The sequence below is a fragment of the Paralichthys olivaceus genome, chromosome 5 (genome assembly GCF_024713975.1).
Source record: "Paralichthys olivaceus isolate ysfri-2021 chromosome 5, ASM2471397v2, whole genome shotgun sequence".
NCBI lineage: Eukaryota > Metazoa > Chordata > Actinopteri > Pleuronectiformes > Paralichthyidae > Paralichthys > Paralichthys olivaceus.
In genome coordinates this window covers 20,236,633-20,308,721 of record NC_091097.1, presented here as the reverse complement: position 1 = coordinate 20,308,721, position 72,089 = coordinate 20,236,633, and the positions used below count along the sequence as shown (strand labels likewise).

General features: G+C 44.1%; 3 protein-coding genes across 8 annotated transcripts; all 3 read left to right on the top strand.

Moving 5' to 3' along the window:
* The first annotated feature begins 45,666 nt into the window (after positions 1 to 45,666).
* On the top strand, positions 45,667 to 51,792 carry LOC109643676 (paralemmin-1-like). Of its 4 annotated transcripts, none has more exons than XM_020108856.2 (5): positions 45,667 to 45,858; positions 46,082 to 46,139; positions 47,861 to 48,002; positions 49,591 to 49,673; positions 50,152 to 51,792. In XM_020108856.2, the coding sequence occupies exons 4-5, from the start codon at positions 49,628 to 49,630 to the stop codon at positions 50,991 to 50,993; spliced, it is 888 nt and encodes a 295-aa protein (XP_019964415.2). In that variant the 5' UTR covers positions 45,667 to 45,858; positions 46,082 to 46,139; positions 47,861 to 48,002; positions 49,591 to 49,627; the 3' UTR covers positions 50,994 to 51,792. The 4 variants fall into 4 exon arrangements, with proteins under 4 accessions (XP_019964415.2, XP_069381300.1, XP_019964414.2 ...); XM_069525199.1 differs by having other exon boundaries at positions 47,851 to 48,002; XM_020108855.2 differs by having other exon boundaries at positions 46,063 to 46,139.
* A 261-nt stretch (positions 51,793 to 52,053) lies between these two features.
* Positions 52,054 to 58,127, top strand: LOC138407757 (uncharacterized). 3 transcript variants are annotated; one of them, XM_069525198.1, is made up of 4 exons: positions 52,054 to 52,192; positions 53,321 to 55,621; positions 57,012 to 57,097; positions 57,428 to 58,127. In XM_069525198.1, the coding sequence occupies exons 2-4, from the start codon at positions 53,371 to 53,373 to the stop codon at positions 57,527 to 57,529; spliced, it is 2,439 nt and encodes an 812-aa protein (XP_069381299.1). In that variant the 5' UTR covers positions 52,054 to 52,192; positions 53,321 to 53,370; the 3' UTR covers positions 57,530 to 58,127. The 3 variants fall into 3 exon arrangements, with proteins under 3 accessions (XP_069381299.1, XP_069381297.1, XP_069381298.1); XM_069525196.1 differs by having other exon boundaries at positions 57,425 to 58,127; XM_069525197.1 differs by lacking the exon at positions 52,054 to 52,192 and adding an exon at positions 52,753 to 53,060 and having other exon boundaries at positions 57,425 to 58,127.
* A 10,593-nt stretch (positions 58,128 to 68,720) lies between these two features.
* nfil3-6 (nuclear factor, interleukin 3 regulated, member 6) lies at positions 68,721 to 71,547 on the top strand. Its single transcript, XM_020112131.2, has 2 exons — positions 68,721 to 68,963; positions 69,672 to 71,547. Exon 2 carries the CDS (start codon positions 69,775 to 69,777, stop codon positions 70,981 to 70,983), a length of 1,209 nt encoding a protein of 402 aa, XP_019967690.2. The 5' UTR covers positions 68,721 to 68,963; positions 69,672 to 69,774; the 3' UTR covers positions 70,984 to 71,547.
* Positions 71,548 to 72,089: the final 542 nt, after the last annotated feature.

Genomic DNA, 72,089 nt, shown 5'->3' with positions numbered 1-72,089 from the left:
ACTCCGCGCTGCTTGCTCGAAACGTGCTGAAATTCGGTGTGGTTGTGTGGCATGCTACCCTTTATCAATCCTGAAATGTCCAAGTCTCTATGACTTTCAGAAAAAAAGTTATTCCAAAATATCGTGTACTTCTTTTTAATAGATTTGATGGTTTCACCATTTCCGAAGGTCGTAGAAGCTCGGGGATGGTCCCAATGGATCGGGCATAGTCACTTTAGTGGAGATGGAACCAACTTCCAAGTCTCTATGACCTTCAGAAAAAAAGTTATTGAAGAATATCTTGAACTCCTATAGGTTTTCATCCCTAACCCTAACCCTAATCACAACCCAAAAAGCAAACACTAATCACAACCCTAACCCTACCCCTTCCAAAGGTCGTAGAAGCTCGCGGGTGGTACCAATGGATCGGGCATACCCACATTAGTGTAGATGGAACCAACTTCCAAGTCTCTATGACCTACAGAAAAAAAGTTATGGAAGAATATGTTGATCTCTAATGGGTACTCCTCCCTAACCCTAACCCTAATCACAACCCTAACCCTAACCCTCATTGCAACTCTAACCCATATTCACCATAGGGTGAATAACTCCGCGCTGCTTGCTCGAAACGTGCTGAAATTCGGTGTGGTTGTGTGGCATGCTACCCTTTATCAATCCTGAAATGTCCAAGTCTCTATGACTTTCAGAAAAAAAGTTATTCCAAAATATCGTGTACTTCTTTTTAATAGATTTGATGGTTTCACCATTTCCGAAGGTCGTAGAAGCTCGGGGATGGTCCCAATGGATCGGGCATAGTCACTTTAGTGGAGATGGAACCAACTTCCAAGTCTCTATGACCTTCAGAAAAAAAGTTATTGAAGAATATCTTGAACTCCTATAGGTTTTCATCCCTAACCCTAACCCTAATCACAACCCAAAAAGCAAACACTAATCACAACCCTAACCCTACCCCTTCCAAAGGTCGTAGAAGCTTGCGGGTGGTACCAATGGATCGGGCATACCCACATTAGTGGAGAGGGAACCAACTTCCAAGTCTCTATGACCTACAGAAAAAAAGTTATGGAAGAATATGTTGATCTCTAATGGGTACTCCTCCCTAACCCTAACCCTAATCACAACCCTAACCCTAACCCTAACCCTAATCACAACCCTAACCCTAACCCTCATTGCAACTCTAACCCATATTCACCATAGGGTGAATAACTCCGCGCTGCTTGCTCGAAACGTGCTGAAATTCGGTGTGGTTGTGTGGCATGCTACCCTTTATCAATCCTGAAATGTCCAAGTCTCTATGACTTTCAGAAAAAAAGTTATTCCAAAATATCGTGTACTTCTTTTTAATAGATTTGATGGTTTCACCATTTCCGAAGGTCGTAGAAGCTCAGGGATGGTCCCAATGGATCGGGCATAGTCACTTTAGTGGAGATGGAACCAACTTCCAAGTCTCTATGACCTTCAGAAAAAAAGTTATTGAAGAATATCTTGAACTCCTATAGGTTTTCATCCCTAACCCTAACCCTAATCACAACCCAAAAAGCAAACACTAATCACAACCCTAACCCTACCCCTTCCAAAGGTCGTAGAAGCTCGCGGGTGGTACCAATGGATCGGGCATACCCACATTAGTGGAGATGGAACCAACTTCCAAGTCTCTATGACCTACAGAAAAAAAGTTATGGAAGAATATGTTGATCTCTAATGGGTACTCCTCCCTAACCCTAACCCTAATCACAACCCTAACCCTAACCCTCATTGCAACTCTAACCCATATTCACCATAGGGTGAATAACTCCGCGCTGCTTGCTCGAAACGTGCTGAAATTCGGTGTGGTTGTGTGGCATGCTACCCTTTATCAATCCTGAAATGTCCAAGTCTCTATGACTTTCAGAAAAAAAGTTATTCCAAAATATCGTGTACTTCTTTTTAATAGATTTGATGGTTTCACCATTTCCGAAGGTCGTAGAAGCTTGGGGATGGTCCCAATGGATCGGGCATAGTCACTTTAGTGGAGATGGAACCAACTTCCAAGTCTCTATGACCTTCAGAAAAAAAGTTATTGAAGAATATCTTGAACTCCTATAGGTTTTCATCCCTAACCCTAACCCTAATCACAACCCAAAAAGCAAACACTAATCACAACCCTAACCCTACCCCTTCCAAAGGTCGTAGAAGCTCGCGGGTGGTACCAATGGATCGGGCATACCCACATAAGTGTAGATGGAACCAACTTCCAAGTCTCTATGACCTACAGAAAAAAAGTTATGGAAGAATATGTTGATCTCTAATGGGTACTCCTCCCTAACCCTAACCCTAATCACAACCCTAACCCTAACCCTAATCACAACCCTAACCCTAACCCTCATTGCAACTCTAACCCATATTCACCATAGGGTGAATAACTCTGCGCTGCTTGCTCGAAACGTGCTGAAATTCGGTGTGGTTGTGTGGCATGCTACCCTTTATCAATCCTGAAATGTCCAAGTCTCTATGACTTTCAGAAAAAAAGTTATTCCAAAATATCGTGTACTTCTTTTTAATAGATTTGATGGTTTCACCATTTCCGAAGGTCGTAGAAGCTCGGGGATGGTCCCAATGGATCGGGCATAGTCACTTTAGTGGAGATGGAACCAACTTCCAAGTCTCTATGACCTTCAGAAAAAAAGTTATTGAAGAATATCTTGAACTCCTATAGGTTTTCATCCCTAACCCTAACCCTAATCACAACCCAAAAAGCAAACACTAATCACAACCCTAACCCTACCCCTTCCAAAGGTCGTAGAAGCTCGGGGGTGGTACCAATGGATCGGGCATAGTCACTTTAGTGGAGATGGAACCAACTTCCAAGTCTCTTTGACCTACAGAAAAAAAGTTATGGAAGAATATGTTGATCTCTAATGGGTACTCCTCCCTAACCCTAACCCTAATCACAACCCTAACCCTAACCCTAATCACAACCCTAACCCTAACCCTAATCACAACCCTAACCCTAACCCTCATTGCAACTCTAACCCATATTCACCATAGGGTGAATAACTCTGCGCTGCTTGCTCGAAACGTGCTGAAATTCGGTGTGGTTGTGTGGCATGCTACCCTTTATCAATCCTGAAATGCCCAAGTCTCTATGACTTTCAGAAAAAAAGTTATTCCAAAATATCGTGTACTTTTTTAAATAGATTTGATGGTTTCACCATTTCCGAAGGTCGTAGAAGCTCGGGGATGGTCCCAATGGATCGGGCATACCCACATTAGTGCAGATGGAACCAACTTCCAAGTCTCTATGACCTACAGAAAAAAAGTTATGGAAGAATATGTTGATCTCTAATGGGTACTCCTCCCTAACCCTAACCCTAATCACAACCCTAACCCTAACCCTAATCACAACCCTAACCCTAACCCTAATCACAACCCTAACCCTAACCCTCATTGCAACTCTAACCCATATTCACCATAGGGTGAATAACTCTGCGCTGCTTGCTCGAAACGTGCTGAAATTCGGTGTGGTTGTGTGGCATGCTACCCTTTATCAATCCTGAAATGTCCAAGTCTCTATGACTTTCAGAAAAAAAGTTATTCCAAAATATCGTGTACTTCTTTTTAATAGATTTGATGGTTTCACCATTTCCGAAGGTCGTAGAAGCTTGGGGATGGTCCCAATGGATCGGGCATAGTCACTTTAGTGGAGATGGAACCAACTTCCAAGTCTCTATGACCTTCAGAAAAAAAGTTATTGAAGAATATCTTGAACTCCTATAGGTTTTCATCCCTAACCCTAACCCTAATCACAACCCAAAAAGCAAACACTAATCACAACCCTAACCCTACCCCTTCCAAAGGTCGTAGAAGCTCGCGGGTGGTACCAATGGATCGGGCATACCCACATAAGTGTAGATGGAACCAACTTCCAAGTCTCTATGACCTACAGAAAAAAAGTTATGGAAGAATATGTTGATCTCTAATGGGTACTCCTCCCTAACCCTAACCCTAATCACAACCCTAACCCTAACCCTAATCACAACCCTAACCCTAACCCTCATTGCAACTCTAACCCATATTCACCATAGGGTGAATAACTCTGCGCTGCTTGCTCGAAACGTGCTGAAATTCGGTGTGGTTGTGTGGCATGCTACCCTTTATCAATCCTGAAATGTCCAAGTCTCTATGACTTTCAGAAAAAAAGTTATTCCAAAATATTGTGTACTTTTTTTAATAGATTTGATGGTTTCACCATTTCCGAAGGTCGTAGAAGCTCGGGGATGGTCCCAATGGATCGGGCATAGTCACTTTAGTGGAGATGGAACCAACTTCCAAGTCTCTATGACCTTCAGAAAAAAAGTTATTGAAGAATATCTTGAACTCCTATAGGTTTTCATCCCTAACCCTAACCCTAATCACAACCCAAAAAGCAAACACTAATCACAACCCTAACCCTACCCCTTCCAAAGGTCGTAGAAGCTTGCGGGTGGTACCAATGGATCGGGCATACCCACATTAGTGGAGAGGGAACCAACTTCCAAGTCTCTATGACCTACAGAAAAAAAGTTATGGAAGAATATGTTGATCTCTAATGGGTACTCCTCCCTAACCCTAACCCTAATCACAACCCTAACCCTAACCCTCATTGCAACTCTAACCCATATTCACCATAGGGTGAATAACTCCGCGCTGCTTGCTCGAAACGTGCTGAAATTCGGTGTGGTTGTGTGGCATGCTACCCTTTATCAATCCTGAAATGTCCAAGTCTCTATGACTTTCAGAAAAAAAGTTATTCCAAAATATCGTGTACTTCTTTTTAATAGATTTGATGGTTTCACCATTTCCGAAGGTCGTAGAAGCTCGGGGATGGTCCCAATGGATCGGGCATAGTCACTTTAGTGGAGATGGAACCAACTTCCAAGTCTCTATGACCTTCAGAAAAAAAGTTATTGAAGAATATCTTGAACTCCTATAGGTTTTCATCCCTAACCCTAACCCTAATCACAACCCAAAAAGCAAACACTAATCACAACCCTAACCCTACCCCTTCCAAAGGTCGTAGAAGCTCGCGGGTGGTACCAATGGATCGGGCATACCCACATTAGTGGAGATGGAACCAACTTCCAAGTCTCTATGACCTACAGAAAAAAAGTTATGGAAGAATATGTTGATCTCTAATGGGTACTCCTCCCTAACCCTAACCCTAATCACAACCCTAACCCTAACCCTCATTGCAACTCTAACCCATATTCACCATAGGGTGAATAACTCCGCGCTGCTTGCTCGAAACGTGCTGAAATTCGGTGTGGTTGTGTGGCATGCTACCCTTTATCAATCCTGAAATGTCCAAGTCTCTATGACTTTCAGAAAAAAAGTTATTCCAAAATATCGTGTACTTTTTTTAATAGATTTGATGGTTTCACCATTTCCGAAGGTCGTAGAAGCTCGGGGATGGTCCCAATGGATCGGGCATAGTCACTTTAGTGGAGATGGAACCAACTTCCAAGTCTCTATGACCTTCAGAAAAAAGTTATTGAAGAATATCTTGAACTCCTATAGGTTTTCATCCCTAACCCTAACCCTAATCACAACCCAAAAAGCAAACACTAATCACAACCCTAACCCTACCCCTTCCAAAGGTCGTAGAAGCTCGCGGGTGGTACCAATGGATCGGGCATACCCACATTAGTGGAGAGGGAACCAACTTCCAAGTCTCTATGACCTACAGAAAAAAAGTTATGGAAGAATATGTTGATCTCTAATGGGTACTCCTCCCTAACCCTAACCCTAATCACAACCCTAACCCTAACCCTCATTGCAACTCTAACCCATATTCACCATAGGGTGAATAACTCCGCGCTGCTTGCTCGAAACGTGCTGAAATTCGGTGTGGTTGTGTGGCATGCTACCCTTTATCAATCCTGAAATGTCCAAGTCTCTATGACTTTCAGAAAAAAAGTTATTCCAAAATATCGTGTACTTCTTTTTAATAGATTTGATGGTTTCACCATTTCCGAAGGTCGTAGAAGCTCGGGGATGGTCCCAATGGATCGGGCATAGTCACTTTAGTGGAGATGGAACCAACTTCCAAGTCTCTATGACCTTCAGAAAAAAAGTTATTGAAGAATATCTTGAACTCCTATAGGTTTTCATCCCTAACCCTAACCCTAATCACAACCCAAAAAGCAAACACTAATCACAACCCTAACCCTACCCCTTCCAAAGGTCGTAGAAGCTCGCGGGTGGTACCAATGGATCGGGCATACCCACATTAGTGTAGATGGAACCAACTTCCAAGTCTCTATGACCTACAGAAAAAAAGTTATGGAAGAATATGTTGATCTCTAATGGGTACTCCTCCCTAACCCTAACCCTAATCACAACCCTAACCCTAACCCTCATTGCAACTCTAACCCATATTCACCATAGGGTGAATAACTCCGCGCTGCTTGCTCGAAACGTGCTGAAATTCGGTGTGGTTGTGTGGCATGCTACCCTTTATCAATCCTGAAATGTCCAAGTCTCTATGACTTTCAGAAAAAAAGTTATTCCAAAATATCGTGTACTTCTTTTTAATAGATTTGATGGTTTCACCATTTCCGAAGGTCGTAGAAGCTCGGGGATGGTCCCAATGGATCGGGCATAGTCACTTTAGTGGAGATGGAACCAACTTCCAAGTCTCTATGACCTTCAGAAAAAAAGTTATTGAAGAATATCTTGAACTCCTATAGGTTTTCATCCCTAACCCTAACCCTAATCACAACCCAAAAAGCAAACACTAATCACAACCCTAACCCTACCCCTTCCAAAGGTCGTAGAAGCTCGCGGGTGGTACCAATGGATCGGGCATACCCACATTAGTGGAGATGGAACCAACTTCCAAGTCTCTATGACCTACAGAAAAAAAGTTATGGAAGAATATGTTGATCTCTAATGGGTACTCCTCCCTAACCCTAACCCTAATCACAACCCTAACCCTAACCCTAATCACAACCCTAACCCTAACCCTCATTGCAACTCTAACCCATATTCACCATAGGGTGAATAACTCCGCGCTGCTTGCTCGAAACGTGCTGAAATTCGGTGTGGTTGTGTGGCATGCTACCCTTTATCAATCCTGAAATGTCCAAGTCTCTATGACTTTCAGAAAAAAAGTTATTCCAAAATATCGTGTACTTCTTTTTAATAGATTTGATGGTTTCACCATTTCCGAAGGTCGTAGAAGCTCGGGGATGGTCCCAATGGATCGGGCATAGTCACTTTAGTGGAGATGGAACCAACTTCCAAGTCTCTATGACCTTCAGAAAAAAAGTTATTGAAGAATATCTTGAACTCCTATAGGTTTTCATCCCTAACCCTAACCCTAATCACAACCCAAAAAGCAAACACTAATCACAACCCTAACCCTACCCCTTCCAAAGGTCGTAGAAGCTCGCGGGTGGTACCAATGGATCGGGCATACCCACATTAGTGGAGAGGGAACCAACTTCCAAGTCTCTATGACCTACAGAAAAAAAGTTATGGAAGAATATGTTGATCTCTAATGGGTACTCCTCCCTAACCCTAACCCTAATCACAACCCTAACCCTAACCCTAATCACAACCCTAACCCTAACCCTCATTGCAACTCTAACCCATATTCACCATAGGGTGAATAACTCTGCGCTGCTTGCTCGAAACGTGCTGAAATTCGGTGTGGTTGTGTGGCATGCTACCCTTTATCAATTCTGAAATGTCCAAGTCTCTATGACTTTCAGAAAAAAAGTTATTCCAAAATATCGTGTACTTCTTTTTAATAGATTTGATGGTTTCACCATTTACGAAGGTCGTAGAAGCTCGGGGATGGTCCCAATGGATCGGGCATAGTCACTTTAGTGGAGATGGAAGCAACTTCCAAGTCTCTATGACCTTCAGAAAAAAAGTTATTGAAGAATATCTTGAACTCCTATAGGTTTTCATCCCTAACCCTAACCCTAATCACAACCCAAAAAGCAAACACTAATCACAACCCTAACCCTACCCCTTCCAAAGGTCGTAGAAGCTCGCGGGTGGTACCAATGGATCGGGCATACCCACATTAGTGGAGATGGAACCAACTTCCAAGTCTCTATGACCTACAGAAAAAAAGTTATGGAAGAATATGTTGATCTCTAATGGGTACTCCTCCCTAACCCTAACCCTAATCACAACCCTAACCCTAACCCTAATCACAACCCTAACCCTAACCCTCATTGCAACTCTAACCCATATTCACCATAGGGTGAATAACTCTGCGCTGCTTGCTCGAAACGTGCTGAAATTCGGTGTGGTTGTGTGGCATGCTACTCTTTATCAATCCTGAAATGCCCAAGTCTCTATGACTTTCAGAAAAAAAGTTATTCCAAAATATCGTGTACTTTTTTTAATAGATTTGATGGTTTCACCATTTCCGAAGGTCGTAGAAGCTCGGGGATGGTCCCAATGGATCGGGCATAGTCACTTTAGTGGAGATGGAAGCAACTTCCAAGTCTCTATGACCTTCAGAAAAAAAGTTATTGAAGAATATCTTGAACTCCTATAGGTTTTCATCCCTAACCCTAACCCTAATCACAACCCAAAAAGCAAACACTAATCACAACCCTAACCCTACCCCTTCCAAAGGTCGTAGAAGCTCGCGGGTGGTACCAATGGATCGGGCATACCCACATTAGTGGAGAGGGAACCAACTTCCAAGTCTCTATGACCTACAGAAAAAAAGTTATGGAAGAATATGTTGATCTCTAATGGGTACTCCTCCCTAACCCTAACCCTAATCACAACCCTAACCCTAACCCTAATCACAACCCTAACCCTAACCCTCATTGCAACTCTAACCCATATTCACCATAGGGTGAATAACTCCGCGCTGCTTGCTCGAAACGTGCTGAAATTCGGTGTGGTTGTGTGGCATGCTACCCTTTATCAATCCTGAAATGTCCAAGTCTCTATGACTTTCAGAAAAAAAGTTATTCCAAAATATCGTGTACTTCTTTTTAATAGATTTGATGGTTTCACCATTTCCGAAGGTCGTAGAAGCTCGGGGATGGTCCCAATGGATCGGGCATAGTCACTTTAGTGGAGATGGAACCAACTTCCAAGTCTCTATGACCTTCAGAAAAAAAGTTATTGAAGAATATCTTGAACTCCTATAGGTTTTCATCCCTAACCCTAACCCTAATCACAACCCAAAAAGCAAACACTAATCACAACCCTAACCCTACCCCTTCCAAAGGTCGTAGAAGCTCGCGGGTGGTACCAATGGATCGGGCATACCCACATTAGTGTAGATGGAACCAACTTCCAAGTCTCTATGACCTACAGAAAAAAAGTTATGGAAGAATATGTTGATCTCTAATGGGTACTCCTCCCTAACCCTAACCCTAATCACAACCCTAACCCTAACCCTCATTGCAACTCTAACCCATATTCACCATAGGGTGAATAACTCCGCGCTGCTTGCTCGAAACGTGCTGAAATTCGGTGTGGTTGTGTGGCATGCTACCCTTTATCAATCCTGAAATGTCCAAGTCTCTATGACTTTCAGAAAAAAAGTTATTCCAAAATATCGTGTACTTCTTTTTAATAGATTTGATGGTTTCACCATTTCCGAAGGTCGTAGAAGCTCGGGGATGGTCCCAATGGATCGGGCATAGTCACTTTAGTGGAGATGGAACCAACTTCCAAGTCTCTATGACCTTCAGAAAAAAAGTTATTGAAGAATATCTTGAACTCCTATAGGTTTTCATCCCTAACCCTAACCCTAATCACAACCCAAAAAGCAAACACTAATCACAACCCTAACCCTACCCCTTCAAAAGGTCGTAGAAGCTCGCGGGTGGTACCAATGGATCGGGCATACCCACATTAGTGGAGATGGAACCAACTTCCAAGTCTCTATGACCTACAGAAAAAAAGTTATGGAAGAATATGTTGATCTCTAATGGGTACTCCTCCCTAACCCTAACCCTAATCACAACCCTAACCCTAACCCTAATCACAACCCTAACCCTAACCCTCATTGCAACTCTAACCCATATTCACCATAGGGTGAATAACTCCGCGCTGCTTGCTCGAAACGTGCTGAAATTCGGTGTGGTTGTGTGGCATGCTACCCTTTATCAATCCTGAAATGTCCAAGTCTCTATGACTTTCAGAAAAAAAGTTATTCCAAAATATCGTGTACTTCTTTTTAATAGATTTGATGGTTTCACCATTTCCGAAGGTCGTAGAAGCTCAGGGATGGTCCCAATGGATCGGGCATAGTCACTTTAGTGGAGATGGAACCAACTTCCAAGTCTCTATGACCTTCAGAAAAAAAGTTATTGAAGAATATCTTGAACTCCTATAGGTTTTCATCCCTAACCCTAACCCTAATCACAACCCAAAAAGCAAACACTAATCACAACCCTAACCCTACCCCTTCCAAAGGTCGTAGAAGCTCGCGGGTGGTACCAATGGATCGGGCATACCCACATTAGTGGAGATGGAACCAACTTCCAAGTCTCTATGACCTACAGAAAAAAAGTTATGGAAGAATATGTTGATCTCTAATGGGTACTCCTCCCTAACCCTAACCCTAATCACAACCCTAACCCTAACCCTCATTGCAACTCTAACCCATATTCACCATAGGGTGAATAACTCCGCGCTGCTTGCTCGAAACGTGCTGAAATTCGGTGTGGTTGTGTGGCATGCTACCCTTTATCAATCCTGAAATGTCCAAGTCTCTATGACTTTCAGAAAAAAAGTTATTCCAAAATATCGTGTACTTCTTTTTAATAGATTTGATGGTTTCACCATTTCCGAAGGTCGTAGAAGCTCGGGGATGGTCCCAATGGATCGGGCATAGTCACTTTAGTGGAGATGGAACCAACTTCCAAGTCTCTATGACCTTCAGAAAAAAAGTTATTGAAGAATATCTTGAACTCCTATAGGTTTTCATCCCTAACCCTAACCCTAATCACAACCCAAAAAGCAAACACTAATCACAACCCTAACCCTACCCCTTCCAAAGGTCGTAGAAGCTCGCGGGTGGTACCAATGGATCGGGCATACCCACATTAGTGGAGATGGAACCAACTTCCAAGTCTCTATGACCTACAGAAAAAAAGTTATGGAAGAATATGTTGATCTCTAATGGGTACTCCTCCCTAACCCTAACCCTAATCACAACCCTAACCCTAACCCTCATTGCAACTCTAACCCATATTCACCATAGGGTGAATAACTCTGCGCTGCTTGCTCGAAACGTGCTGAAATTCGGTGTGGTTGTGTGGCATGCTACCCTTTATCAATCCTGAAATGCCCAAGTCTCTATGACTTTCAGAAAAAAAGTTATTCCAAAATATCGTGTACTTTTTTTAATAGATTTGATGGTTTCACCATTTCCGAAGGTCGTAGAAGCTCGGGGATGGTCCCAATGGATCGGGCATAGTCACTTTAGTGGAGATGGAACCAACTTCCAAGTCTCTATGACCTTCAGAAAAAAAGTTATTGAAGAATATCTTGAACTCCTATAGGTTTTCATCCCTAACCCTAACCCTAATCACAACCCAAAAAGCAAACACTAATCACAACCCTAACCCTACCCCTTCCAAAGGTCGTAGAAGCTCGCGGGTGGTACCAATGGATCGGGCATACCCACATTAGTGTAGATGGAACCAACTTCCAAGTCTCTATGACCTACAGAAAAAAAGTTATGGAAGAATATGTTGATCTCTAATGGGTACTCCTCCCTAACCCTAACCCTAATCACAACCCTAACCCTAATCACAACCCTAACCCTAACCCTCATTGCAACTCTAACCCATATTCACCATAGGGTGAATAACTCCGCGCTGCTTGCTCGAAACGTGCTGAAATTCGGTGTGGTTGTGTGGCATGCTACCCTTTATCAATCCTGAAATGTCCAAGTCTCTATGACTTTCAGAAAAAAAGTTATTCCAAAATATCGTGTACTTCTTTTTAATAGATTTGATGGTTTCACCATTTCCGAAGGTCGTAGAAGCTCAGGGATGGTCCCAATGGATCGGGCATAGTCACTTTAGTGGAGATGGAACCAACTTCCAAGTCTCTATGACCTTCAGAAAAAAAGTTATTGAAGAATATCTTGAACTCCTATAGGTTTTCATCCCTAACCCTAACCCTAATCACAACCCAAAAAGCAAACACTAATCACAACCCTAACCCTACCCCTTCCAAAGGTCGTAGAAGCTCGCGGGTGGTACCAATGGATCGGGCATACCCACATTAGTGGAGATGGAACCAACTTCCAAGTCTCTATGACCTACAGAAAAAAAGTTATGGAAGAATATGTTGATCTCTAATGGGTACTCCTCCCTAACCCTAACCCTAATCACAACCCTAACCCTAACCCTCATTGCAACTCTAACCCATATTCACCATAGGGTGAATAACTCTGCGCTGCTTGCTCGAAACGTGCTGAAATTCGGTGTGGTTGTGTGGCATGCTACCCTTTATCAATCCTGAAATGTCCAAGTCTCTATGACTTTCAGAAAAAAAGTTATTCCAAAATATCGTGTACTTCTTTTTAATAGATTTGATGGTTTCACCATTTCCGAAGGTCGTAGAAGCTTGGGGATGGTCCCAATGGATCGGGCATAGTCACTTTAGTGGAGATGGAACCAACTTCCAAGTCTCTATGACCTTCAGAAAAAAAGTTATTGAAGAATATCTTGAACTCCTATAGGTTTTCATCCCTAACCCTAACCCTAATCACAACCCAAAAAGCAAACACTAATCACAACCCTAACCCTACCCCTTCCAAAGGTCGTAGAAGCTCGCGGGTGGTACCAATGGATCGGGCATACCCACATTAGTGTAGATGGAACCAACTTCCAAGTCTCTATGACCTACAGAAAAAAAGTTATGGAAGAATATGTTGATCTCTAATGGGTACTCCTCCCTAACCCTAACCCTAATCACAACCCTAACCCTAACCCTCATTGCAACTCTAACCCATATTCACCATAGGGTGAATAACTCCGCGCTGCTTGCTCGAAACGTGCTGAAATTCGGTGTGGTTGTGTGGCATGCTACCCTTTATCAATCCTGAAATGTCCAAGTCTCTATGACTTTCAGAAAAAAAGTTATTCCAAAATATCGTGTACTTCTTTTTAATAGATTTGATGGTTTCACCATTTCCGAAGGTCGTAGAAGCTCGGGGATGGTCCCAATGGATCGGGCATAGTCACTTTAGTGGAGATGGAACCAACTTCCAAGTCTCTATGACCTTCAGAAAAAAAGTTATTGAAGAATATCTTGAACTCCTATAGGTTTTCATCCCTAACCCTAACCCTAATCACAACCCAAAAAGCAAACACTAATCACAACCCTAACCCTACCCCTTCCAAAGGTCGTAGAAGCTCGCGGGTGGTACCAATGGATCGGGCATACCCACATTAGTGGAGATGGAACCAACTTCCAAGTCTCTATGACCTACAGAAAAAAAGTTATGGAAGAATATGTTGATCTCTAATGGGTACTCCTCCCTAACCCTAACCCTAATCACAACCCTAACCCTAACCCTAATCACAACCCTAACCCTAACCCTCATTGCAACTCTAACCCATATTCACCATAGGGTGAATAACTCTGCGCTGCTTGCTCGAAACGTGCTGAAATTCGGTGTGGTTGTGTGGCATGCTACCCTTTATCAATCCTGAAATGTCCAAGTCTCTATGACTTTCAGAAAAAAAGTTATTCCAAAATATCGTGTACTTCTTTTTAATAGATTTGATGGTTTCACCATTTCCGAAGGTCGTAGAAGCTTGGGGATGGTCCCAATGGATCGGGCATAGTCACTTTAGTGGAGATGGAACCAACTTCCAAGTCTCTATGACCTTCAGAAAAAAAGTTATTGAAGAATATCTTGAACTCCTATAGGTTTTCATCCCTAACCCTAACCCTAATCACAACCCAAAAAGCAAACACTAATCACAACCCTAACCCTACCCCTTCCAAAGGTCGTAGAAGCTCGCGGGTGGTACCAATGGATCGGGCATACCCACATTAGTGTAGATGGAACCAACTTCCAAGTCTCTATGACCTACAGAAAAAAAGTTATGGAAGAATATGTTGATCTCTAATGGGTACTCCTCCCTAACCCTAACCCTAATCACAACCCTAACCCTAACCCTCATTGCAACTCTAACCCATATTCACCATAGGGTGAATAACTCCGCGCTGCTTGCTCGAAACGTGCTGAAATTCGGTGTGGTTGTGTGGCATGCTACCCTTTATCAATCCTGAAATGTCCAAGTCTCTATGACTTTCAGAAAAAAAGTTATTCCAAAATATCGTGTACTTCTTTTTAATAGATTTGATGGTTTCACCATTTCCGAAGGTCGTAGAAGCTCGGGGATGGTCCCAATGGATCGGGCATAGTCACTTTAGTGGAGATGGAACCAACTTCCAAGTCTCTATGACCTTCAGAAAAAAAGTTATTGAAGAATATCTTGAACTCCTATAGGTTTTCATCCCTAACCCTAACCCTAATCACAACCCAAAAAGCAAACACTAATCACAACCCTAACCCTACCCCTTCCAAAGGTCGTAGAAGCTCGCGGGTGGTACCAATGGATCGGGCATACCCACATTAGTGGAGATGGAACCAACTTCCAAGTCTCTATGACCTACAGAAAAAAAGTTATGGAAGAATATGTTGATCTCTAATGGGTACTCCTCCCTAACCCTAACCCTAATCACAACCCTAACCCTAACCCTAATCACAACCCTAACCCTAACCCTCATTGCAACTCTAACCCATATTCACCATAGGGTGAATAACTCCGCGCTGCTTGCTCGAAACGTGCTGAAATTCGGTGTGGTTGTGTGGCATGCTACCCTTTATCAATCCTGAAATGTCCAAGTCTCTATGACTTTCAGAAAAAAAGTTATTCCAAAATATCGTGTACTTCTTTTTAATAGATTTGATGGTTTCACCATTTCCGAAGGTCGTAGAAGCTCGGGGATGGTCCCAATGGATCGGGCATAGTCACTTTAGTGGAGATGGAACCAACTTCCAAGTCTCTATGACCTTCAGAAAAAAAGTTATTGAAGAATATCTTGAACTCCTATAGGTTTTCATCCCTAACCCTAACCCTAATCACAACCCAAAAAGCAAACACTAATCACAACCCTAACCCTACCCCTTCCAAAGGTCGTAGAAGCTCGCGGGTGGTACCAATGGATCGGGCATACCCACATTAGTGGAGAGGGAACCAACTTCCAAGTCTCTATGACCTACAGAAAAAAAGTTATGGAAGAATATGTTGATCTCTAATGGGTACTCCTCCCTAACCCTAACCCTAATCACAACCCTAACCCTAACCCTAATCACAACCCTAACCCTAACCCTCATTGCAACTCTAACCCATATTCACCATAGGGTGAATAACTCCGCGCTGCTTGCTCGAAACGTGCTGAAATTCGGTGTGGTTGTGTGGCATGCTACCCTTTATCAATCCTGAAATGTCCAAGTCTCTATGACTTTCAGAAAAAAAGTTATTCCAAAATATCGTGTACTTCTTTTTAATAGATTTGATGGTTTCACCATTTCCGAAGGTCGTAGAAGCTCAGGGATGGTCCCAATGGATCGGGCATAGTCACTTTAGTGGAGATGGAACCAACTTCCAAGTCTCTATGACCTTCAGAAAAAAAGTTATTGAAGAATATCTTGAACTCCTATAGGTTTTCATCCCTAACCCTAACCCTAATCACAACCCAAAAAGCAAACACTAATCACAACCCTAACCCTACCCCTTCCAAAGGTCGTAGAAGCTCGCGGGTGGTACCAATGGATCGGGCATACCCACATTAGTGGAGATGGAACCAACTTCCAAGTCTCTATGACCTACAGAAAAAAAGTTATGGAAGAATATGTTGATCTCTAATGGGTACTCCTCCCTAACCCTAACCCTAATCACAACCCTAACCCTAACCCTCATTGCAACTCTAACCCATATTCACCATAGGGTGAATAACTCCGCGCTGCTTGCTCGAAACGTGCTGAAATTCGGTGTGGTTGTGTGGCATGCTACCCTTTATCAATCCTGAAATGTCCAAGTCTCTATGACTTTCAGAAAAAAAGTTATTCCAAAATATCGTGTACTTCTTTTTAATAGATTTGATGGTTTCACCATTTCCGAAGGTCGTAGAAGCTCGGGGATGGTCCCAATGGATCGGGCATAGTCACTTTAGTGGAGATGGAACCAACTTCCAAGTCTCTATGACCTTCAGAAAAAAAGTTATTGAAGAATATCTTGAACTCCTATAGGTTTTCATCCCTAACCCTAACCCTAATCACAACCCAAAAAGCAAACACTAATCACAACCCTAACCCTACCCCTTCCAAAGGTCGTAGAAGCTCGCGGGTGGTACCAATGGATCGGGCATACCCACATTAGTGGAGAGGGAACCAACTTCCAAGTCTCTATGACCTACAGAAAAAAAGTTATGGAAGAATATGTTGATCTCTAATGGGTACTCCTCCCTAACCCTAACCCTAATCACAACCCTAACCCTAACCCTAATCACAACCCTAACCCTAACCCTCATTGCAACTCTAACCCATATTCACCATAGGGTGAATAACTCCGCGCTGCTTGCTCGAAACGTGCTGAAATTCGGTGTGGTTGTGTGGCATGCTACCCTTTATCAATCCTGAAATGTCCAAGTCTCTATGACTTTCAGAAAAAAAGTTATTCCAAAATATCGTGTACTTCTTTTTAATAGATTTGATGGTTTCACCATTTCCGAAGGTCGTAGAAGCTCAGGGATGGTCCCAATGGATCGGGCATAGTCACTTTAGTGGAGATGGAACCAACTTCCAAGTCTCTATGACCTTCAGAAAAAAAGTTATTGAAGAATATCTTGAACTCCTATAGGTTTTCATCCCTAACCCTAACCCTAATCACAACCCAAAAAGCAAACACTAATCACAACCCTAACCCTACCCCTTCCAAAGGTCGTAGAAGCTCGCGGGTGGTACCAATGGATCGGGCATACCCACATTAGTGGAGATGGAACCAACTTCCAAGTCTCTATGACCTACAGAAAAAAAGTTATGGAAGAATATGTTGATCTCTAATGGGTACTCCTCCCTAACCCTAACCCTAATCACAACCCTAACCCTAACCCTCATTGCAACTCTAACCCATATTCACCATAGGGTGAATAACTCCGCGCTGCTTGCTCGAAACGTGCTGAAATTCGGTGTGGTTGTGTGGCATGCTACCCTTTATCAATCCTGAAATGTCCAAGTCTCTATGACTTTCAGAAAAAAAGTTATTCCAAAATATCGTGTACTTCTTTTTAATAGATTTGATGGTTTCACCATTTCCGAAGGTCGTAGAAGCTCGGGGATGGTCCCAATGGATCGGGCATAGTCACTTTAGTGGAGATGGAACCAACTTCCAAGTCTCTATGACCTTCAGAAAAAAAGTTATTGAAGAATATCTTGAACTCCTATAGGTTTTCATCCCTAACCCTAACCCTAATCACAACCCAAAAAGCAAACACTAATCACAACCCTAACCCTACCCCTTCCAAAGGTCGTAGAAGCTCGCGGGTGGTACCAATGGATCGGGCATACCCACATTAGTGGAGATGGAACCAACTTCCAAGTCTCTATGACCTACAGAAAAAAAGTTATGGAAGAATATGTTGATCTCTAATGGGTACTCCTCCCTAACCCTAACCCTAATCACAACCCTAACCCTAACCCTCATTGCAACTCTAACCCATATTCACCATAGGGTGAATAACTCTGCGCTGCTTGCTCGAAACGTGCTGAAATTCGGTGTGGTTGTGTGGCATGCTACCCTTTATCAATCCTGAAATGCCCAAGTCTCTATGACTTTCAGAAAAAAAGTTATTCCAAAATATCGTGTACTTTTTTTAATAGATTTGATGGTTTCACCATTTCCGAAGGTCGTAGAAGCTCGGGGATGGTCCCAATGGATCGGGCATAGTCACTTTAGTGGAGATGGAACCAACTTCCAAGTCTCTATGACCTTCAGAAAAAAAGTTATTGAAGAATATCTTGAACTCCTATAGGTTTTCATCCCTAACCCTAACCCTAATCACAACCCAAAAAGCAAACACTAATCACAACCCTAACCCTACCCCTTCCAAAGGTCGTAGAAGCTCGCGGGTGGTACCAATGGATCGGGCATACCCACATTAGTGTAGATGGAACCAACTTCCAAGTCTCTATGACCTACAGAAAAAAAGTTATGGAAGAATATGTTGATCTCTAATGGGTACTCCTCCCTAACCCTAACCCTAATCACAACCCTAACCCTAATCACAACCCTAACCCTAACCCTCATTGCAACTCTAACCCATATTCACCATAGGGTGAATAACTCCGCGCTGCTTGCTCGAAACGTGCTGAAATTCGGTGTGGTTGTGTGGCATGCTACCCTTTATCAATCCTGAAATGTCCAAGTCTCTATGACTTTCAGAAAAAAAGTTATTCCAAAATATCGTGTACTTCTTTTTAATAGATTTGATGGTTTCACCATTTCCGAAGGTCGTAGAAGCTCAGGGATGGTCCCAATGGATCGGGCATAGTCACTTTAGTGGAGATGGAACCAACTTCCAAGTCTCTATGACCTTCAGAAAAAAAGTTATTGAAGAATATCTTGAACTCCTATAGGTTTTCATCCCTAACCCTAACCCTAATCACAACCCAAAAAGCAAACACTAATCACAACCCTAACCCTACCCCTTCCAAAGGTCGTAGAAGCTCGCGGGTGGTACCAATGGATCGGGCATACCCACATTAGTGGAGATGGAACCAACTTCCAAGTCTCTATGACCTACAGAAAAAAAGTTATGGAAGAATATGTTGATCTCTAATGGGTACTCCTCCCTAACCCTAACCCTAATCACAACCCTAACCCTAACCCTCATTGCAACTCTAACCCATATTCACCATAGGGTGAATAACTCTGCGCTGCTTGCTCGAAACGTGCTGAAATTCGGTGTGGTTGTGTGGCATGCTACCCTTTATCAATCCTGAAATGTCCAAGTCTCTATGACTTTCAGAAAAAAAGTTATTCCAAAATATCGTGTACTTCTTTTTAATAGATTTGATGGTTTCACCATTTCCGAAGGTCGTAGAAGCTTGGGGATGGTCCCAATGGATCGGGCATAGTCACTTTAGTGGAGATGGAACCAACTTCCAAGTCTCTATGACCTTCAGAAAAAAAGTTATTGAAGAATATCTTGAACTCCTATAGGTTTTCATCCCTAACCCTAACCCTAATCACAACCCAAAAAGCAAACACTAATCACAACCCTAACCCTACCCCTTCCAAAGGTCGTAGAAGCTCGCGGGTGGTACCAATGGATCGGGCATACCCACATTAGTGTAGATGGAACCAACTTCCAAGTCTCTATGACCTACAGAAAAAAAGTTATGGAAGAATATGTTGATCTCTAATGGGTACTCCTCCCTAACCCTAACCCTAATCACAACCCTAACCCTAACCCTCATTGCAACTCTAACCCATATTCACCATAGGGTGAATAACTCCGCGCTGCTTGCTCGAAACGTGCTGAAATTCGGTGTGGTTGTGTGGCATGCTACCCTTTATCAATCCTGAAATGTCCAAGTCTCTATGACTTTCAGAAAAAAAGTTATTCCAAAATATCGTGTACTTCTTTTTAATAGATTTGATGGTTTCACCATTTCCGAAGGTCGTAGAAGCTCGGGGATGGTCCCAATGGATCGGGCATAGTCACTTTAGTGGAGATGGAACCAACTTCCAAGTCTCTATGACCTTCAGAAAAAAAGTTATTGAAGAATATCTTGAACTCCTATAGGTTTTCATCCCTAACCCTAACCCTAATCACAACCCAAAAAGCAAACACTAATCACAACCCTAACCCTACCCCTTCCAAAGGTCGTAGAAGCTCGCGGGTGGTACCAATGGATCGGGCATACCCACATTAGTGGAGATGGAACCAACTTCCAAGTCTCTATGACCTACAGAAAAAAAGTTATGGAAGAATATGTTGATCTCTAATGGGTACTCCTCCCTAACCCTAACCCTAATCACAACCCTAACCCTAACCCTAATCACAACCCTAACCCTAACCCTCATTGCAACTCTAACCCATATTCACCATAGGGTGAATAACTCCGCGCTGCTTGCTCGAAACGTGCTGAAATTCGGTGTGGTTGTGTGGCATGCTACCCTTTATCAATCCTGAAATGTCCAAGTCTCTATGACTTTCAGAAAAAAAGTTATTCCAAAATATCGTGTACTTCTTTTTAATAGATTTGATGGTTTCACCATTTCCGAAGGTCGTAGAAGCTCGGGGATGGTCCCAATGGATCGGGCATAGTCACTTTAGTGGAGATGGAACCAACTTCCAAGTCTCTATGACCTTCAGAAAAAAAGTTATTGAAGAATATCTTGAACTCCTATAGGTTTTCATCCCTAACCCTAACCCTAATCACAACCCAAAAAGCAAACACTAATCACAACCCTAACCCTACCCCTTCCAAAGGTCGTAGAAGCTCGCGGGTGGTACCAATGGATCGGGCATACCCACATTAGTGGAGAGGGAACCAACTTCCAAGTCTCTATGACCTACAGAAAAAAAGTTATGGAAGAATATGTTGATCTCTAATGGGTACTCCTCCCTAACCCTAACCCTAATCACAACCCTAACCCTAACCCTAATCACAACCCTAACCCTAACCCTCATTGCAACTCTAACCCATATTCACCATAGGGTGAATAACTCCGCGCTGCTTGCTCGAAACGTGCTGAAATTCGGTGTGGTTGTGTGGCATGCTACCCTTTATCAATCCTGAAATGTCCAAGTCTCTATGACTTTCAGAAAAAAAGTTATTCCAAAATATCGTGTACTTCTTTTTAATAGATTTGATGGTTTCACCATTTCCGAAGGTCGTAGAAGCTCAGGGATGGTCCCAATGGATCGGGCATAGTCACTTTAGTGGAGATGGAACCAACTTCCAAGTCTCTATGACCTTCAGAAAAAAAGTTATTGAAGAATATCTTGAACTCCTATAGGTTTTCATCCCTAACCCTAACCCTAATCACAACCCAAAAAGCAAACACTAATCACAACCCTAACCCTACCCCTTCCAAAGGTCGTAGAAGCTCGCGGGTGGTACCAATGGATCGGGCATACCCACATTAGTGGAGATGGAACCAACTTCCAAGTCTCTATGACCTACAGAAAAAAAGTTATGGAAGAATATGTTGATCTCTAATGGGTACTCCTCCCTAACCCTAACCCTAATCACAACCCTAACCCTAACCCTCATTGCAACTCTAACCCATATTCACCATAGGGTGAATAACTCCGCGCTGCTTGCTCGAAACGTGCTGAAATTCGGTGTGGTTGTGTGGCATGCTACCCTTTATCAATCCTGAAATGTCCAAGTCTCTATGACTTTCAGAAAAAAAGTTATTCCAAAATATCGTGTACTTCTTTTTAATAGATTTGATGGTTTCACCATTTCCGAAGGTCGTAGAAGCTCGGGGATGGTCCCAATGGATCGGGCATAGTCACTTTAGTGGAGATGGAACCAACTTCCAAGTCTCTATGACCTTCAGAAAAAAAGTTATTGAAGAATATCTTGAACTCCTATAGGTTTTCATCCCTAACCCTAACCCTAATCACAACCCAAAAAGCAAACACTAATCACAACCCTAACCCTACCCCTTCCAAAGGTCGTAGAAGCTCGCGGGTGGTACCAATGGATCGGGCATACCCACATTAGTGGAGATGGAACCAACTTCCAAGTCTCTATGACCTACAGAAAAAAAGTTATGGAAGAATATGTTGATCTCTAATGGGTACTCCTCCCTAACCCTAACCCTAATCACAACCCTAACCCTAACCCTAATCACAACCCTAACCCTAACCCTCATTGCAACTCTAACCCATATTCACCATAGGGTGAATAACTCCGCGCTGCTTGCTCGAAACGTGCTGAAATTCGGTGTGGTTGTGTGGCATGCTACCCTTTATCAATCCTGAAATGTCCAAGTCTCTATGACTTTCAGAAAAAAAGTTATTCCAAAATATCGTGTACTTCTTTTTAATAGATTTGATGGTTTCACCATTTCCGAAGGTCGTAGAAGCTCGGGGATGGTCCCAATGGATCGGGCATAGTCACTTTAGTGGAGATGGAACCAACTTCCAAGTCTCTATGACCTTCAGAAAAAAAGTTATTGAAGAATATCTTGAACTCCTATAGGTTTTCATCCCTAACCCTAACCCTAATCACAACCCAAAAAGCAAACACTAATCACAACCCTAACCCTACCCCTTCCAAAGGTCGTAGAAGCTCGCGGGTGGTACCAATGGATCGGGCATACCCACATTAGTGGAGAGGGAACCAACTTCCAAGTCTCTATGACCTACAGAAAAAAAGTTATGGAAGAATATGTTGATCTCTAATGGGTACTCCTCCCTAACCCTAACCCTAATCACAACCCTAACCCTAACCCTAATCACAACCCTAACCCTAACCCTCATTGCAACTCTAACCCATATTCACCATAGGGTGAATAACTCCGCGCTGCTTGCTCGAAACGTGCTGAAATTCGGTGTGGTTGTGTGGCATGCTACCCTTTATCAATCCTGAAATGTCCAAGTCTCTATGACTTTCAGAAAAAAAGTTATTCCAAAATATCGTGTACTTCTTTTTAATAGATTTGATGGTTTCACCATTTCCGAAGGTCGTAGAAGCTCGGGGATGGTCCCAATGGATCGGGCATAGTCACTTTAGTGGAGATGGAACCAACTTCCAAGTCTCTATGACCTTCAGAAAAAAAGTTATTGAAGAATATCTTGAACTCCTATAGGTTTTCATCCCTAACCCTAACCCTAATCACAACCCAAAAAGCAAACACTAATCACAACCCTAACCCTACCCCTTCCAAAGGTCGTAGAAGCTCGCGGGTGGTACCAATGGATCGGGCATACCCACATTAGTGTAGATGGAACCAACTTCCAAGTCTCTATGACCTACAGAAAAAAAGTTATGGAAGAATATGTTGATCTCTAATGGGTACTCCTCCCTAACCCTAACCCTAATCACAACCCTAACCCTAACCCTCATTGCAACTCTAACCCATATTCACCATAGGGTGAATAACTCCGCGCTGCTTGCTCGAAACGTGCTGAAATTCGGTGTGGTTGTGTGGCATGCTACCCTTTATCAATCCTGAAATGTCCAAGTCTCTATGACTTTCAGAAAAAAAGTTATTCCAAAATATCGTGTACTTCTTTTTAATAGATTTGATGGTTTCACCATTTCCGAAGGTCGTAGAAGCTCGGGGATGGTCCCAATGGATCGGGCATAGTCACTTTAGTGGAGATGGAACCAACTTCCAAGTCTCTATGACCTTCAGAAAAAAAGTTATTGAAGAATATCTTGAACTCCTATAGGTTTTCATCCCTAACCCTAACCCTAATCACAACCCAAAAAGCAAACACTAATCACAACCCTAACCCTACCCCTTCCAAAGGTCGTAGAAGCTCGCGGGTGGTACCAATGGATCGGGCATACCCACATTAGTGGAGATGGAACCAACTTCCAAGTCTCTATGACCTACAGAAAAAAAGTTATGGAAGAATATGTTGATCTCTAATGGGTACTCCTCCCTAACCCTAACCCTAATCACAACCCTAACCCTAACCCTAATCACAACCCTAACCCTAACCCTCATTGCAACTCTAACCCATATTCACCATAGGGTGAATAACTCCGCGCTGCTTGCTCGAAACGTGCTGAAATTCGGTGTGGTTGTGTGGCATGCTACCCTTTATCAATCCTGAAATGTCCAAGTCTCTATGACTTTCAGAAAAAAAGTTATTCCAAAATATCGTGTACTTCTTTTTAATAGATTTGATGGTTTCACCATTTCCGAAGGTCGTAGAAGCTCGGGGATGGTCCCAATGGATCGGGCATAGTCACTTTAGTGGAGATGGAACCAACTTCCAAGTCTCTATGACCTTCAGAAAAAAAGTTATTGAAGAATATCTTGAACTCCTATAGGTTTTCATCCCTAACCCTAACCCTAATCACAACCCAAAAAGCAAACACTAATCACAACCCTAACCCTACCCCTTCCAAAGGTCGTAGAAGCTCGCGGGTGGTACCAATGGATCGGGCATACCCACATTAGTGGAGAGGGAACCAACTTCCAAGTCTCTATGACCTACAGAAAAAAAGTTATGGAAGAATATGTTGATCTCTAATGGGTACTCCTCCCTAACCCTAACCCTAATCACAACCCTAACCCTAACCCTAATCACAACCCTAACCCTAACCCTCATTGCAACTCTAACCCATATTCACCATAGGGTGAATAACTCCGCGCTGCTTGCTCGAAACGTGCTGAAATTCGGTGTGGTTGTGTGGCATGCTACCCTTTATCAATCCTGAAATGTCCAAGTCTCTATGACTTTCAGAAAAAAAGTTATTCCAAAATATCGTGTACTTCTTTTTAATAGATTTGATGGTTTCACCATTTCCGAAGGTCGTAGAAGCTCAGGGATGGTCCCAATGGATCGGGCATAGTCACTTTAGTGGAGATGGAACCAACTTCCAAGTCTCTATGACCTTCAGAAAAAAAGTTATTGAAGAATATCTTGAACTCCTATAGGTTTTCATCCCTAACCCTAACCCTAATCACAACCCAAAAAGCAAACACTAATCACAACCCTAACCCTACCCCTTCCAAAGGTCGTAGAAGCTCGCGGGTGGTACCAATGGATCGGGCATACCCACATTAGTGGAGATGGAACCAACTTCCAAGTCTCTATGACCTACAGAAAAAAAGTTATGGAAGAATATGTTGATCTCTAATGGGTACTCCTCCCTAACCCTAACCCTAATCACAACCCTAACCCTAACCCTCATTGCAACTCTAACCCATATTCACCATAGGGTGAATAACTCCGCGCTGCTTGCTCGAAACGTGCTGAAATTCGGTGTGGTTGTGTGGCATGCTACCCTTTATCAATCCTGAAATGTCCAAGTCTCTATGACTTTCAGAAAAAAAGTTATTCCAAAATATCGTGTACTTCTTTTTAATAGATTTGATGGTTTCACCATTTCCGAAGGTCGTAGAAGCTCGGGGATGGTCCCAATGGATCGGGCATAGTCACTTTAGTGGAGATGGAACCAACTTCCAAGTCTCTATGACCTTCAGAAAAAAAGTTATTGAAGAATATCTTGAACTCCTATAGGTTTTCATCCCTAACCCTAACCCTAATCACAACCCAAAAAGCAAACACTAATCACAACCCTAACCCTACCCCTTCCAAAGGTCGTAGAAGCTCGCGGGTGGTACCAATGGATCGGGCATACCCACATTAGTGGAGAGGGAACCAACTTCCAAGTCTCTATGACCTACAGAAAAAAAGTTATGGAAGAATATGTTGATCTCTAATGGGTACTCCTCCCTAACCCTAACCCTAATCACAACCCTAACCCTAACCCTAATCACAACCCTAACCCTAACCCTCATTGCAACTCTAACCCATATTCACCATAGGGTGAATAACTCCGCGCTGCTTGCTCGAAACGTGCTGAAATTCGGTGTGGTTGTGTGGCATGCTACCCTTTATCAATCCTGAAATGTCCAAGTCTCTATGACTTTCAGAAAAAAAGTTATTCCAAAATATCGTGTACTTCTTTTTAATAGATTTGATGGTTTCACCATTTCCGAAGGTCGTAGAAGCTCAGGGATGGTCCCAATGGATCGGGCATAGTCACTTTAGTGGAGATGGAACCAACTTCCAAGTCTCTATGACCTTCAGAAAAAAAGTTATTGAAGAATATCTTGAACTCCTATAGGTTTTCATCCCTAACCCTAACCCTAATCACAACCCAAAAAGCAAACACTAATCACAACCCTAACCCTACCCCTTCCAAAGGTCGTAGAAGCTCGCGGGTGGTACCAATGGATCGGGCATACCCACATTAGTGGAGATGGAACCAACTTCCAAGTCTCTATGACCTACAGAAAAAAAGTTATGGAAGAATATGTTGATCTCTAATGGGTACTCCTCCCTAACCCTAACCCTAATCACAACCCTAACCCTAACCCTCATTGCAACTCTAACCCATATTCACCATAGGGTGAATAACTCCGCGCTGCTTGCTCGAAACGTGCTGAAATTCGGTGTGGTTGTGTGGCATGCTACCCTTTATCAATCCTGAAATGTCCAAGTCTCTATGACTTTCAGAAAAAAAGTTATTCCAAAATATCGTGTACTTCTTTTTAATAGATTTGATGGTTTCACCATTTCCGAAGGTCGTAGAAGCTCGGGGATGGTCCCAATGGATCGGGCATAGTCACTTTAGTGGAGATGGAACCAACTTCCAAGTCTCTATGACCTTCAGAAAAAAAGTTATTGAAGAATATCTTGAACTCCTATAGGTTTTCATCCCTAACCCTAACCCTAATCACAACCCAAAAAGCAAACACTAATCACAACCCTAACCCTACCCCTTCCAAAGGTCGTAGAAGCTCGCGGGTGGTACCAATGGATCGGGCATACCCACATTAGTGGAGATGGAACCAACTTCCAAGTCTCTATGACCTACAGAAAAAAAGTTATGGAAGAATATGTTGATCTCTAATGGGTACTCCTCCCTAACCCTAACCCTAATCACAACCCTAACCCTAACCCTCATTGCAACTCTAACCCATATTCACCATAGGGTGAATAACTCTGCGCTGCTTGCTCGAAACGTGCTGAAATTCGGTGTGGTTGTGTGGCATGCTACCCTTTATCAATCCTGAAATGCCCAAGTCTCTATGACTTTCAGAAAAAAAGTTATTCCAAAATATCGTGTACTTTTTTTAATAGATTTGATGGTTTCACCATTTCCGAAGGTCGTAGAAGCTCGGGGATGGTCCCAATGGATCGGGCATAGTCACTTTAGTGGAGATGGAACCAACTTCCAAGTCTCTATGACCTTCAGAAAAAAAGTTATTGAAGAATATCTTGAACTCCTATAGGTTTTCATCCCTAACCCTAACCCTAATCACAACCCAAAAAGCAAACACTAATCACAACCCTAACCCTACCCCTTCCAAAGGTCGTAGAAGCTCGCGGGTGGTACCAATGGATCGGGCATACCCACATTAGTGTAGATGGAACCAACTTCCAAGTCTCTATGACCTACAGAAAAAAAGTTATGGAAGAATATGTTGATCTCTAATGGGTACTCCTCCCTAACCCTAACCCTAATCACAACCCTAACCCTAATCACAACCCTAACCCTAACCCTCATTGCAACTCTAACCCATATTCACCATAGGGTGAATAACTCCGCGCTGCTTGCTCGAAACGTGCTGAAATTCGGTGTGGTTGTGTGGCATGCTACCCTTTATCAATCCTGAAATGTCCAAGTCTCTATGACTTTCAGAAAAAAAGTTATTCCAAAATATCGTGTACTTCTTTTTAATAGATTTGATGGTTTCACCATTTCCGAAGGTCGTAGAAGCTTGGGGATGGTCCCAATGGATCGGGCATAGTCACTTTAGTGGAGATGGAACCAACTTCCAAGTCTCTATGACCTTCAGAAAAAAAGTTATTGAAGAATATCTTGAACTCCTATAGGTTTTCATCCCTAACCCTAACCCTAATCACAACCCAAAAAGCAAACACTAATCACAACCCTAACCCTACCCCTTCCAAAGGTCGTAGAAGCTCGCGGGTGGTACCAATGGATCGGGCATACCCACATTAGTGGAGATGGAACCAACTTCCAAGTCTCTATGACCTACAGAAAAAAAGTTATGGAAGAATATGTTGATCTCTAATGGGTACTCCTCCCTAACCCTAACCCTAATCACAACCCTAACCCTAACCCTCATTGCAACTCTAACCCATATTCACCATAGGGTGAATAACTCCGCGCTGCTTGCTCGAAACGTGCTGAAATTCGGTGTGGTTGTGTGGCATGCTACCCTTTATCAATCCTGAAATGTCCAAGTCTCTATGACTTTCAGAAAAAAAGTTATTCCAAAATATCGTGTACTTCTTTTTAATAGATTTGATGGTTTCACCATTTCCGAAGGTCGTAGAAGCTTGGGGATGGTCCCAATGGATCGGGCATAGTCACTTTAGTGGAGATGGAACCAACTTCCAAGTCTCTATGACCTTCAGAAAAAAAGTTATTGAAGAATATCTTGAACTCCTATAGGTTTTCATCCCTAACCCTAACCCTAATCACAACCCAAAAAGCAAACACTAATCACAACCCTAACCCTACCCCTTCCAAAGGTCGTAGAAGCTCGCGGGTGGTACCAATGGATCGGGCATACCCACATTAGTGGAGATGGAACCAACTTCCAAGTCTCTATGACCTACAGAAAAAAAGTTATGGAAGAATATGTTGATCTCTAATGGGTACTCCTCCCTAACCCTAACCCTAATCACAACCCTAACCCTAACCCTAATCACAACCCTAACCCTAACCCTCATTGCAACTCTAACCCATATTCACCATAGGGTGAATAACTCCGCGCTGCTTGCTCGAAACGTGCTGAAATTCGGTGTGGTTGTGTGGCATGCTACCCTTTATCAATCCTGAAATGTCCAAGTCTCTATGACTTTCAGAAAAAAAGTTATTCCAAAATATCGTGTACTTCTTTTTAATAGATTTGATGGTTTCACCATTTCCGAAGGTCGTAGAAGCTCGGGGATGGTCCCAATGGATCGGGCATAGTCACTTTAGTGGAGATGGAACCAACTTCCAAGTCTCTATGACCTTCAGAAAAAAAGTTATTGAAGAATATCTTGAACTCCTATAGGTTTTCATCCCTAACCCTAACCCTAATCACAACCCAAAAAGCAAACACTAATCACAACCCTAACCCTACCCCTTCCAAAGGTCGTAGAAGCTCGCGGGTGGTACCAATGGATCGGGCATACCCACATTAGTGGAGAGGGAACCAACTTCCAAGTCTCTATGACCTACAGAAAAAAAGTTATGGAAGAATATGTTGATCTCTAATGGGTACTCCTCCCTAACCCTAACCCTAATCACAACCCTAACCCTAACCCTAATCACAACCCTAACCCTAACCCTCATTGCAACTCTAACCCATATTCACCATAGGGTGAATAACTCTGCGCTGCTTGCTCGAAACGTGCTGAAATTCGGTGTGGTTGTGTGGCATGCTACCCTTTATCAATCCTGAAATGCCCAAGTCTCTATGACTTTCAGAAAAAAAGTTATTCCAAAATATCGTGTACTTTTTTTAATAGATTTGATGGTTTCACCATTTCCGAAGGTCGTAGAAGCTCGGGGATGGTCCCAATGGATCGGGCATAGTCACTTTAGTGGAGATGGAACCAACTTCCAAGTCTCTATGACCTTCAGAAAAAAAGTTATTGAAGAATATCTTGAACTCCTATAGGTTTTCATCCCTAACCCTAACCCTAATCACAACCCAAAAAGCAAACACTAATCACAACCCTAACCCTACCCCTTCCAAAGGTCGTAGAAGCTCGCGGGTGGTACCAATGGATCGGGCATACCCACATTAGTGGAGATGGAACCAACTTCCAAGTCTCTATGACCTACAGAAAAAAAGTTATGGAAGAATATGTTGATCTCTAATGGGTACTCCTCCCTAACCCTAACCCTAATCACAACCCTAACCCTAACCCTCATTGCAACTCTAACCCATATTCACCATAGGGTGAATAACTCCGCGCTGCTTGCTCGAAACGTGCTGAAATTCGGTGTGGTTGTGTGGCATGCTACCCTTTATCAATTCTGAAATGTCCAAGTCTCTATGACTTTCAGAAAAAAAGTTATTCCAAAATATCGTGTACTTCTTTTTAATAGATTTGATGGTTTCACCATTTACGAAGGTCGTAGAAGCTCGGGGATGGTCCCAATGGATCGGGCATAGTCACTTTAGTGGAGATGGAAGCAACTTCCAAGTCTCTATGACCTTCAGAAAAAAAGTTATTGAAGAATATCTTGAACTCCTATAGGTTTTCATCCCTAACCCTAACCCTAATCACAACCCAAAAAGCAAACACTAATCACAACCCTAACCCTACCCCTTCCAAAGGTCGTAGAAGCTCGCGGGTGGTACCAATGGATCGGGCATACCCACATTAGTGGAGATGGAACCAACTTCCAAGTCTCTATGACCTACAGAAAAAAAGTTATGGAAGAATATGTTGATCTCTAATGGGTACTCCTCCCTAACCCTAACCCTAATCACAACCCTAACCCTAACCCTAATCACAACCCTAACCCTAACCCTAATCACAACCCTAACCCTAATCACAACCCTAACCCTAACCCTCATTGCAACTCTAACCCATATTCACCATAGGGTGAATAACTCTGCGCTGCTTGCTCGAAACGTGCTGAAATTCGGTGTGGTTGTGTGGCATGCTACTCTTTATCAATCCTGAAATGCCCAAGTCTCTATGACTTTCAGAAAAAAAGTTATTCCAAAATATCGTGTACTTTTTTTAATAGATTTGATGGTTTCACCATTTCCGAAGGTCGTAGAAGCTCGGGGATGGTCCCAATGGATCGGGCATAGTCACTTTAGTGGAGATGGAACCAACTTCCAAGTCTCTATGACCTTCAGAAAAAAAGTTATTGAAGAATATCTTGAACTCCTATAGGTTTTCATCCCTAACCCTAACCCTAATCACAACCCAAAAAGCAAACACTAATCACAACCCTAACCCTACCCCTTCCAAAGGTCGTAGAAGCTCGCGGGTGGTACCAATGGATCGGGCATACCCACATTAGTGGAGAGGGAACCAACTTCCAAGTCTCTATGACCTACAGAAAAAAAGTTATGGAAGAATATGTTGATCTCTAATGGGTACTCCTCCCTAACCCTAACCCTAATCACAACCCTAACCCTAACCCTCATTGCAACTCTAACCCATATTCACCATAGGGTGAATAACTCCGCGCTGCTTGCTCGAAACGTGCTGAAATTCGGTGTGGTTGTGTGGCATGCTACCCTTTATCAATCCTGAAATGTCCAAGTCTCTATGACTTTCAGAAAAAAAGTTATTCCAAAATATCGTGTACTTCTTTTTAATAGATTTGATGGTTTCACCATTTCCGAAGGTCGTAGAAGCTCGGGGATGGTCCCAATGGATCGGGCATAGTCACTTTAGTGGAGATGGAACCAACTTCCAAGTCTCTATGACCTTCAGAAAAAAAGTTATTGAAGAATATCTTGAACTCCTATAGGTTTTCATCCCTAACCCTAACCCTAATCACAACCCAAAAAGCAAACACTAATCACAACCCTAACCCTACCCCTTCCAAAGGTCGTAGAAGCTCGCGGGTGGTACCAATGGATCGGGCATACCCACATTAGTGGAGATGGAACCAACTTCCAAGTCTCTATGACCTACAGAAAAAAAGTTATGGAAGAATATGTTGATCTCTAATGGGTACTCCTCCCTAACCCTAACCCTAATCACAACCCTAACCCTAACCCTCATTGCAACTCTAACCCATATTCACCATAGGGTGAATAACTCCGCGCTGCTTGCTCGAAACGTGCTGAAATTCGGTGTGGTTGTGTGGCATGCTACCCTTTATCAATTCTGAAATGTCCAAGTCTCTATGACTTTCAGAAAAAAAGTTATTCCAAAATATCGTGTACTTCTTTTTAATAGATTTGATGGTTTCACCATTTACGAAGGTCGTAGAAGCTCGGGGATGGTCCCAATGGATCGGGCATAGTCACTTTAGTGGAGATGGAAGCAACTTCCAAGTCTCTATGACCTTCAGAAAAAAAGTTATTGAAGAATATCTTGAACTCCTATAGGTTTTCATCCCTAACCCTAACCCTAATCACAACCCAAAAAGCAAACACTAATCACAACCCTAACCCTACCCCTTCCAAAGGTCGTAGAAGCTCGCAGGTGGTACCAATGGATCGGGCATACCCACATTAGTGGAGATGGAACCAACTTCCAAGTCTCTATGACCTACAGAAAAAAAGTTATGGAAGAATATGTTGATCTCTAATGGGTACTCCTCCCTAACCCTAACCCTAATCACAACCCTAACCCTAACCCTAATCACAACCCTAACCCTAACCCTCATTGCAACTCTAACCCATATTCACCATAGGGTGAATAACTCTGCGCTGCTTGCTCGAAACGTGCTGAAATTCGGTGTGGTTGTGTGGCATGCTACTCTTTATCAATCCTGAAATGCCCAAGTCTCTATGACTTTCAGAAAAAAAGTTATTCCAAAATATCGTGTACTTTTTTTAATAGATTTGATGGTTTCACCATTTCCGAAGGTCGTAGAAGCTCGGGGATGGTCCCAATGGATCGGGCATAGTCACTTTAGTGGAGATGGAAGCAACTTCCAAGTCTCTATGACCTTCAGAAAAAAAGTTATTGAAGAATATCTTGAACTCCTATAGGTTTTCATCCCTAACCCTAACCCTAATCACAACCCAAAAAGCAAACACTAATCACAACCCTAACCCTACCCCTTCCAAAGGTCGTAGAAGCTCGCGGGTGGTACCAATGGATCGGGCATACCCACATTAGTGGAGAGGGAACCAACTTCCAAGTCTCTATGACCTACAGAAAAAAAGTTATGGAAGAATATGTTGATCTCTAATGGGTACTCCTCCCTAACCCTAACCCTAATCACAACCCTAACCCTAACCCTAATCACAACCCTAACCCTAACCCTCATTGCAACTCTAACCCATATTCACCATAGGGTGAATAACTCTGCGCTGCTTGCTCGAAACGTGCTGAAATTCGGTGTGGTTGTGTGGCATGCTACTCTTTATCAATCCTGAAATGCCCAAGTCTCTATGACTTTCAGAAAAAAAGTTATTCCAAAATATCGTGTACTTTTTTTAATAGATTTGATGGTTTCACCATTTCCGAAGGTCGTAGAAGCTCGGGGATGGTCCCAATGGATCGGGCATAGTCACTTTAGTGGAGATGGAACCAACTTCCAAGTCTCTATGACCTTCAGAAAAAAAGTTATTGAAGAATATCTTGAACTCCTATAGGTTTTCATCCCTAACCCTAACCCTAATCACAACCCAAAAAGCAAACACTAATCACAACCCTAACCCTACCCCTTCCAAAGGTCGTAGAAGCTCGCGGGTGGTACCAATGGATCGGGCATACCCACATTAGTGGAGAGGGAACCAACTTCCAAGTCTCTATGACCTACAGAAAAAAAGTTATGGAAGAATATGTTGATCTCTAATGGGTACTCCTCCCTAACCCTAACCCTAATCACAACCCTAACCCTAACCCTCATTGCAACTCTAACCCATATTCACCATAGGGTGAATAACTCCGCGCTGCTTGCTCGAAACGTGCTGAAATTCGGTGTGGTTGTGTGGCATGCTACCCTTTATCAATCCTGAAATGTCAAAGTCTCTATGACTTTCAGAAAAAAAGTTATTCCAAAATATCGTGTACTTCTTTTTAATAGATTTGATGGTTTCACCATTTCCGAAGGTCGTAGAAGCTCGGGGATGGTCCCAATGGATCGGGCATAGTCACTTTAGTGGAGATGGAACCAACTTCCAAGTCTCTATGACCTTCAGAAAAAAAGTTATTGAAGAATATCTTGAACTCCTATAGGTTTTCATCCCTAACCCTAACCCTAATCACAACCCAAAAAGCAAACACTAATCACAACCCTAACCCTACCCCTTCCAAAGGTCGTAGAAGCTCGCGGGTGGTACCAATGGATCGGGCATACCCACATTAGTGGAGAGGGAACCAACTTCCAAGTCTCTATGACCTACAGAAAAAAAGTTATGGAAGAATATGTTGATCTCTAATGGGTACTCCTCCCTAACCCTAACCCTAATCACAACCCTAACCCTAACCCTCATTGCAACTCTAACCCATATTCACCATAGGGTGAATAACTCTGCGCTGCTTGCTCGAAACGTGCTGAAATTCGGTGTGGTTGTGTGGCATGCTACTCTTTATCAATCCTGAAATGCCCAAGTCTCTATGACTTTCAGAAAAAAAGTTATTCCAAAATATCGTGTACTTTTTTTAATAGATTTGATGGTTTCACCATTTCCGAAGGTCGTAGAAGCTCGGGGATGGTCCCAATGGATCGGGCATAGTCACTTTAGTGGAGATGGAACCAACTTCCAAGTCTCTATGACCTTCAGAAAAAAAGTTATTGAAGAATATCTTGAACTCCTATAGGTTTTCATCCCTAACCCTAACCCTAATCACAACCCAAAAAGCAAACACTAATCACAACCCTAACCCTACCCCTTCCAAAGGTCGTAGAAGCTCGCGGGTGGTACCAATGGATCGGGCATACCCACATTAGTGGAGAGGGAACCAACTTCCAAGTCTCTATGACCTACAGAAAAAAAGTTATGGAAGAATATGTTGATCTCTAATGGGTACTCCTCCCTAACCCTAACCCTAATCACAACCCTAACCCTAACCCTCATTGCAACTCTAACCCATATTCACCATAGGGTGAATAACTCCGCGCTGCTTGCTCGAAACGTGCTGAAATTCGGTGTGGTTGTGTGGCATGCTACCCTTTATCAATCCTGAAATGTCAAAGTCTCTATGACTTTCAGAAAAAAAGTTATTCCAAAATATCGTGTACTTCTTTTTAATAGATTTGATGGTTTCACCATTTCCGAAGGTCGTAGAAGCTCGGGGATGGTCCCAATGGATCGGGCATAGTCACTTTAGTGGAGATGGAACCAACTTCCAAGTCTCTATGACCTTCAGAAAAAAAGTTATTGAAGAATATCTTGAACTCCTATAGGTTTTCATCCCTAACCCTAACCCTAATCACAACCCAAAAAGCAAACACTAATCACAACCCTAACCCTACCCCTTCCAAAGGTCGTAGAAGCTCGCGGGTGGTACCAATGGATCGGGCATACCCACATTAGTGGAGAGGGAACCAACTTCCAAGTCTCTATGACCTACAGAAAAAAAGTTATGGAAGAATATGTTGATCTCTAATGGGTACTCCTCCCTAACCCTAACCCTAATCACAACCCTAACCCTAACCCTCATTGCAACTCTAACCCATATTCACCATAGGGTGAATAACTCCGCGCTGCTTGCTCGAAACGTGCTGAAATTCGGTGTGGTTGTGTGGCATGCTACCCTTTATCAATCCTGAAATGTCCAAGTCTCTATGACTTTCAGAAAAAAAGTTATTCCAAAATATCGTGTACTTCTTTTTAATAGATTTGATGGTTTCACCATTTCCGAAGGTCGTAGAAGCTCGGGGATGGTCCCAATGGATCGGGCATAGTCACTTTAGTGGAGATGGAACCAACTTCCAAGTCTCTATGACCTTCAGAAAAAAAGTTATTGAAGAATATCTTGAACTCCTATAGGTTTTCATCCCTAACCCTAACCCTAATCACAACCCAAAAAGCAAACACTAATCACAACCCCAACCCTACCCCTTCCAAAGGTCGTAGAAGCTCGCGGGTGGTACCAATGGATCGGGCATACCCACATTAGTGGAGATGGAACCAACTTCCAAGTCTCTATGACCTACAGAAAAAAAGTTATGGAAGAATATGTTGATCTCTAATGGGTACTCCTCCCTAACCCTAACCCTAATCACAACCCTAACCCTAACCCTAATCACAACCCTAACCCTAACCCTCATTGCAACTCTAACCCATATTCACCATAGGGTGAATAACTCTGCGCTGCTTGCTCGAAACGTGCTGAAATTCGGTGTGGTTGTGTGGCATGCTACCCTTTATCAATCCTGAAATGCCCAAGTCTCTATGACTTTCAGAAAAAAAGTTATTCCAAAATATCGTGTACTTTTTTTAATAGATTTGATGGTTTCACCATTTCCGAAGGTCGTAGAAGCTCGGGGATGGTCCCAATGGATCGGGCATAGTCACTTTAGTGGAGATGGAACCAACTTCCAAGTCTCTATGACCTTCAGAAAAAAAGTCATTGAAGAATATCTTGAACTCCTATAGGTTTTCATCCCTAACCCTAACCCTTATCACAACCCAAAAAGCAAACACTAATCACAACCCTAACCCTACCCCTTCCAAAGGTCGTAGAAGCTCGCGGGTGGTACCAATGGATCGGGCATACCCACATTAGTGGAGAGGGAACCAACTTCCAAGTCTCTATGACCTACAGAAAAAAAGTTATGGAAGAATATGTTGATCTCTAATGGGTACTCCTCCCTAACCCTAACCCTAATCACAACCCTAACCCTAACCCTCATTGCAACTCTAACCCATATTCACCATAGGGTGAATAACTCCGCGCTGCTTGCTCGAAACGTGCTGAAATTCGGTGTGGTTGTGTGGCATGCTACCCTTTATCAATCCTGAAATGTCCAAGTCTCTATGACTTTCAGAAAAAAAGTTATTCCAAAATATCGTGTACTTCTTTTTAATAGATTTGATGGTTTCACCATTTCCGAAGGTCGTAGAAGCTCGGGGATGGTCCCAATGGATCGGGCATAGTCACTTTAGTGGAGATGGAACCAACTTCCAAGTCTCTATGACCTTCAGAAAAAAAGTTATTGAAGAATATCTTGAACTCCTATAGGTTTTCATCCCTAACCCTAACCCTAATCACAACCCAAAAAGCAAACACTAATCACAACCCTAACCCTACCCCTTCCAAAGGTCGTAGAAGCTCGCGGGTGGTACCAATGGATCGGGCATACCCACATTAGTGTAGATGGAACCAACTTCCAAGTCTCTATGACCTACAGAAAAAAAGTTATGGAAGAATATGTTGATCTCTAATGGGTACTCCTCCCTAACCCTAACCCTAATCACAACCCTAACCCTAACCCTAATCACAACCCTAACCCTAACCCTAACCCTCATTGCAACTCTAACCCATATTCACCATAGGGTGAATAACTCTGCGCTGCTTGCTCGAAACGTGCTGAAATTCGGTGTGGTTGTGTGGCATGCTACCCTTTATCAATCCTGAGATGCCCAAGTCTCTATGACTTTCAGAAAAAAAGTTATTCCAAAATATTGTGTACTTTTTTTAATAGATTTGATGGTTTCACCATTTCCGAAGGTCGTAGAAGCTCGGGGATGGTCCCAATGGATCGGGCATAGTCACTTTAGTGGATATGGAACCAACTTCCAAGTCTCTATGACCTTCAGAAAAAAAGTCATTGAAGAATATCTTGAACTCCTATAGGTTTTCATCCCTAACCCTAACCCTAATCACAACCCAAAAAGCAAACACTAATCACAACCCTAACCCTACCCCTTCCAAAGGTCGTAGAAGCTCGCGGGTGGTACCAATGGATCGGGCATACCCACATTAGTGCAGATGGAACCAACTTCCAAGTCTCTATGACCTACAGAAAAAGACATTTCGATTTGCCGTGAACACAACTCCACGTGTTACTAAAGAGATTCACTTCATATGTTTTATTTTGGATTCTGACGGGGATCAATATTCCACTATCATTCAGTCAAACTTCCCCGCTAAGAAACACAGGCTCACTGTTTGTCGGTACCCGCAACACGAGGAAACCAGAGATCAGCAGGCGAGACGCCGGAGGTGTGTGTGTGGTTGTTTGTATGTTCCTGCATGTCGGAGCTGCGTGGAAGCATCAACAGAGTGAAGTGTGCGGCATGCTGACGGTCTGACAGCGATACAAACATCCAGATTGGCGCCCGAGGCGTCTGAGATTTGCTATAAGACATGCCGACATGCTGAGGAGGAGCGCCTCATTAGGTAGGACACACAGCGGTGGGGGCGGCGGATGACGGGAGGATGAAGGAGTGGGATGAAGGGAACGGCTCGTCACGCTCCATCTGCACAGAATCTTTAAAGACGGTCCTGCAGTGTCACTTTCTTACGACAGGAAGTCAACGTGTTGACGAGGGGTGGGGGAGGGTTGGAGGTCACCGTGAAATCGCCTAATGGCTTCATCACTTCACATCAAAACCTTCACATCCTTTCTTGTTCGGATCTCAACACTCGTAGCTCAATAAGCCTCGTTATATGAGACAGGAGCCGGACCAATCAGCGAAGGCTTCATCGTGACCGAAGAGAACCAATCAGACGACGTCGAGTTTCCAAAGTTCTCAGTTCAAGTGTAGCGTTGCCAGGCGTCCGAGGTCAAAACGAAAAAACATAGAATGGATGTAGTCTTAATTTGTGGAAGTGGGGTTCTGTCCATGATGATACTAACTTCGTCAACTCTACGGCCCGCTCTGCTGTGACGTGGTATTTCCTGTCCCAGGCTGCCGATCGTCCACCATGAACCTTAAAGCGGCTCAAGGCCGACGAGCTGAAACAGACGTGTAAGAATGGCGGGGCCCTGCGGCACAGCGAGCTGTCAGGCTGCAGCATGATGGATGTTCACCGCTGGGACACGAAACCTCTGCCCTGCTGTTGTTCAGTTTACCTGCAGATAACAAAGCTGTCGTTCTGAGACTCATTACACACCAACGAAGAAGAGGGTCGACGGTCTCAGACGCTCGTTCTCTCAGCTGCTCGTCACGGCCACACATCTTCCTCTCTCTTTGCCCCCCCCCTCTTTACATATTTAATAATTGATGAGTCTGTCTGCGCCACAGCCCCATTACTCTCTCATCAGCTCCACAGATATGGTTAACATGGGCCTCATAAATCAACATTTATGGAAACACAATCCACTCGTTCAGATGGTTTAATGTGCAACCAGAGCGCACTCTAGCTCGGTGATAAAGCTGCTCTACTACTGTGGCCGTGCTCCCTGTGTTAATATCAGGATCACGATAACTTAAACTCTGCAATACAGTTCAATAAATAAAGGAAATAGACAATTGTCTGCATCAGTATGAGACTCGCAGCTTCTCACTCTGGACGTATATATTTTAAATAAAAAAAATGCAGTTCTGTTATTGCTTCATAGCTTTTTAACACCAGTGATGTTAACACCCTGGTCGGGCTGCAGGAGGTTGTCAACCACAGACTTTACGTCTCCAAAGGTCAGGGATGGGTAGAACTACGCACCATCGGCATAGTTATGATAAGAGGCCAAGAAGTAATGTGAGAGGCCCCAGCACTGAACCCTGAGGGACTCCATTGTTCTTTAGAGAGAATGTTGTGACCAGTTGTGTCAAACACGGATTCTGATCTAATAATAGAAACTAGAAATGTCCCCAAGTTGACCCACAAGATTTTGTCCATTTGAAGAAACAAATATCTCAATGTGTGTTTTTGTGAAAAAAAAAAAAGATAGAATTTACTTTAGGAAAGAAACTGGATTATGAGAAGTTTGCTCTTTCTTCTAACATTTAATTAACCTTATTCAACCTTTGGCTGGACGAGTCCTCTGCGACACCACGCGTCTCTCTGGATCAGTGTAAAAGTCTGGATCCAAAAAATAGGTCACAGCCTCGCTGCCATTTATTTGTATGTTTTAATGAGCCCGGGGCCAAAGACTGAGATGAGTCTCTTCAATGAATCCCAGGTTTCCTGAGGTTAAGAGCTCGTGTGACTGAGCACATTCATTCACAACGGCATTGAGACACTGATAACGTGCATCAGGAGAAATATATTTGCTTAAATCGTTTTCTCGCTGTCCCCTTGAAACTTTTCTTGACATTTGATACTTGACGAATTAAGGATCCATATTTATCCATGAGAGAAAAGAAAGAGGTATTTTGACAGCTCACACAATTAAAGGGATAAGTGTGGTAAAGGAACAGGGATTATCTTGTAATGGCCAATTAAAAGTGTTTCTTGAGCTTAGTTTCAGTTGAGAGATTAATTATACATTCTAGATATCATCGGTCATTTTAAGCTGATGGCTGGTCCATGATGTTTAAAGCACCAGAACCTGAAAACCCGATGGAGACGGGTAACACTTTTCTGTCTGTTGTTTTTTTCTACTAGTCAACATGTTAGAGATCCGTCGTCAGGCAACTTTAATATTAATTCCCGCTTCTTAAAGTTCGTTAGCTACTTCAAAACTAAATGTCAGTGTTCCAGAAACCAGTCTTCATTCACTCAGCTCCACCTGTGCTTCACCTCTTTGCTCATCCTTGCGTTAGGAACTAGGTGGAGTCATGCACTGGAAAGATGGGGACGTCCGAGACGCCGATTCCAAGCTTCAACTCCACTTCAGAAACCGATGGGTTAAATCACAGAGGCCACATCCATCTTCACATACAGTCCACGGTGCTAACACTTCTTTAAGCTGCTTTAAAGTGCAATTAGCAGCAAATATTGACCTTCAACAATGGTAATCCCCTTTTTTCATGCAGTGTGACCCCATTATATCTGTTGCTGATCCCTGCCTCCCTTCTCTCCCCCCTCTTTGGGGAGGAGACAGATACTGTGTAAAGGGCAGAGGGAGAGAGAGGAAGGGCAGCATTAAATATGGCATGAAGTAAATCAAAAACAGATGAGTGGTATTGAGCTTAATTCGGATCTCTAACTGAAGTGGTTTGGCTGCAGCACAGTGCTGTAGTACGTATTCCTTCACTGAACCCCTCTAGCGCTCTATGTCCCATTTTTTAATAAACATGTATTAAGCAGTGTTGCACACCTTGATCTGCAGTGACAGTGGGAGGACAGACAGACAATGCTGCATAATTTGTTCATATACAGTATTTCGTCTGTCGACTCCGGTGCATGTTGCATGTTCTCTGCTCAAAGCTGGTAAAGTGCCATGCATGCCAAGACCCCCGGCTGCCACGTGGGCGGATCAATGTGTGCACATTTGGTGAAATCATACGTTTCCTTATGGGGAATGTGGGTGAATCTGTGCCTGTGATCGTGATGTGTAGGCTGCAGCAGCTCTTTGATTTCCCTCAACAGGAAGAAAATATCCCACGGAGAGGCATGGTGACTGTATAACGTCTTCTCACAAAGATTAGCTTCATTTCACATCCACGTGATTCCACATCGCTGCATGACGATCTGCAGAATCTGTGGTCGAGGGACGAGATTTCTGCTTTGACCCAAGTGCATCAGCTATCTGCTTTTTCATTTATCAGCATCCACATGCAGCAAGGTGTGAACAGAGATTAGACTAAATGTTGTCTTTGCTTTATTCCTTAATCAAAAACTGTTTATATGTGGGAGACACGTGCATTTGTGTTTTTTAAGTAAGCCAAAACATCTGGTCTTTGGAAGGGCAGATCATTTCCTTCACCCCCCCCCCCCCCCAGGTCAATATCGACTGCAGTAGAATTTGAGACGCACTCGAAACATCATGCATATTTTCTTTACAAAAAAAAAAACAGAGAGAGAAAATCAAAGCATGTCGGAGGGCGAGTGAAATCGAAGAGAGCAGGAATAGTGTGCAACACTGAGCAACAGCATAAACTCCACTGATCTGTTATTTGAATAGAGGGGAGGGTTAAATACTGAGGGCTGTACAGTGCAGCACGCACTCCGCTGGGAAGCACGAGCGTCCCCTCTCTCTAATTAACAAGTACTTGACAGAGCAGCTCAAGGCAGCAGAGCACGCAGCGGCCATCTGCAGCAGCCTCGTCTGCCGGCGCGTTGATACTGATTTGAGCCAATGATGAAGTAAGTCACACTGACACCAGGCTGCACACAGGCCTTTGAAGGAAGGAGCAGACACACGAGAGCTCGCAGTCTGTGCTGCAAGACGACAACTCCGCTCGGTGCATCTGACAGCGGAGAGGAAGACCTCGAAGGCTGGGAGAAAAACAGGACGTTCGCATTAAACCAGACCGAACGCGCTAATACCTGGATGGTTATTGACGTGGTGTAATGTGATAGGATGTAAATGTGCAGAGTGATGCAGAGATGGAGGGGTCGGAGTGTACATGACCAGGGGAAACAAAGTCTGGATTCACAGACAACTGTTAGAGGAGCTGCCACAGACGCTGTTTTCATCATAAATTGTCAAGTAGCATCACGGCTATTTAAGATGCTAACACAACGCCACGTGTTTTGAAGACAACGTGTTGTTTTGTGTGAATGTAATGAGGTTTGCAAACTGTGGAAAAGTGCATTTCACATTCAATATTGTTCTAATCGTTCTTTTGCATTTTTTACGTCGCGCTGTCGCCTCTGAGTCGAGCGTTAACAGGAAGTGACGTCGGTGGCACAGGTCAGAACAAACACTGGTTTCTTTGCCGAGCGTCGTTTGAACTCCCGCTCAACTTGAATCTCGCTTTGCTCGGGAGAAGAACCCGAACCGAGCAGATCCTCAGGAGATCCTGACATGAAACTCTGAAAATATTGTGTCAGCTCGCTGAACGGCTGCAGCTCTTGATGTGAGTCATGTGCACGATGTGAAAAGACTTTCTGTTCTGCTCTTTTGACCGAGGGGAATCTCCTGGGCCATAATCCTCAGCAGAATTCAATCCACATCTGTTTTTTCTTTTTTACTCTTGAGACCTCTTCACTCGTAGTGCGAGTCGGTGCCCTGTCAGGCTCGTGCTTTGTGTCCAGAACAAGGGAAACATATAATCTGAAGTAACGTCCATCATTTAAACCACGTTTCCATGAATCTGAGAATAATCTGTGAAACACACTCGATCTTTATTATCCTCCAACACACACACACCCACCACACATACAGAATCACAGTCACTCAGGGTTGTTGTGTTGTGTTGTTACGTGTGTGCATGTATTGGCTGCTGTTGTGAGTAGATAACGTTCCCTGCAGGGTTTGTCAGCGACCTTGTGTTTCTTTCACAAATTCAAACAGACTAAAAACTCTCAGCAGTGCAACTCCTCATTATTCCTCCTCCACGCGTCACATTTTCCACCTGTGTCCTCGTGTTGTCGTGTGTCACGGATCTAATTTGTCTTGATTTTTGTGTTTCCTGTGATCTCTGCTCCACTTTGTTCTTTGTATCTGATCACTTGTCTTTTCAGTGTTCTGCCGGTGAGATGATGAAGCAACTCGAGACTGTCCCCGTCGCTCCCTCTGCTTCTGTAACTGCAGCTCTGACTGTTCACTTCACTTTCACTTGTATGGAGCTTTTTCCTCTTAATTCATGGGCGTTGTCTTTCTATTTCCTGCGCTCCAGCTTCAGCTCTTCTCCTCACGCTGCGTCTGTGCGTGCGTTAAATGTCTGCTCTCAGATATCCACTCAGCTCTTGGATTTTTTTTGCAAGTCCGTCAGAATTACGGAATCGCCCCGCCTTTATTGTGGGTGTGTCAGCTTTCTGCATGGGCGGTTACTTTAACCTGGTTCATGCACTCCCGCCCTCCGTGGCTTACGACGACACCAGGAGACCCCTGGTCAACACGGAGCGACAAAATCAAGGATCTCAAAAAGGTTCATGCGCTGAAATAAACCTCTTGAGCAGAGGAGGAATCTGAGCGCAAGTGGTTCACATGTGCACAGAAGAAAAGACGAAAAGCTGGAGCGCAGGGTTTTGAGTGAGAGAACATTACAGAAGATGAAATCAATAAGTCCTGCTCTCAAACTGAAAGACACACATACTGGGGCCCCCCAACGGAAAGAGGTCCGAGTCACAACCAGTCCAATATCATCCCCTCCTCACAGCTGAAGTTATCACGCATCAGAAAAGAGCACAAACTTTTTACCGAACACTCCAGAGGTCCGTCACCTCATTTTCCAGCATGAAAAGCAGATCTGAAGTTAGCGCTCTCTCGCTGGGCGGCGCACCGACTCATCAGGCAACACCCTGGAGCCCGGAGCAGATATTCCCTTATCTCTGCTGAGCTAACAAACAGTCATTAACGGTAAATTATTATACGTCTCAAAGGGGCTCTAAGCCTCCCCACTTCAAAGAGACAGTCCTCTGCACTGACGGGCTTTGATGTGACGCGAGCGCAGAAAGTCTGGAGTCCGTCACAGGATTACGAAGCAAAGAGCATCACTTTATATAAAGCTTCCGTGCACATCTGAACCTCAGCGCAAAAAAATAACTCCACCTTTGTTACACTCAAGGCTGACATCTTTGTTTGAATTTATTTCTCCTTCTTTTTTTTTTAAATCACAGAATTTATGTTTGAGGACAATAAATGAATCCATTTATTCCATCGTCCATTATCTACACCGCTTATCCTCTGAGGGATGTGGAGGGAGCCGGAGCCGGAGCAAAAATCCCCACAGAGTCAGGGCCACATGCTTTCAACAGGTGGAGCTATAGCGCACTTTACAGCCTGGACTGTGGGGGGGGGGGTTCAGAGTGCAGGTTAAACGTGTGAGGAATGTGAGCTGGAGCTAACTTCAGCTTCACACTCCGGGACAACTCCCCCCCCCCCTCTCTGAGCTGAGACCGATCGATGCAGTACCCCACCGTCTCTTTATCAATCCACTGAGCGGAGCTCCGTCAATCAATGAGTCTGTCGATTCGGCCCCCATGTTAACATGGATGAGACACCAGCTGAGACACTGAGCACGGGTTCACATCCTTTTTAATCGTTGCATCAGGTTTTAATAAACTTTCCTCTGATCTCAGTTTGGTTTGCAGAAAATAATCTGGACGTTGCTTTCAAGTTCCAAAAACTGTTAAAGTGACCAATGAGACGACATAATCCGCACACACAGACGCAGACCGCTGTTACACACCAGCGCACAAACTGCGTGGGAGGCGTTCTTATTGTTTTTTAACTTCTTGTGCTGTGTGATTATAATTTGTAATTTATAATGTGTGTATTTTATCTCCCTGCTCTGGAAATCACTTCATGCTCCCGAATTTAAAAAGTGTTATTCCAACTAAATTATGAGTTATTATAAATTATTGCATCTTATATTTGCATGTTGCTCCTGAACTGCACAAGTCCCTGTTCAGTAACATAAATAAATAATGTCATGTTACAATAGTGTAACTCTGTAGTTCTAACATGCATAGTCAACTGTACGTGAAAGAAAGTTTAACATGGTGAGATAAATATATAAAACACAGCAGTTGTAATATCAACAGGTGAGAATTCATGCTGAAATAAAAAGCTATTACAATTAATGCTATGGGTGTTTGCAGTGAGGCTGTGGCACAACGTCATTAATCGTACCATTGGTTCCATCACAGCTAGAAAACTGGGACGTTTTCTTCAAAATTGCTGCTGCAAGTTAAATTTAATGTCCATTTTCATGTTAGATCCAAAGCACGAAGCAAAGAAGAACCAACAAATGTCTGTCCTTACTTTTCCCCTTTATACTGTCCATTCCCAGTCCGCCTAAAACCCACTGGAACTCTCACCTCCTGTCAAAACAATCTTACCGCACCAACAACGTCACTTCAGAGGAACACTCGCACTTGATCTGCGCTGCCTGAGGTGAGCACGCAAAGAACATTCCCCAGTTTACTTTCTGGCCAATAATCGCTGGTCTGTGAAATAAAAAGGTTGCAGGGCCTGAGCGCAGCCTCCTCGACCTCTTCTCTAATGTACAAAATAAAGAAATAAATCAGCCCGAACGCGAGTGACCCACTTTACCAGAGAGCGAGCGAGGGGCCCGAGCGGACGTCGGCATGTTTACGGCGCACATGAACAGCACTCAGCCGGCGTCAGCATGCAGACAATGTGCTGTGTCACTGAACTATTTCTCTCGGCATCCCTGCTCTCCGCCAGCTGTATCAGACGCTTTAATCTGTTGGTCACGTCCCCTAAAAATACCCCTCCCTCCCTTCTCCCTCCCTCCCTCCCTCTCTTCTCTGCTTTCATACAGAAGACGTCCTTGTCCTGAGGGAACATGACTGCAGAGGGGTGTTACCAAAGAATTGTATTAAAAAGCGGGTGTAACCCACCATCAGAAGTGCAGTACTCTCAGAACGAGAAAGTACAGCAGTGGCTTCAGTTCACAACAACCTGCTTTTTTATATTTGGGACTAATTGAAGACTTTTTGTTTTGCTCATGAGAGGTAAGTCTCGTCAGTGAAAGTTAGATAAGTTGTGTTTTTGTGTGCGCCGGAGTGCAGCCACCCAACTTTACCAATTGAGATTTGGACAAACAGACTCAACAAACCCACAGTTTGATTAGTTTTTGACCAACTTAGATGAAAAACTTTAACAACCGAGACAGAAAAGTAGCAGCGGGTGTTCACGGGTTTGTTTTTATTTTAAAGGGATCATTTTCACCAGCAGAGACTTCGACCAGAAGAGAAGAAGCTGAGGAGGGTGAATGAAGACGGCCCAGAAACAGGTCAGGATCTATCGACCCTGTTTCAAACAACATATATTTTAAATCTCATTCATTTTCTGAGTAGAAAGAAGATTGAAATATTTTAACCATCCGAGGTAGATTTACCACGAGACTGTGAAACAAAGTCACTTGTAGAAGCCACAAGTTTGTATTTTAACTTAAAACATGTTTCGCTCATGATGCCAAGGAGAAATACTACGCTACCCACAATCCTCAGGTGCGATAGCACCGACTCTGATAGGTGGAGCTCAGTTACCATGGAAATCTTTACAACAACCAGAGACGTCGATAGGATGGTTCAGCGTCTGCTTCGAACAAGTTGCTTGAACGTTGCTATAACAAGGTTCAATTCAAGGAGAAGCGTTGGAAAGGGCTCATTCGCAAAGGATTATGGGATGTGTAGTTTCTCAAGGATTCTCAGAGACGTCGATGGAAGAATGAGAAATTCTTCTAAAAGTGCTTTTTGAAAGTTGGGCTCTAACCCGATGGTTTTCATTGTTGGCCTCCAGCTGCTTCATGTTAGAATATGACCGCTGCTGTGTCCCACCCTCTCGTCACTGAGCTGCTCTCCAGCTGACGTCAAGCGTTTATGGGTGGAGTCACTTGGACTTCAGTCCCTGTCAGACGCGAACAAGCTGTTTTCAGTTCAGTTGTTCAACATGTGATGAAACTTAAAGAACCAGTTGCTACGAGCGCAGCCTGACCTACAGCAGGAAATGACCTTAATTAAAAAGTTCCCGGAGGAAGGGGTGATGACGGAGCAGAGAAAGCACATTATTCTTAGGGATTCTTCTCACTAAGTTGGTCTGCATCCCATTAACTACTCACTGTTCCCTGCAGGACACGCTCTCTTAAATATGAACACACAGCAACCGATACAATCCATGCAGTCAGTAGCTCAGTGGTGCATCAGGCAAACTGGAAAAGCCTCGAGAAGAAACACATTTCTGCTTTCTCCGAGCACCCGATGCCTCGGGGCATGTGTGTTCCTGGCAGCAGTGACACTCCGCTGCAGTTAACTGAGTTTAGCCTGAAGGTACATCGACGCCTTCGTCATCTTCTTCTATTAAATGTGAGTTTTTCTCTCAAACGAGATGTTGATATTCTCAGTATCACATCCATTTGTTTTTTTTTATGATATCTATTTGACAACAGGGGATCGTGCACTGATAGACACAGATCTGTAGGTGTACATCTGGTATCTACCTTCACCTCCCAATCTTCCATCGATGGATTAGTTTCCCTCCCGAGGATTCATGCTAAGTTAAGTTAATCAGTTACTGGTGGAAGCTTCTTATGGTCAAGTAGGAGCCACAGTCATATTACTGCTCTCATGTGTTCGTATATATTCACTTTTCTTGATGCAAACACTTCCCCAGCTTTTATTGAAAAGAGCAGAGCTGGTAGATGCATCATCGGGACAATGCTCTACTGCTGCAAGTCGTCCCGTGTGATACTGTCAGAAAAACATATGTAGGGTTCAGACGCTGATTTCTGTACAACGCAAACATGCAAAAATCTGTTTTATCACAGATTCACGTCGCTGTCGAGCATGACAACATCAAACAGGAGGCAGCTATGTTGACGGATTACTACCTCGAACAAACACACACACACACACACACACACACACACAGCGTCTCTTTTTATTTTCTGGTCCGCGGCTCTGAATCATTTATGATTTGAGCTGTAATTTGCATATTTGTATGAGTGTGTTACAGTGAACAAACCGAAAGTCAAGAGACGCCCGAGGTCGAGGAGGAAGAGGCAGCTGATGCCAGAGAAGAGGAGCAAGCGTCTGAAGGAGAAAACAAAGAGTGTGTGAACTGTGCAGCTGCAGCAGCAACACACAGCCACTATCAGGTGAGATAAGCAGATGTGACTCAGTGACGAGAGAAACGCACACAGATAAAAAAAAAACTACCTCACACATACAGCAAACGGTAAATCCAACAATAACTGTGTCTCCTCGCTTCATAAGGTTGGAAGCATAAATAGCCTGAAATCATTTTTGATGCTGTGAAGGAAGCAAATCTAAGATTCCGAACTCTCCTCCAACCACGGATGAGAAACATCTGAATGTAAAATAAGGGTCATGTGATGCAAACAGAATCCAGTTTGGCCTCCTGACATTTGACTTCCCAAAACAACTGGGACGATTTGTGCACCTCAAATGATGTATCATGAATAAAAAACACAACAACCGTGCCACTGAATAATTTCACTGCATCAGTGAATGAAACCAGAACTTTCCCCTGAACTGAATGACCGGCTTGTTGTGATATTCAAACTGCAAAATTCTGCCAATGTGTCATTTAAAACTTTGTTTTTTAACTCACCATCTTTTAAATGATTTTACTTCTGCACAAATAATTAAAATAAACTTTATTTTGCTTCATTTTATTCCCAATTTGATTCTTTTATCATCTGCTGCAGTGAGAAGATGATTTTCTTATCTTATCTTAAATCAATCAAGAGTACATGAACCATAAAATAAAAAAGTATACAGCCATAACACATATCAAGTTATTAATATATGAACTTTAACCTCAACCAAATGTTTCACTGTTATTTTGAATGTACTGTACTGTACATATTTAGCTCAGTCCAACCTTGGCAGCCGACTGCATGACTGAAATCACTGTGCTCGGGTTAACGCTCGCTCTGGTGACGGCTGAAATATAAATGGCGGGACGTGAGCTGGGTGGGAGGCTGGTGTTAAAAGTTAAAACTCCACGAAGAGCACTTATCTCTGTTCTTTACCCACAGGCTGCCACTGACACACGAGGAGAGAAGTCGTCATTAGTTCACCATCAGCTTCTGTCTCTTCTTTGTCTCTCTCATGACTGTGTCGTCCTAGAACCTATTATGTCTTGACAGATGATAATGAACCATAACTAAATCTCAGCCTGAAGAACAGTCAGTTAACTCGGGGTGACAGAATGGAGCCACGTCTGAAAAACAGCTCTACTTCGACTGCACGAAAAAAAAAAAAAAAAAAGCCTCTCGATTATACAAGAACGCCACGAGGGCAAAAGTTTACTCCCACTATTTTCAGCTCTTCACCTGGTGCACAAAGGTAAAGACAAGGAAAACAAAAGTCAAAAGGAAGTCACACTGGATGTCTGAGTGTCGCTTTTCATTTTGACGTCCATGATATCAGGTTGGAGCAGCTTGGGAGACGAGCCTGAGATCATTTACGCACATTTCAATGTCTCTCTGCAGCACATCCTGTACCTGTTTCAAAGTAAAAGCACTCCAGCGTCTCTGTTGACTGAATCCAATCATTTGTTTTAGCAGGGTCCCGGTGTTCAGCGGAGTCGCTCAGACTCTGGCACCGAATGTGCAAAATGGCAGCTTCGGTGTCTGAGATATTTTGGTTTCGTTCCTGACTTGCGGGGGAAGTGGAGACGCTCATCTTTATTTACAGCCCTGTTCTTTTCTTCCTCAGTGAGTGAGAAGAGGTTGATGATTACGTCTCCAGTCAAATGGCGAAGAGGATGTTTCATGAGAGTGGGGACGATGGCCGATCAGGTGAGGCTCAGTGAGACTGTAGCTTAACATCAAGTATATCATGTGGCGTAATTACTGGACTCACACAGAGGACACTGAGTTCATCAGAACCTCACGCCTCCATCTGTCCCACTTTGTTATAATGAAAATAAAAGTTTAAAAATAAGCTACAGCAGATATCTTCAGTTGTTTACGTCTCTTCTCTCAAACAACGAACCTCTTGTTCACTGTCGTTCTGTCCAGGTTCAGCCTTCAGGGCACAACTTAACGAAGGGACCGAGCGGAAACTCAGTTACATTTAACCCACTTTGTCATTTTCTATTCATTAGTTTTTTATGCCGGCTGTATTTTGTGTCCCTGTGTTCTCACATTAGTGACACAAAGCTCTGATTCTGTGACTCAGCATGAACCTTTGGACCTTTCACCTTCGATATTTATCTGTAAGAGTTGTTTTCTTCTCATGTTTCATCGGAGTTCTGCTCTGCTTGTTGTTTTACAGTCATGGGAATGTTGGCAGTGCAGGTGGAGAGGGACCCAAAGACAGGGGCCACGGTCGTCAGATCAGTGGCGCCGACATCGGCTGGTGCCGAAAGGGTCCACACGGTCTTCGACGATGGCAGGAAGAGCATCCACACTGTGGGCGGGTCAGGAGGTCAACCCTCGACCGAAGAGCTCGGGCAGATCCTGAGCGTCATCGACGGGGTCGGGATGGAAGCGCTGCTGGATGAAGTCGCGGTCGTTCCGAAGATGACGGAGGTGAAGACTGAGAATGTCGAAGCGCCCGGGATCCCGCAGGAAAAACTGTGTTTTTCCACCAGTCAGGCCGCGTCAAAGGACGACAGCGTGCCGTTAGACAGAAGCTACGACTTAGAGGCTGAGCGGAGCGTAGCGGGCGGCGCTGTGAGCGTGGGGAGCGATGCAAAAGATGACATCATGGCACTTGGAGACATGGGAATAAATGACGTCGACGATCAGAGGTTGAAGGAAGGCCCAGTGACCCTCTTGTTCCTGGGATACACTGACACCACATCTGGCCAAGACGCCGACCAAGAGGGCGATGAAGGCATGCTCACTGCGGAGCGAGTCATGATCACCGAGGATGGAGAGGAATACGTCTTAGGACCCGAAACATCTGCTGCAACTCCGTCAGAATCAAACAAGGCGGCAGAGTGGGAGGAAGCGAGAGAGTTTCAGGACGTTCCACTGGACGGAGCTGGAGGCGGGGCTAAAGTCCAGAGCGGGGACAGCGACAGAGGGCTGCGTAAATCACCGTCACCCAGTAAAGCAGAGAGAGAAGGTTCATCCAAGCCCAAGAGATGCCAGTGCTGCTCCGTCATGTGAGAGAAAGACTCACTGGACTTAATCAGGAGGTTTGTTGTGTTTCATACCACTTTGCCTTTTTATTACACCACTGCTGCTTTAACCATCATTTCTATGAGTGCACAGCTGCATGAACTATTATCTAACACGGTGGTCTGAGCCTCCAGCTCCTCACTTCATCAAAGATCGAGAGCGTCAGGATGTTTTAAGACTTTTGAAGAGGTGTGATTAAAGATCCACTTCCACCCCCTGGTGGACAAAGTCGAGCATTTCAATATGCCATCCTGCAGCTGTGCTGATGCGTCTTACCTCAAGTGACCCTTCTTTTTCTCTGCCTTGGGATTTGTCATTTGCCTTAACAGCCAGAAATATTCCATATGTTTAAAAGGTGCTTCCTCCGGGAACTGGAAAAACCAAAGAGGACGGGGGAGAGGACAAATATTTGCAGTTTGCAGCATGAAGATGAGACGAATCATGGTCTCAATGAAGTTTGTATTCTACAATCTAACACAAGTTTTACATGTTAACGTTTTTAAGTCCGCCTCTGATCTAAAAAAAAATATATATACATCATATTTCTTCTCCAGAGTTGTTTCTGGAGTTATGGAAGAGCTTTATCAAAATCAGCCAGAACATATATACTTAAGCAATGTTGTTATAGGCAACAGCATCAGAGTCTGGGATGATATAACTAAATATCAGGGAAGGAGAAGTGTGAAACCTTCAACTGTCTCTTGTGGTTCAATGTCCTGACTTCACTGAAAGCACCGGTTCACAGGCGTTCATCTTATTCAGCTTATTAAAAATATATGGTTGTGTCGATGTCTTGTCATTTCTTTAACAGCATGGGGCTTGTATTCACTATTTCACTTTCTGTAACTTAGGATGGAAATATTATAACATTAAAAGGGAATGTTTTCAAACCTAGACCCTATTCTTATGAATGTGGGTTTGTTGGTCATTGATAAACATGAGGCCCAGGTCCGAAAACACCTGAATCGCCCTTTAAATTGTTCTGAACAAGACATTATCATTGACCCGTCCAGCTCCACGTTTCTACATTGTCGTGTCACTTTTCTCTGAGGAGGATTTTGTTTGCTCACATGACACAGAGGACAGGAAGTAGAGCTGCTAAGTAGATCAGCTGCATCATCAGCCGGATCATTCATATTTCCACTGAGGTTATCGCGCACAGAAGATGGCCGCAGATCTACGAGCAGGTGGGTGTTTTCCTTCCAACATTTCTGCGTTACGGGTTTATACCTTCGCACTCGTTTACGTCCCTGGTACACGTTTCTGTCTCTGGCGGGTTTTAATTGTAGAGCTTCAATAGCTAGAACACAGACTCTTACAGCAGCTCTTGTTATAGTCAAAATCAAAACATGATGTTTTTCTGAAATATTTGAAATATGAACTATCGATGTGAACAGAAGCAGCACAACAGCCTCCTCGTTCCAAATACGGGATAATGGAATAATAACTGCACGGTTAATGCCGCCTACATGACAACAAGGAGAAAATGTTCCTCTAATGGAGGGTGGAATAAACAGGTTAAGCTCGTTAAGCCACTTTATTATGTCTTGTTGCTTATAAGCTTTATATTAAGCATGGTGGAGCTGCTGTTGATAATCCTACGCTGCAGCGTGGCTGGCATTAAGCTCCTGAATACAGGTGTAAATATAGACTCACACATGCAACCCAGATTAAGCAGAGGCGGTGTTTTCAATTAAGGAGAACTCATGTTGAAAAAAAGGTTGTGATTGATCAGAAATGTGCGTTAACCAGACGAGAACAAGGCCGAAACAAAGAACACAAACTACGTCTGACAGGAGAACTCTTGAGATGACGAGTGTGTCTGTGTCCAACCGGGCGGGCGGATATTGTACCTGGTGTGTGTCCCGAAACAGACCGAGGAAAGCTGATTACTCTTTCCCTTTGTCAGCAGAATGACCTGTGCTCGGTCACGGCCGAGGGAGAAAAGGCTCTGCTCAAAAGAACTAAAATAACTGATGTTGTCTCCTTGTGCCTGTTACAAGGCTGGATTACAAAGTGGGAGAGCAAAAGTACAGATGCCCAGAAAGGTGCAGGGTTAGTGCTAATTCATTTTGACTCATGAACGTTCCAGAAGAAATATCCTCTTACTTCAGTTGGGGCCGTGTCGTTAAAGCGGCAGATGAGACGGAATGTGGAATATCTGTTTCCTCATGTAAATAATTCAAGATGATCTTCATGTAAAAGCTGCTTTTCATCACTTTCAATCATCCATGAATAACTTGTTATAATTAATTAGCAATTAAACTAGCAACCTCCGTAACATGTTCTTATGTGACTCATTTAAATCAAAACAGGAGAGAATTAAAGGGGAATACAGGAGTGAGTGTTTCAGAAGCTCGTCCCCATGGACCAGGGTCTGGTCTCCAAAGACGATGGTGGTCCCTGCATCCCCGACACCCAATCATTAATAACACCTGGTGAGAATCCCCGAGTTGAAACCAAAGCCCGTGCAGTGATCAAGAGGTACTACGGCGTGATGGACGATGAGGGCGCAGATGATGTCTTCATCCCACCACCTCCTCTTCCTCCAACACCCACTGCTCTTTTGCTGCCAGCAGAGGGCAGCACAGGTGGAGTGGTCAATAATTCCAGTGTGAGCCATTCAACTGGAGCAACTGACGCCACAGAAGCTAAAGCTAATCCAGGCGGCTTAGACTGGCATCATGGTGAGAGGCAGTTAATGGCAGCACAGACTAAGGTGGATGGAGTGATAGCCAGGACAACAAAGACTTCTGAGGAGTCCGTGGACGCCGCATCACTGTCCAACATCAAGGTCGTCTCACCACCAACAGATGAAGACCAGCCATCTATTGAGGACACTGGTTGTCCGGTGGAAACAAGCCATGACCCATCAGAGGGGCATCATCAGGATAAAACCACAAGAGGCAAAGAATCAAATGAAGAAGCTGGGGATGCTGTGATGTGGACTGAAACTGAGGAGGATATTTGCCGTTTTACTGAGACGGACTCAAAACCTGTGAAAGAAAATGTTGACGGTGACGGAGCGGGAACAAATGTTCCAACACGTCCTGGTCTGATTGAGAAAGACGACGATTTAGAGCCCAGTGGACCAAACACGACAGACTCAGCTGCCAATCAGCCACAGGTACCGGAGACTCCTGCTGAGGAGACCAACAGCGATGAAGAGCACGTTGACACCAGATCTTTGAACTATAAACTGACGAAGAGAGATTGGGTGAGGAGAGAGAGCGGCAGCGGCGAAACACAAGTATTCAAACAGCCCAACTTCGAAGGCTCCGAAGGGACGACGACAAAGGGAGAGCAGGGAGACGGAGGCAAGAGAATAGCAACAGATATCCAACAAGGAGAGCAACTGCTTCAACGTCTGCAGCGGGTGCAGCAACGACAGGATGGACATATGATGGAGGTGGCCCAAGAAACAAGAGGTAAGGAAAAGGGTGAGTTTGAGGCGGAAGTGGATCCAAGAGAAATGAAGCTTGCAGACGGAAGTGAGATGCAAGACAGAAGAATTCACACTGTTATGGACGAGGGAGCAAAGGAGGATCCGACCGAAAAGGAAAAGAACGAGAGCAAAGAGAGTAAAAAATCAAGAGTGTCTTTGTCCACAATGTCTGAAGATGCAGAAGATGCTGAGAACTCTGATGATGACCAAAGTGACAGATGGGTGACGGCAGATTTGTCTCTTATCGACCCTCGTGAAACCCCCAAAATTCCCAATGTTTCAGCCCAACACCGATTCTCAGCTGCTGAAACCTCCATGGAGAGACAGCTCCAGGAAGAAAACCAGGCCAAGCAAAACCTGCAGAGAGCTGGAGGTGTCTTCAATCTCGCAGATAATCCAGATGTGCTGGAGATTCCCTTTAAGACCAATATCTCGCTTGAGCCACTCCCCTCCCAGGATGACGAAGGCCAACGCAGCGATTGGCAGTTCTCTGAGCAGGAGATGCAGAAGGAGACGAGTCAGGAGATTCACCGAGAACTGGTGCTGGACAACCAGGGGAAGATCCCGGGAGGGTTCAGCAAAGACGATGAGACCAAACTGCTGTTTGAGTCTTTCCAGCAGGATAACACCGAGGGTCCAACAAGACTCAGGAAACATCCGACCACAAGAGGTGAAGTTTATCCGTCTGTGCTGGAGCGCACGTGCAGTCTAGAGAGGTTCTCCCTCGGGAGTTGCTCTGTTACCGGAGCACATTCGCTCAGGCTTCTCGAATCTGAAACCTCTGAGAAGAGAGAGAAAAGTCCTGAGTACCCAAGATCAAAAAGCCCAACTGGGGGTTCACGAGACAAAACGCGCTTGTCCCCTTACCCGAAACAAGACAAGCATCCACGCCTGTGCAGAAGCATGGACTCCATAAGCTCGGATGTGGCTGCTGAGACAAGGAGCAAAACGAGGGAGGGAACCGCGAGAGGAGAATCTCCCATCCTGCAACGAAACCCCTTCTTCAAGCTGCGTCCAGCCCTGGCTCTGCAGCCGGAGGTAGAGAAGGACATCCGAGAGGCCCGAGAAAGAGAGGAGGAGCTACGCAGACAGAGGTGCACTCTGTACGGAGAGAACAGGCAGAGCAGCCACGAGGAGGAGAAGTCAGGAACGGCTAAGTCGCTTGTACCAGGTTAGTGTGAATGCAGGTACATGTACTTCATTATACTTCCACTCCTCAACATTGTAAAAGGTAAATATTCTTTAACTCTTTGCAAATGTGCGAATATTTCAGTGAAACCTAATTTGATCATGTGACAATCATGACTCAACATTTTCACACAAACTAATCATAGAGTTTTATCAAAGATCGGGTTGAAAAGCTGCGTCACGTCAACGCCAGTACGTTTCATCACCGAGTCTCACTCAGATCTTTATCCATTGCACATCTCAGCCTTTGACACTCGGCCTCAGCACTTTAATGAATGCCTCTCCACATTAGCGTCACGCAGCGTTATCCACGCGACCTTATCGACAACTTAGTGTCAACTCTGTCACCGATGGTTAAGGGCACATCGCTCTCATGTGAGTCAGCACATGCCGGTGGGCTAAGTGACAACACGAAGGCTGCTGTCTGCGCTCCAGCTTGAACCAGAGGCCGGTTACAGTCCTGCATAAAATACCAAGCACTTGAAAAACGGTGGCTGCGTCTCATTGAAATGCATCGTCCGCTGCGGTCGCATACGAACCCTGCAGCGGGGCTCAGAACCTGACTCGACCGCGCCCTCAGCCGGGCAGTTTGTCGTTATACGGCTGCGTGTTCGTGTTGTCACCAGCTTGATAATGATGGGTGGGTCGACTCGAGGTGAAGATGATGAAGTTGCATGTGACGGCAAAATAAAGCGCCTGGGCCAAACTGGAGGAAATGACACGTCCTCAAGCATCAACTTGTCCCAACCATCCACGACACTGAACATGTGGTACAAATACACAGTGATTACTTCACACGACAGTCCAGAAGAGTTTTAACACTGAAGATATGACAACGATGACGTCAATTACACAGTAAATACATATTTTAATGTCCCGTACTGACGTGTAGACCTTTTACTTTTTACTACCTCTCCTGACTCCATTAGGACTTAGGATTATAATTAACGTGTAGCTGATAGCAGATTTTTAAACGACCAGTCGGTGTTTAGTGGTTATTAAACAACACATTGGATTTCACACTGACGGTGAAAAACGAGTAAATAAGCAGAATAGCTGCAGTATCATTATCTCAGATGATGATTTTGGCTGAGCGGTGCAAAAGTTTCCTGGAGTTGGAACTTTTAGAAGCGGCTTCTTTGAGCTACTTTATCAACAGAAGGTCGACACAGTGGATGCACTAGTTGTACTTAAAAAAAAAAAAAACCACACAAGATAATTGACTGTGAAATACGACTGGTCTTGGTGTGAGGCTCCAGTTACTGGCTGTGAATAAGGTTTAGTCTGATTATGGGTGATAAATCTTTAAAATCGTGTTTGTGTTTTCTTTTTTATTCGTAATTTCGGGCTCGTTGCTACTTCCTGTCCTGCAGACGTCAGGAAACAGTCCCGGGGGAAACTGGAGCGCGTCTGGCCACCACCCTCCGAGAGAGACCAGCAGAAAACTGAGCAGTCGCAGGTGATGTGTCAGCTGCAAATATGTTTTGTGCACAGAACGTGTTTGTATGTGTGTTAATATTCTGACGAGTTCAGTGTCATGGACACGTGTAAACCCGATCGACCTGCACGGCCGCCACCATGAAGAAATACATTAGACTTGAATTACACGGAAATACTATTTGTTTTAGAAATGTTTGGAGTCATACAGGTGCTGGTTCTGGAGCTGATCTCCTGCTTTTTTATGAGCGTCTTTCTGAGCAGTTTCCTTTAAATTCAGAGACACGAGAAGAAGGAGCCGATCTCCGTCTTCATCTCCTAAATCCTGCTCTTTCCTCTAATCCATCAGCAGGAGCCAAAAGTTCACAGAGCCGGAGGTCAGAAGGCTCCTCTGTGGCAACGCTGGGAGTCCGGCCAGATCAACGGGGAACAGCCGTCACAGGACAACAACTGAAACTGGACGTCCTGACGTCTTCAACACTTCAAATATCTACTATAGAGCTGTGTGGCGTCTTAATGAAGAACAATCAATATAACCAAAACTCAGAACTTACAGTAGTTCCAGCTAAAAAAAAGACTTCTGGCTCTTTTATCTCTGCTTTGTATCTGTGTCAAATCTGCTTTTTTATATCTCATAGTGCTGTTTTATTCAGCGGTTAAAACAAATACATGAATAAAGACAATCTTCAGTCACAATTCGTCTCTTTTTAATCTCTATGAATTGAGTTTTCACTGTTATAATCACTTCTCACTGCAAATGTCCATTTTTTTCTTTGGGTGTAAATGAGTTTATCTTACTTGTCACAGAGAGAATTATTCAACCACGAAAACAAAGTCTGAAAATAAAACCTTCAGAGTTGTAACAGCTCATTCTGGCTCGGTGCCATTCCGGAGTTCACCGGAAGCGAATTAAAAACTTTTAAAGACCCTTTAACTCCCACTCAGAGTATACAATTAAAATTAAAAATGAATTAAAATCGATACTTCAAATAGGAAATCAATGTTTGTTTCTGAAAATCCTACCGATACGTTTGAATAAATATGTAAAACCATCTGGTGTGAACTGGATTTTGTATTAGTTACCAGCAGAGGCCAGTGTAGCCTCAGAAACCAAGAGGAAACATTTCACCATGTGTCCTTCAAGACGTGATTGTGGGAATTAAATGGTTCGTTCAATCAAAGTATTAAAAGCAGGTTCACTGACGTGGCTATCAAACAAACAAACAGAACTATATGAGAGATCGCAGCAGTTATGTAGCATCTGTAATCTGCTGCTTCACGTAACTAGAGCCAACAACCACATGAACAAATCCATTTACACCAGGGTGGAATAAAGTTTCTTTAAAAGTCTGCGTCTTTTCTCCGCAGTAACACGAGGGTGGTAATGTCTGACTGTGTCCAGAACACAACACAACAACACGTCAGCTCTCACGGAGCTGTTATTCTTTCTGAGTGCACTTGAACGACTGGGACGAGGACTTTGTTTATGAGAAGCAGAGCGGCAGCGGAACAGACTTTCACAGAGACGACTCGAGGTAGAGGCCGATGCTCGGGGTTCCCACGTTTCTTCAAATGGTTTCATTCTTTGCCCCCATCCCTCCCTGAGATCCATCCAAGAGCTTTGTGACTGGGTGCTGAGGAGGGAGTGTGACAGCTCTGACATCATCACTTCTTCAGCGCGGGGGGGGGGGGGGGAGATGCTGCTCGAGTCGATTCCGCACCAGCGGCACAACCTGAACCCAACGGACCGATGAGGGATGACTCATTCCTTCCACCCACACCACTTCCTATCGTGGTACAGCAGAGATCCGGGGACGGACCGAGCAGGAGACAGTTTTTATGTTGACTCACATGAAACATGATTGAACTGAGGACGAGCAGAGAAGTTGTAACAGCTGGTGAAAAGAGCAAAGAGATGAAAGTAAAGGATTCATGTTTGATACCTAAATACGATGAATGGATTAATGGTTGTAATAGATACAAGTAATGGTTCAGTGGATGATGCTTATAAAATAAAGTTTGTTTTGTGGTATTTTGAGTTCTTATCACATTGATGTATGTTTAAATGTTCAACTCACAATGAATTCAGTTTGAAATGAGTTATTTGATGCCATAAAAACAAGGTAAGATGTCACAATTCACTGAGGCACAGAATCTTTATGTCCTTTTCTTTTAAATATCATGTTGACGTGTTCCTTTGTTACTTCAAATCTTTTACCTTTAATTAATGTTTTATTTTCATCCTTATTGTAGTTAAAGCCCTTTGAGCTGCGTTTCTTGACTGAAAGCTGCTTCACAGATAAAGTTAATGATTATTTTACATCATCAGTTTGCTCCCATATTAGCTGAGAGTATACAAAGTGCTTTTTACTTATTAAATATTAAATGATGACATGAAGAGGGAGGATTTAATGAACAGCGAGTCGATGAAATAATAAAAAGACAACACTTGCTGACGAGGGCGTCACTCCAGTTCATTGAACGGGTGAGTTACATCATCTGAAGAAATCCTCTCCCCGCTGTGTGTTTATATAAAGTCACATTTTCTCGTTCCAACAGACGACGTGTTGTGACCGTTTGACTGGTGCGAGCTTCTCCCTCAGTGAAATGAATAGACAGCGAGAGAATGAGGTAAGAGCGGAGTAAACACACCCTGCCAAGTTCAGCCATTGTCCTCTAACGCTCCCTCCTCCTCCCCCTCCTCCTCGTGCACAATGAAAACTCACTCGTCTCGTTCCACGACGCCACATTACAACACGGCACAATAATATTCAACCAGTCGCAAATAAGACGTCGCTCTTTGTCTCACGTTTTTTCTACTTTCACTCCGTCTGTCGTCATCTCTAACTTTCTGAAGGGGCGCAGTGATTTTCTTATTCTGATGGTGTCAGAGAAGAACCTCCTATAAATAAAAAATCACTTCACCCATAATAAAAACTTTACCTCTGTGACCTGCCGCTGATCAGGGGTCAGAAAAAAAAACTCAAAGTGAACTCCACAAAATGTGTGCAAGACATTTTGTGGAGTTTCACAAATGAAGAACATTAAGAATAAATTGTACGAACAACTGACTCCGACATTCAGCCCCTCTGGAAAACTTGCGTGTCTGAAAGGAGCTTTATTTATTATAGTAATAAATAATCAGCTCTTCACGGGCTCCTCATCCGCTTCAGGAGAACGAGGCGCCACCTGATTGAGTGTGCACATGTTGTTTACATCATCATTACAACAGAGATTTATGGAATCTGTTTAACCCTCTTTTACCGCTAATGAGCAAAATTAATTAATCTGCGTCGGAGCCTTGAAACCTGATCCTGTGGACTGAGGGACTGACATGAACCCATTCGTAGTAGTAGTAATAATAATAATATTATTTAAATTGAATTATTTAAAAGTGCTTTCCAACTTATTTAAGTGATTCTGGTGCTAAAAACAAACTTTTTTAAATGCTTTTGGTGCCAAAATTGATTTTTACCAAACGACGGTGGACGATCAGAGCAGCTTTTCTATCGCTAAAGCTAATCTTGAATTTTAAACTTCACATATTAACCTAAATATACAAATAAGTTCAGTGTCAGTAAACTACTCCAGCTCCACACTGTCTCCTCCCTGCGGCTGATGTGTTTTTACTCGAGGTCACGCAGCCGAACGCGGAGCATCCTGCTGACTTGGCGTGTTTCATGTGCGTCTCATGTTTCCTCCAAGTTTGTCGCGTTCATCACTTTACACCGAATTCCTTTCAAACATTCACGTCCCGGCGTCTGAATCCGTTTAGCTTCAGGCTCTAAGTTGTCGTGCTTTAGTTTTTACGCAACCGTGGGAAACGTAACGTGCTGCCTGAGTCACGTATGGAGTGTGTTGACGCCAGTGTGAACGTTAAAGACACACACGGTGATGTTTGTGTAAACGCCTGGTTGGTCCACGTCGTTCACCAGTAAAATCCTGAAGCAGCTTGAAAACACAGTATTTACATAATCGTGCAGGGAAATGTCAAACTGCTCGGGTTGTTTTGGAGTTTTCAGGTCCGTGCTGGTTGAGCGGGGGGGAGGGGGGGGGGGTGATCTCAGGTCTCAGAGACGTCAGCAGTCACACACTGGGATAAATCCGTCTTCCAAATAAGATCCTAATCTTTCACATTTCTCTTCCATCTCTGGGCCGGGCCGCTTGGCTCCGAGCCTCCGGGGAGCAACTCACTCGGAGTTAAGCCCCTTCAGCCAAATATTCAAAAGCTCTCTCTTTGCATTGGTTTCCCTCTCTCGACGCCTCCCGTGATACGTTCTGTAATTTATGGAAAAGAATAACAGCGTTCTGTGTGTCAGTGTCTGCAGCACCGCTGGGATCAGGATGCAGTCATTACATCCTCTGTGAATTTAAAACAGAAAGAAAGATAAGTGGACGACAACAACAACAACCATTCAGCGAATTACTGAAAGATTTCACCAGGGGCCTCTTGACAAATTGGTATTTAGATACAAACAGTGACAACACATTAGTCAGAGGTTTGTTATTCAGCTCAATGGAACAGAATTTAATGGAGATTCACTTTTCATGTCCATTTGTTTTGAAGTGTGAGACTTGCATCCTCTGCACTTTGGACAAACTGAAAGAAGATTCTGCTTCTGCAAACGGGATTTCAGGAAATATGATCTAAGTAAGTCAAGAGCCACCTCATGATAGGAAAAGGTTAAGACTCGCTGAACATGAAACATAAGATGAAAATGTCATTATGCAACAGCTTCTTGTGAGACTCCTCTTACTCAACAGATTCAGTTTTCAACGACAGGGTTTGTTTCATAACTTTACTAAAAATAAAATGTCCACGTCCACAGAGCAGTTTGTTTCCCCACTGTGTGTGTGTGTGTGTGTGTGTCTGTGTGTGTGTGTCGTGGCAACATTACTTTAGAAAGTTTCTCCACACGTCGGAGAAACAATCAGAATTTTTAAAATATCACGAAACTAAGAATTCCAAGAGGAAAACACGAGCGTCCCATGTGACTTGTAGGTGGCGCTCTGAGGGATTAATCACGAAGGCCTGCGCAGAGCACGGAGATGTAACGACACCGTTTCCAGTGCTGATTGTCTGCTCGCAATCTAATCTGAATGACAGGGCTCAGAGAGGCTGTACCACGCTGTGCAGTGGAGTGGAGAGATTATCGAACAAATTACGACTCCACAACATCTGCGTCCATTCATGCAGGAAAATAAAAGCAGTCTGATCGGGGGGGGGGGGGGGTTAGCGTGGAGCACTGTTGTCGTGGCTGCGGTTCAACATCAGCCCGGGTGAACCTGAGCGCTCAGGACACTGTGCCACTGTCACGCTGAGAGGAACACGGGGAAACTGGGGCATCTATATCTGCACCAGCCTCTGATTGTGAACAGATTATGCAACCACACAGCTTCTTTTACATAACCAGCTTTACATAACATCCTGCACTCCTTCTGTTTACATCCTTTGTTCCCAAATTGAATGATTTAATTACCCCACCCCACCCACCCCACCCATGACATCTGCCTGGAACCCGATCAACTGTGTCATGAGGCTCCGACACCACAAACCTCGTCCCCACGCTGAGGTTTACATCCGTGAAGTCACTGCGAGCTCCCTTTATTATTATTTAACTCACACTGTGACGGGCTGTAACTTATTACGGGCTGTGAGTTACTGTGAGTGACCGATGGTGCTGATGAGATTCTATATTTACTGTTGATATTCGTTTTTAAATGCTTCATTTAAATCTTGGTTTTCATTTGATTTGTTAAACTTGCTGCAGGAGGAGAGGATCGGACATGTGAAGGTTTTTTTAGGGGAAACGTTTCTGATTTATTCTGATCTTTTAAGAGAATCAAATATATATATACAGTATATACACACACACATATTTATACACATCTATGTTATGACTGTGTGTGTATATCGATTGTTAATATACTCATGCACATGAGCTGCAGTCAAATCATATAAATCTTGACTTTAATAAGTTAAATATACGAGTTGGGGGATAAATGAGGTAATAAAACATCTTCATTCTGTGGCCGCTGATTTACCGTCAAACATTTTCTTCATAACGAATCTTTTTTAAACACTAAGAAGGTTTTTTTTTTTGTTCCATTCATAAAATTCAACAGAACAACAGCGGGGGCATCGGGCTGAGCCTGGAATTCTGGGTAAACAGGAGCAAACGAGCTTGTCATGGTTATGTCACAGGAAGTCTCTCGACCCCGGAGTCAGTGATGTTGATGCATGAAAACCTGCAGTTACTTTATTTATGCTCCGTTATAATCTTCTTCTTTCTTTTTTTAATGAGCCTGTTTCCGTTGTTTACATGTTGCATATTTTCCTGTTGTTGTGATGAATCCCTCCTCAGTCTCCAGGGACACGTCCTCTGCGATATGCGTAATTTGATTTATGAGCATTTCATATACCCCCCCCCCCCCTCTCTCTCCCTCCGAAGCGGTTGCTTTGGAAACGTCGTGACGTGTTTTCGCAGCCCAGGAATAGAAGCGTGAGGAGAGAGAGAGAGCGGGTCTGAGGCTCTTGGCTTCTGCTTCACAGTCCGTCTGAGACGCTCCGAGCGCGTTTCTTCCTCGGATGTGTGTCGGAGGTCGCCGCTCAAGTGATGCTGAAGCAGACAGCGAGGGGCCGGAGCGCCTGGAGTCCGTCTGAGGCGGGGAGCGACGAGGAGCGACTGAAATGTTCGGTGGTGCAGAGCGACAAGAAATCATCAAACAAACACACACACAGACACACACACACACACACACACACGCACTCTGCTTGTTATGAAACAACCCCCCCCCCCCCCCCTCCAGGTCAAACAAACTGAGTCATAGTCTATTTATAGATCCTGCAATACATCTCATGTGTACGAGCCCTGGATAGAGGCAGTGATGCTGCTGTGATGATTCATCACATGAGCACAGCTTCTCTTTCTAACTGCAGTTTTCTTAGTCATCAGCCGAAGAATAATTACTAACCTGCAGAGGACAGAACAAGAGACGTCAACTCGAGTTAAATTAAAGGTTTTACAACATCGGAGTGATGCAAGTATCTGAAGCAATGGAGAGTATCTGTAGAACTACGAGGGGGGGGAGGGGGGTAAACTGCTGATGTAGTAAACGTGTGTCAGGAAAAGTTGAGAAAGACATAAGTTTTACTTATGAACCTCCATTAACTCCAGTATCTAATATTACTGCGATTACTACAACGTGGGCGGCAGCTCCTGCTTCATAACACCGAGTGTCATCGCGTTAGGTAACGTTACAGGTGAAACCAGGCCTGCGTGTAGTTCGATGCTGCTGCGGCAAAGTGTGTCACTGCGGAGGGATCTTCTTCTAAGCCGTAGTAAAGTAAATAGGACAAATGCTTGTTTGAGACCACATCATACTGCAATCAAAGCTCGGGGGGGGGGTTAGGTGACGCTCAGCTGATGGCCACCGGCGTGACCTCCTTCCATCAGCATCAAACTGTGTCAGCGGTGCGACGGCCACCTCCCGTCCCTGCCCTCCTCTCTCCGGACTTCCCCTGAGCTCTGCTTCACTGTGTGTTTTTAAATCTCCTGCAGAGATACCCCCCCCCCCCCCCCCCCCCCGTCGACTTCGGCTAACACCTTCCCACGAATCTGTCCGACTCCCGGCGACGACTCCTGTGAAGCTGGTGAGAAGCGATGTGAGTCTGGTCCGTGCCACTGACTTGGCAGGAACGGGGCCACAGATATTTATATCCACCCTGCTGCAGATACAATCCTCCAGAGAGTCATGAATTATGAAGAACGCCCGAGAGCAGAGATGAGGTGGCTGTGAAATCACAGTGAGAGTTTGAAGCTACATCCGCACGACAGAGGTGACGATTAATGACGATTCATTATGAGGCAGGTTTTATTTATTACTCAAAACTATTTTAAGAACTCACACAGAATGGATTGATTTGTGTTGAGACATTTAACAATAGTGTTAACTAGCTGCACTTTCACATCACGTTAACTCCGGACCAAACTTTAGTCCGACCACGATGTGGTCTGCGTCCGGATCGAACTGGACCGTAGTTCGGTTGTTCACTATTTCCCAGGAAGTAGAGGCAGCATTAAACAATAGAAGAAGAAACAGAAGAGGAAGCAGCTGCGGTCTTCACCTCAGACAACATAACGTTCGAGGGTCGTTCATTTGAACTAGTGTGGAGTACTGAAGTACCGTGGAGTACTGAAGTACCGTGGAGTACTGAAGTACCGTGGAGTACTGCAACTGAAGGTGCTGGTAGTGATACCATAATATTACCATGGCAACAAATTAGCGTTCATTTCCTCCGTTCAAACAGAAAGACCACCAGACTCCGTCTACAAACCAATCAGAGTCCAGTAGAGGTAACCGATGACGACAGGACGTACGTGAATTCTTTAGTCCCTAAATGACGGTGTGAAATCGAACAGATCAAAAGGATCTGGAGATCAAACAGAGTCTAGTATTTGATTCAGCTGAATTATCTCCACATATGTTGAACAATGAGCTGTTTGTCCCACGGAGGAAACAGAAACTGCATTCCACCGTAAAACCCCGAGAGGAGACTCACAGCAGATATTGTTTATTGTCGTAGGTTACTCATTAGGTTCCGTTACCCTGAATCTGACTCTTTCATCTTTAATCATCGTCCTGTAAACACTTTCTTACGTTTCCGTGTTTCTCGGTTTTCAGCGTGACCGGAGCTCGTGTTAATGTTCGCGAGCTCCCTGAGACCCGAGATGTTTTTCCACCGCACCACATGTTTACGGTCTCTGCAGGTCAAAGCTCCGGAGGTGAATCCATAAGAGCCTCGGAAGGAGAATGTCAAGAATTCAGCTCGAACCGGTTGAACTCATGTGGTTCGTTTTAACGTTGTTGTTTTCCTCCCGAGTCACTTGACCGCAACACGTCCCCAGTGACACACTTGTGTGTGATACCACCGGGAGCAAGATGTAAGAACAACAGAACCGAAGAATGTTCGTAAACCACACAATCTACAAGTCTCATCACCTTCGATCGGACGTTTTGTGACACACTCCCAAGCAGCCCGAGGCAGAAGCTCTTTCTCAAGTAGATGTGTAACATTCTCCCGTTTCAAAAGCTGAACTGTCGGCCAGATGTATGTTGTAACTCACTTCCTGTTGCATAAAGCAAACTGACACTTCGATTGTGAAATACTTTCCATTTAACGCCAGAAACAACAAATTAAACCCTCAAATCTTTTTGTTTTTCTGACTTACGGGGACGTAATTGATGATTTAAATGAAAAGTGGCTCCTTTAAGTGAATCTCACTAAATCGTAAAACCTTCACTTATCGATGTACTGCAGGAGCGGAGAGGTCGGGCAGTAAAACCACATCAATCATTATTTAACTGTGAGCAACAGCAACATAACAAAGGTTCCATGTTGATCAATTTATCTTTTATCGTCCAAAGCAGTGAAACCACCACCTTCAAAAAACGTCTTCAAACTTTAAAGAAATAATAATGTGACGAATTCTGATTTATTCTAGTAAATGGTAAAACACAAATCTGGTATCACGTGTCGATGTGTGAGCTGTGGTGGGAGGCAGATTGTGAAACCTTCAGAGTTACAGAACCAGGCAGCCTGAGAATGGTGTCAAACGTCTCATGTCACTTCACTCGCGCTGCGGCCGTTGTAAACAAGTGTGTCAGGTGTGGGCACAGGGCGCTCGCTGCAAACCAAGAAAACAACTTCATCAAAGTCACCACACAGCATTGGTGGCGTTACTGAATTCCACACTCATCAGAGGTGATGAGACTTCACAAGAACCGAGCTGCAGCATGTGCATCGCTTCTCTGGAAACGTTATCTGCAGCGTCTTCCTGTGGTGACGCTGGCTGCACCTGTCGATTCAAAACGAAGCTCGACTCAGAACCTGAGCTGGAGAATCAGCGTCGCGATCGACAACGTCACTTATGTCAAAATGTTTAAATACCGAACTTAGCGTGTGTCCAAATTACACACAAGTCAACACTTCGCTTTCTTGGGGCGTGAACGACGCACAAGAAACGAGTGAAAAAGATTTTTTGCGAACACATTTCACTCAGGAGATTCACATCTGTGACACGATCCAGTGCGTCCAGTCCGTCGTCTCCTGCATAACAAGCGTTCCCTGCCGGGGTCAGCCGAGGCCGGAGCCCTCGTGTTGCGCTCACAATGAACAAACAAAGTCATGCGTCGCCCGGCGCCTCACACTCAGGTGCAGGTCGGCAACAAACGCAAACGCACACATGCAGTCCGGTGCCATCTCACTTAACCAGCGGCTCTGCCGAGGACCTGCCCGGGGTAACGATGAGTCAGATGTTGTGTAACGCTGTCATTGTGCAGCGATATGTGCGGTGAAGTATTTGTGTATGGATCTGTGATATATTACATAATTTTGCAGGGTTTGCCGCAGCAGCTCTCCAGACAGCAGCTGTCTGGATCTCCATGTTGCCTTAAAGGCACCGACTCCTGCTCCTGTGCATTTCTATTTCCAATCATTTCCTGGAAAGACACGATTACGCTGCTGTGTAGAAAAGAGGCTTGAACAAGAGACTTTGAAAAATTCCTAAAAGCTGCTGACCTACATGACCAGATTATCCTGTTGCTCGGAACCCAAAGTTTCTGACGGGTGAGGTACTTGCACAGAGGAATATTGTGCACAACTTTGTGTTAAATTGATGAAATACTTAATCGTATCAACATGAAAAGGAGAAAATAATAAGAATTGTATTGTTCATGGTCCCTCTACATCACTGTGGCACAAATCAGCTGTTTTTCCTTCAAAGAAAATACATAAATGACAAATAATTGAACTGTGCATGGACAAAAAGGAAAATCCAGACAAACGGTACCAAGTGTTACGCCAACAGTTGATATATTACTTTTTTGTAACTGTTTGTTAAAGTCATTAAAGCAAACTTCCTTTTTAGTGCAGGCTTTCAATTGAATATTATTTATTTTTTCACCTTGTTTTACAGGGATTTCCTCTTATTCAATTTTAATAATGTATTGAAATATTTACTCAACTGCTTTCTCTGAATTGTTTTCACTTGAACACTACATTTAAAGATTTTACTTATTCCCTGTTCATCTTGATCCTGTTCACATCTCTTTCAGTATTTTATTATCTTATCTTCACTTTTCCATTTTATCTTTTTACCCGTTTCCTCATTCCCGAAGTTAGATTTACAAGCAGCAGCTGTTTGTATTGTTTGTATTCTTTAAGCATCTGTGTCACATTCATGCTTGTGTGAAAAGTGTCACAAAAAATAAGAATGCGATGGAGCCGATGGATGAATGTTGAGGAGCAGGAGCTCCTCATCTCGTTCTGGTTCGGAGGATCATAAACCTGCTTCGGGCACATTTGTGTTCTGTAAATCTGCTCAGTCAGTAAAATGTTGAGGAACAGGACTGGAAGGTTTCAGAGGATAAACAAGTTTAAAAACACACGTGACTCTCAGCAGCTGCGTGTTTACACCTGACAGAGCAGCAGGGGGGGGGGGGGCAGGGAGGTCAGATGATGAAGATGAAGAAGAAGATGACTGAACAGCTCTGATGTTGTGAAAGCAGATACGAGCTGTTCTGTGGAGGGAGGAGGGGAGGGAGGAGGAGAGGAGGAGGGGAGGGGGGTGAGTCCCACAGAGGGAGGCGGGCCCTGGAACACACACACACACACAACCCGGCGGTTCATGTGGGGACACGCACGGTCCTGAGCTGAACTCCACGTTACAAATAGGAGCTGCGACATTCCAGGTGGAGCAGAGTGGAGCTGCGCAACACCGGAGCTATTACGCAGTCGCGGCGCAGTGGATGTGCGCCATCGAACCACAGAGGAGGACACAGAGACGCGATCCGGCTCGTGCGTAAAGACGCACCATTCATCACAGGTACGTTTTTATTCTACTTTTACGCACCACGGACGGTATTTGTCTTTATTGTGGATCATTAAGATTATTGCGCTAAAGTGAAGTAAAACATTCATTATTTAGATTTTTTTTTTATTATTAGACTGATGGTTTGATGTTCAGGCTGACGAGGTTTCAACTTTCGAATCATTCGCGTGAGGATACGAATAAAAAAAAAAAACTTCTTGTTTGATTTTGTGGAAGTAAAAGTGAAGGAGACACGAGTCGATGTCGATTCAGTGTGAATCTGAAAGTAAGTGATGAATGTAGGTTAATGATGAGTGCAGATGAGTTCAGCTCTTTAATGTTCAACATTCAACGAGTGAAAACAGTCAGGAGTCATTGAACTGGGATTAAAACACAACGTGGGAAGTCTTAAAAGAGAAACAAATGTTATTTTAGGTCTGAAACTAAACTAAATACGAATGTAGGTCAAGACCTGAACAAGTTAGAGTCAGACTGAAACACAGATTTTTATCTTTACGTTTAAAAAGCTGCTGTTTGCTTCACATTAGAACCAAAAGTGAGTTTTCGTCTGATTGGTTTTGTGATTACAACACACACTGTCCCACATTTGAGTTTTGCAAGTCTCCGTTTAATGGGAGCGATGTAATGGTGTTACATAATGTTGTGTTGTAATGGACCTTGCATAACCACTGAATCTCTCCCTTCCCTGACTCTGGTCATTAGGTGGCACTGTTGCTGCTTCCTCTCCTTCCCACTGAGAGTGACGTGAGCGCCCAGCACCTCACAGCGGTGACTCTCCACCCTCAGCGGCTCGTTCAGCTCTGAGATGTTTGAGGAGGAGTCCCAGCAGATGAGAGGGCAGCAGGACGGGTCCGTGCTCCAGACGCTGGAGCCGGCTTCAGCAGCAGCAGCGAGTCCGGCCGGAGGCGGAGAAGGTCGAGCGGGGCCCCTGTCCTTCACAGACGAGGCCGTGTCCATCCTGACCTCCAGCAGCCTGTTGGCCCGCTCCCTGCTGGGCCGCAGCTCTGCCATCAAACGCAAAGAGAGTCCCTCTTCCAGCATCCGACGCAAGCGTGAGTTCATCCCCCATGAGAAGAAGGACGACGGCTACTGGGACAAGAGGAAGAAGAACAACGAGGCGGCCAAACGCTCGAGGGAAAAGCGGCGCGTGAACGATATGGTCCTGGAGAGTCGTGTTCTGGCTCTGCTGGAGGAAAACGCTCGTCTCAGGGCAGAGCTCTTGGCTCTGAAGTTCCGCTTCGGCCTGGTCAAAGACCCCTCCAACGCTCCCATCCTGCCCCTCACCACAACTTCTCAGCACAGCACTCAAACCTTGACTCCTCACTATCATCTCCACAGCGGGGACGGAGGCCACCACAGCTCCTCAGCCTCACACACCACCCACCAGACCGGCCAGCTGAGCACCCGAGGCTCGAGGGATGCTGGTCACATGTCGGAGGACTCTGGATTCTCTACGCCTGGTGGGTCCAGCGTGGGCAGCCCGATCTTCTTTGAAGACCGGCTCAGCGATCATGGGAAATTATCACCACACAGGGACGAGCTGGGCTACGATCTTCACCACTCCCCTGCCGACGTCCACCACACAGTGGGACTCGCCGAACGGAAGCCGGACCACGCGGAGTCCATGAAAAACCTGCCCCACAAGCTGCGTTTCAAGACGCCAGGAAGCGGGGACGTGTCTGACGCCGCGGGGGACAGCAGCTGTGCCAGACGCAGCCCCACGCTGCGAGAGACTGTCAAAGGACTGAGTTTAGGTGAGACAGGAGCCGGGCACTGCGCCGGCCCCTGGCTCCAGCAGCTGGAGGGGGACGAGGGCAGACGGGGGAGACAGTCCCCTCAGTACAACCCCTCGGCAGCCAGCTACAGCCTCCAGCCTCCTCCCGCACAAGGACACACAGAGGGGCAGTATCAGCAGGGCAACACGCACCTGAAGTCTCAGCTCCACTCTCTGAGCGAGGAGGTGGCTCAGCTGAAGAAGCTTTTCACAGAGCAGCTCATGGCCAAAGTCAACTGAGGACTTTTACTGTAAGTGATCCAGGATCCACGAGGACGGAATAAACTCAACTCTCAAGTCTGATAAATGTGCTGTTTTCATATGTTATATAATATCGTGATAAATGTCTCTAAAGATCCGTTTCACAACCTGCTGTCTAACAACTACTGAGGCTCCACAACTACTTCATCGGTGTTTCTGTGATAGTGTTAAATGTAGAGCGACATTTCAACTCAACACACTGTGACGACGACAACAAACACAACATGAAGCTGTTCGCATCACATCATCACGATCACTCAAACAGCCTCACTCCGCTCAGAGACGACCGGCTGTTCTGATTAAATTAGATTGTAGGTGGAGGATGTGTCCCGTCGAATCTGCTGCACACGCAGCCGACGGTAAAAACACACACGGACATGAAATAATTGGTTGTTTGTTAACATTAAACTTTGTTAGGTTTGACCTCGTCGTGTCAAAAAGATTTTTTATTTTTCATTTCAGGAGAAACACTGTAACATGATGTAACGTGACGACTCTGTTCTTCTCTACGTTTTCATAATAAAAAGAAATAAATGTGACGGATTCAGTGTCGTGGTCGTGACTTCATCAACCTGGGAGGGGGGGGGGGGGGGATTTTAAAAGTGAGGATATGACTAAAGCTGAAGCATGAAAGAGCAGACGTAAATGTCGAGGAAGGTTTCGGTGATAGAAGGTGTGAATGTGCCTGAAACATAAACACGGGATCATCGCAGCAGAATAAATGAGAAGAAAACAAGAGACGGAGAAAGTCTGTCTGCTTCTGCTCATCTAGTATTAAATCACATTTCTGAGACACCAAAACAAACATGGTGACCCGTCAACACTCGTGATAAAGTCATTAAACCATTAAACCAAACTCAAGAACTGTTGTTGAACTGTTAATGGAGATGATTGAGACAGATAATTTTATTCTGTTCAGTTATTTACTTTCACTAAATTGTTTTTTTTAAAACCATCTCTGGTTTCCTTGTTTCTCTCTTGGTATTTTAATTAGTAATTAATTATAACAGCTGGAAGGACAAAAAAAACTAAAAAAGAAAGCACAGTTTCATTCAGTCTCAAGATTCGTTTGAGTATTTTAATCC

What these genes read in the sequence shown, in the direction of transcription:
- LOC109643676 (XM_020108856.2), top strand. Translation starts at nt 49,628, where the DNA reads ATGGCGAAGAGGATGTTTCATGAGAGTGGGGACGATGGCCGATCAG. An exon ending in TGGGGACGATGGCCGATCAG is followed by an intron (nt 49,674 to 50,151) that starts GTGAGGCTCAGT and finishes GTTGTTTTACAG; the next exon opens with TCATGGGAATGTTGGCAGTG.
- LOC138407757 (XM_069525196.1), top strand. Translation starts at nt 53,371, where the DNA reads ATGGACCAGGGTCTGGTCTCCAAAGACGATGGTGGTCCCTGCATCCCC. An exon ending in GGCTAAGTCGCTTGTACCAG is followed by an intron (nt 55,622 to 57,011) that starts GTTAGTGTGAAT and finishes CCTGTCCTGCAG; the next exon opens with ACGTCAGGAAACAGTCCCGG. An exon ending in AGAAAACTGAGCAGTCGCAG is followed by an intron (nt 57,098 to 57,424) that starts GTGATGTGTCAG and finishes CTAATCCATCAG; the next exon opens with CAGGAGCCAAAAGTTCACAG.
- nfil3-6 (XM_020112131.2), top strand. Translation starts at nt 69,775, where the DNA reads ATGTTTGAGGAGGAGTCCCAGCAGATGAGAGGGCAGCAGGACGGGTCC.